Source organism: Pyrgilauda ruficollis, unplaced genomic scaffold (genome assembly GCF_017590135.1).
Source record: "Pyrgilauda ruficollis isolate IOZ18807 unplaced genomic scaffold, ASM1759013v1 scaffold57, whole genome shotgun sequence".
Lineage (NCBI taxonomy): Eukaryota > Metazoa > Chordata > Aves > Passeriformes > Passeridae > Pyrgilauda > Pyrgilauda ruficollis.
In genome coordinates, this window is record NW_024527377.1 from 1,842,681 (window position 1) to 1,914,769 (window position 72,089).

At 40.8% G+C, this 72,089-nt stretch overlaps 1 protein-coding gene across 12 annotated transcripts; it reads right to left on the reverse strand.

Annotated features, from left to right (window-relative positions):
• Positions 1–14,594: 14,594 nt before the first annotated feature.
• Positions 14,595–57,643, reverse strand: LOC121361293 (core histone macro-H2A.1). Of its 12 annotated transcripts, none has more exons than XM_041481833.1 (9): positions 57,506–57,640; positions 49,670–49,870; positions 36,736–36,842; positions 35,076–35,273; positions 33,160–33,267; positions 27,963–28,062; positions 22,549–22,638; positions 19,299–19,473; positions 14,595–15,323 (listed from the first exon to the last, which is right to left on the reverse strand). In XM_041481833.1, exons 2-9 carry the CDS (start codon positions 49,839–49,841, stop codon positions 15,158–15,160), a joined length of 1,116 nt encoding a protein of 371 aa, XP_041337767.1. In that variant the 5' UTR covers positions 49,842–49,870; positions 57,506–57,640; the 3' UTR covers positions 14,595–15,157. The 12 variants fall into 12 exon arrangements, 8 of the variants coding, with proteins under 8 accessions (XP_041337767.1, XP_041337766.1, XP_041337769.1 ...); XM_041481832.1 differs by having other exon boundaries at positions 33,160–33,270; XM_041481835.1 differs by lacking the exon at positions 27,963–28,062 and adding an exon at positions 26,398–26,488 and having other exon boundaries at positions 57,506–57,639.
• Positions 57,644–72,089: the final 14,446 nt, after the last annotated feature.

Genomic DNA, 72,089 nt, shown 5'->3' on the forward strand with positions numbered 1-72,089 from the left:
GACTTTTGGTTGGAATTCCCTTTCCTTCCCTGCTCAAATTGGATTACTTGCAGGAACAAAGGGAACGAGCAGCCCTGCTGCAGCAGACCAGTCCCAGGTGAGTAAGGCTGAGCTACTTAACAACTGGCAGTACAGGGAGAGGTCCTTTAATTGTTTTCTCAAACAAACCTGACCCTCCTGTTCTGCCATTTTAATGCAGGAAGCAAGGGAAATGTGATCCACAGGTGCATTATAAAAGGGAAGGCAGAGGTACTGGGGAAGGAAGTGTGCCTTTTTGCTGCAGTGTGAGACAGTGCCTGAATGCTTTGTGTCATTGCACATCTGGTGCAGAAATAACCTGAGCATCAGAAGAATTTGTTAAGGTTAGTAGCTTTCTGTTCCTTTGCAGACTTGTTTTTTGGTATACCACAGAGGAGCAAAAACCCCCCTCTTGCTGCCAGGTCATTCAAAACCCATTCCTAAGAGATTGTGCCTCACCAAAATTCCTGGTGTCCATACTGCTGCCTTTCTACAGCTGTGTACTGCTGCAAACTCAGGATAGCTTCCTTTCAATTTCCTGGGAACTGATTATGAACTCTGGAAATAAAATGCCATTCTTTGAGTGGGGATTCCTTAGATTAAACTGATTTATTGAGCAACTTTACTAAAGGTTGATACTTTTCTAGTTTGAGAATAATTAATCTCCAACTTAGGCATGCATTTAATTATTGAATGTTCTGTCTTTTCTACTAGGCAGAAACTTTTTTTTCATTTCCAGACTTGTACCAGCCCATGCAAAGAACTCAAGGTTTTGAACAAATTCAAAAAGAGGGCTTTGAGCAGAGCTGGAAATGAGTGCAGGAGTTTTGGTTCAAGGTACCTCTGACTGATTAATTATCCACTGATGTGATTCAGTCTCCAGAAAGATCAGACATACCCACCATAAACCAACCAAGCCCAAAGCACAGGTATTGGATGCACAGTTGCAGACCTAGGTCAGCAGGAAAGCCATCGTGGGCTCATACAAGTGGATGATGCTCCACACCTGGGCTTAGAGATCTTGCTACTTATGTAAATACAGCAAATGCATTCCATGTGCTCTCATACCTCTTGGAAGAGCCTAATTCTCCTTTTTGAATGAAAGATGTATTTATTGAGACACTTCAGAGGCTGCTCTAGGAAAGGCAGGTGGTTCTTATGGTTGGACCTGGATCACAAATGAAGACTTTTGCAGTATTTTCAGCACAGGACTTTCAAGCAAAGCTTGAGCATTTATGTTTTTGTTTGCTGTCAGTGAGTGAGAAGGTGATGTGTCCTGTCCTTGCAGAAGCTGGTTAAGTGAAAGTATTTCTTTATGACCATTTCCATTTTCCCTTTAGTTTTGGAGCAGCACTAATCCCTCTCCTTTCAGGGTGTGTCAGTACACTTACAGACTATGATAAGTTGCCCAGCATTGAAGGTTTTACAACCTTATGTATATTTTTGAATTTTTTTTGGGACACATATAGATCATGTTAAAAACCAGAAGTCCATTGTTCAATCAATCAAGTTAATCCCGGTGCTCCTTGATAACTATAGCTATCACATTTCAGAGTGATTTTATTGGATATTACTGGGATTACTTGTAGTAGCCACTCAGTCTAGACAGGGGTTTCTATTACAGAGAACACAGACAAAAGGGTAAGAAATATTAATGCCCAACATCCATTAACCATGCACAAACTGCATATCAGAGAGTGGATCCTGTTCACTTGGCTGGGGGTCTCCCTCCCTTTTGTTTATCTCTCAGAAAACCACTGGCTTCTTAATTAAAAGGAAATATGTTGTCTTAATAAAGGAGCAAAAAAGGAAGGAGCTGCTTGAAAAAATTACCTCTTAGAGCTCATAAAAATTAGAGACCTTTCAATCAACAGTCCCAATACTGAAAGGCCTGAATATTTTGCCCCAAAATCTCTGGGATGTCTTTCTCTTCCCACCTTTTTGTGAGATGGGAGCAGTCATGGTGATCTTGCTTAGAAACTTGGAAGGATCTCCCACAGTCCTGTTGTGAGAAATATGATGAAATACTCACCAGAGCTGGGTAAAATCATACTGCCTGTGCTTTCTGAAACAAAGCCTGTGGAATGACAAGCACTCCAGGAATGCTGTGCCTTGAATAAATGTGATGGGGCAGTGATGCTGTTCCCACTATCCCTTGGAAGACAGCTCTGCTCAATTAGGACTGTTGGCTGATTAAAATTAGACCTAGTTAACGAGGCACTGAGTGAGGTAATGAAGTTAAACTCCAAAGGATTTAAAAATCTCGTTTTATACTACTCCACATGTTCATAGAATCATAACATATGTGCAAACATTGTACTTGCTGCCTAGACCACTTGTGTCAAAGACTGTATTTTGGATAGGACATATTTCAGATTGTTGTCAAATTGCCCATCATAACATGAGCTCCACCAGGTCTTTCAGAGAATTCTGGGAGTCAGGGGAGCAGTAGAAAACTCAAACACTGCTTGCATATGGCTTGCTGTCCTGCATTCATGCACACAAAGACCTTGATGTCCTTTTGTTCTTCACATCCTTTTGGGATCAAAAGTTAATGATCCTGTTGTTGGGAAGGGTATGGGATCATGTAGAAGCAGAAGAGTCAAATTTTTTTTTTGTTGGAGGGTGGGAATGAAAAACTAACTCCCTAGTTATATTAGAAGCTTGCAATTATTTCAAGATCCCCTTAATTCCTGGGTCAAGAGGTTGATTATGGACTATAGAAACATAAATCAAGATTTCCCTTCAAGACTGCAGCTTGGTGTAGACTTGGAGAAAATACTCTGCATGCCAGTGCTCCCAACCCCCTTTTGCCTCTGACAGCTGATGTTGGTGTGTTTGAACATGCTCTGGGGGCACTGGGGCTGTGCTAGGGCTGCTCTCACTATGTCTGTCATCCAGCTCCTGGGGCCCAGCCCTGCTCATCCCTAATCCTCCACAGCAAACCGGCCTGGGAGCGGAAATCTTGTCTGCTGTTGGCAGAGCACAGCCGTGGGTTTGGTGGGTCCCCCATGGTTTACATCCCTGTTTTACAAATGGAAATGCTGCCATCATGGAGCTCCAGATTTATCCAAGTACGAGCGCCTGATTCCCTGGGTCAGGTTAAACAGCAGTTATGCTCTTGATGCAGTTATGGCAGTTAGAGTAAGTTAGTTATTTGTACTTAAACCTGTGGAACTGGGCAAAGAGTTGGGTTCCCTCAGGTTTTAGACTCAGCTGTGAACACTTTTTCCTCTGTTGTATGTGTTTATCTTGATCCAGCAGCTACAGGTCTGCTTGCCCTGACAGATCTCCTCCCTTAAACTTTCATTTCATGGTAATAAACCATGAATTGCCAGGGTATTTCTCAATGGAGTGTCAGAAAGGAGAGGGCAGCATAAATTTCTGCTGTCGCTTCCAGGAAGATTATCTTCCAGGAAGAATTATTGTTATATAACTTCAAGATCACAGCATACAAATAAAAATATATATAATTTGAGGCTGTTTTTAATAAGCATTGTCTCTAGCCTGTGGTTCACTCTGGTTTAAATGTTCTCAACTTTTTGGTCAAATAACAGCCTAGAACAATGTTTTTAGGAAAGGATAATGCAGGGCTATGGCTGGGAATTTTGTGACTTTCCCAACCCTTTAGAGGGCTTGGAGTAATGTCTGTACTTTTCAAGGAAACAAAAAAACCCCATCCCTAACCTGGAAAAGCTCTAACTAAAACGCCATCCAAGACAACTTGTAACTTTCTCGTTGTGTTGCTGATGTGAGGGTTCTTCTCTTCTGAATATAACTGGACTTTCTGAATCTCTGTTTTCTTAGTTTCTTTTCTTTTTTCATACTTCTGGTGCTTTCCTGAATGCCACTCATGTTCTTGCAAACTGAGCAATCAATGGTGCTACACCAATGTCATTAATTTTGGACCAAACATTTTTCTTTAAACTTTGTCAGAGATGTGAATGTTTTGGAAGTTAGACCATGAAGGAGGCAATTATCCATGGGAAAGGCTGGCTGGTGCTGCTTCAGCCATCTGGTGGGGAGATCGTGATTGTCTTCCTTCTGACAGGTTTTGGATGCCTCTTGAAGATGTAGATGTTTAAATGAAAATTGATAACGTTATTCATCTCAGTGATTCTCTTGGCTATGCTCTTGCTTTGACATTAGTTTTTAATAAAACTTGCCACTTTAAATTTCATTTTAAACAGAAAAAAAGTTTTTAAAGTTTCAGATTTGGAAGCTTTTACAGAGCTTAATAAAAATTCACTTGGGCAAAGCACAGTAGACAACTGTATTGGTACTGATGGTTTCTATTTAAAAAACATGTCTCTTTTGTTTGCTGCATCTTGCAGCTGCGGAGATTCTTTTTCTTGCTTCCTCTAAGTCTTTCTCTTGGCATCTCACAGGCATCAGAGAGGGGGGAAAGTGCCTCCAACACTACCATTGCAGAGAGCTTGATTTTCTTCGCTCTCGTATGATTCAGACCTTTGTATTGCTGTGGGGACAATCAGGACAACAAGCAGGGAAGCTGGGGAGAAGGAGATGCTCTCAGTGAATTGGGATGGTCAAACACCCCACCATGCTTTATAGACTATTATAAACTAGATATTTAGCAGCAGGATGGACAAGTGCACCGTTTTTCATGTAGGAGAAAGAGACCCTTAATCCTCACTGCTGTTCCGTGACCCTCCTGTCAGGTAACTGGGCCAAGTGCTCCCAGGAAAGCTTGTTGGGACAGAGATTGTGTTTTGAGCTGCTTGTAAGGTTCTGTAGAGACAGGAATGACAGTGCTCTGGGAATCCTGCTCTGCTTTTGGATCTGGCATTCAAAGGACAGAAAAGCAACAGCAAAACAACTCACAGAGTAACACAGACTACTCCAAGAAAATGATTTAAGGGAAAAAAAAATCACATATAAATGTACTGGGTAAAACATCTGTCTGGAGAGTCTGGGATCTGGCTCATCCTGCTGTCACATTCCTGGATGTCCCTTGCATCTCTAGGAAGAAGTTAGCAATTGAAGAAAAGGAAATAAATAAAGTTAATCTCTTGCCTAGCTAGTAGCTGTATCTCTTTACCAGCTTAGCACTTCTGGGCTGTATATCCATGTAGGAACCCCAGTTGTACTTCTTTTTATGTGTATTGACTTAGTGAAGTGCAAACATGTTAAAAAGTTCACTTTCTCCTTTATACGAGTCTATAAAAAAGCTCTTAAAAACGGACTCATAGTGTTTCAATGAGACAAATGAGTGATCAGCTGAGACCCAACAGTCCTTTCCAATGGATTAGGTGCTTGTGTGAGAAATTCTAGGATGCTAACCAGCCTGGAGAATTTTCATGCCTCCAGCACTATGTAATGACAGAAAATATTGCAATGCCTCCAAGTTATAATGGGACAGGCAAGGGGGATGCAGTAATAGGTATCATTCCTGATATTTGATTCCAGCTAGAACAAGGCTTTCAGAAGTCTCTAGGCAGCAGAGATTTCTTACGCATTTATGGACACTGGGGTAAAACTAAACATATCCACACTAGCCTGGAGTTTTTTCTAACAGCTATTTGGACACAGTAATGTACAAAAATAATTATAAACATATGCACAAGTAGATCAGCGTGTGTTTTCTGTGCCTGCCTTTTGGAGGAATCACGCATTAACATATTTTCTGAATTTTGAAAATGCAGTGCAAAATTGCAGCTCAATAAATGGAACTTTATATGTTTGTCTAAACTGATGACACCAGTATAAAATAAAGATATTTTCCAGTTGGGATTTAGGAAGCTGTAAGACATGACAGAAGTGTTCATAATTAGACATTTCAGCACAAATTTGAATTCTCATGGAGTTGATCCAAAACCAGTTCTCCAGCAAAGCATGTATCTGTTTAAACACTTACTGTGGAAGGGATCGACCCCACTGCCAGAGCAGTAAAACACATATTTGCTGTGATAGCACAGAAGTGGGTCACAGTTTTCCAGAAGGAATCACTTGCTGTACAGAGCTGTTAGACTTCATTTCTGTGCATTTGGAATTTTTGAGTTATGTCCTGTCACAGCTGCAGGCGTGCAAGTGTTGTGTTTATATTCTCTGTTAGTCACTGAGAAAATAAAGAAGAAAAAAAGAGGGTATTTCTTCAGCATGAGGGTTGGTGAGGCCCTGGCACAGGCTGCCCAGAGAAGCTGTGGCTGCCCCATCCTGGAAGTGTCCAAGGCCAGGCTGGGCAGGGATTGGAGCAGCCTGGTCTGCTGGAAGGGGTCCCTGCCCATGGCAGGCTGTGGAATTGGGATATCTTTAAGGTCCTTTCTAACCCAAACCATTCCATGATTTATTTCTTTCTAGGTGTGGTATTGTGGGAGATAAAGAGTAAAACTGAGGCATTTCAGAACAGCCCTCAGGATGGTTGGTTCTGTACAGGCTTCACTGAGCATTAAAGGATGCACCTGAGTTGGTGCTGAAATAGTTAATTAACAACAGGGCTGGGAAATCAGCTTTTTGCCTGGCACAACTGCTTCAGGAATCCTGCCAGGAGCCAGGAGCTGAAAGCCTCACTTTAATCAACAGGACAACACTATTAAATGCCTGGAGTCTTAAATGATTTGTGGTTTCTCAGGGTGACACGCTTGTGGTCTTCATGGAAGTGCAACCTGAGAGACATCCCTGCTATTTACAGAAATGTGTAAGTAACATAGCTTGTGAGTGTTCATGTTGTCATTACAAGAACAAAATTTTATCTGCATAATTACAAAATTATATTCTGGTAGGGATTCTTATTTAAGCCTGTTACATGCTCCAGTAAAGCAGAAAATCCCTTCCTGAGCACCGTTAATAATGGAGCATTAAGAATACAGTTTTCTTTTCTTGCTTTATATACATCTATTTATTTTTAAAACAACTGTTTTCTGGTGCTTTCTAGGATTTCTTTCCTGGGTGCTGGAGGGAGCATTTCCCTGGAGCTGGCTACAAGAAGGAATGTCTGTACAGCCATATCTGGTAATGTTCCTTGCTGGGACCAGCCCTTTCCCTCCACAGTCTGGAGCAGGGCCTGGCACAGGGAATTTAGGTGGGCAGTGAAGTGGGCAAGGTTTGTCAGCTCTGAGGAAAGTGCATGGCCCAGGAGAGGTTGATAATATTCATGGATTTCTTTCTTTAAAGATTAAACTGAACTTTATTGTGCAAGAATTCATGATATTTAGTGGTGGGCTTGGCAGTGTTAGGTTAATGGTCGGACTTGATAATCTTACTTTTTTTCAAATGTACAATATTCTGTGGTTCTAGAAGATGCCAGAGGACTAAAATATCTCTTACTTTCCCCCCTAACAATATTATTGGCAGAATTCAGTGAAGTGAACATGCCCTCAGGGATGCCCCAAACATTAACTCACATTTGGCAGTACCACCTCCAGGATGGAGGGCACTGGGAATCCTTCTTGGGGGCTGTGGGGGCTTCCAGGACGTGCTGTTATGCAGGGTCCTTGCAGCTGTTGGGGAGTGGCTTCTCTGGAGGCCCCACCAGCCATTTCTGATGCTCAGTGAGCCAGCCCTGCCCTCTCCACACCTGGGGAATAAAGGTGCTTCATCATCCTGTACAGTCCTGAGATGGGATTGGGAAACATTAAATAATGTTCTTAGAAATGAAAAGGGAAGGAAGGGAGTGGGAACCCCACAAAGAGAAGCAGGGGAGGAGGGAGGGGCAGAGAGGGTAACTCCTGGCAATGAAGCTTTCCTGGGAGCAGCCCCACTCTCTGGGCAGAACCTGCCTGGCTTGCTCCTTCCACTGGTCCTGCTTGTGCACAACAGCACAAACAGCCAATGATGATTTTTAAAAGGCCACTATCAATCAGGTTTTTCTTGCTGAGCCACTGGGCATTCGTGCCTGGGAGGGCTGAGGAACCTCCTGTGTTCAGTGCTGCCTCCAGCTGAGAGGGGCTGGCTGGACAGGGAGCAGGGCAGGTCCTGCTGTGGAGGGTGGCTCAGCAGGACAACCCAGGGCTGCTCCCTGCAGTTTCCTGCAGGGTCCATGGATATATCGCCCAACGATGTGGGAAATGAGCTGATCTTGCTGGTTGTGTTAAGGCACAGAAGTAAATCAAACAGTGGTAGAAGAAACCAGGACTGACCCCTTCCTGGGTACTTGCAGGGCTGGCAGTGTAACACCAGTGTTAGTGGCTTTATTAGGGACATGTGCATGCTTGGATTCCAGGCCAGTGGCTACACTGAGCAAACATTTGTGTGTGTGGGAGGAGGGAAAACATCTTTTTTCTTGTGACAGTACAAAGGATGACTAATTACACCAGCAACAGCTGCAGTGCACTTGAAACTGTAGAAGATCAGCTGATCCCTGCCATGCTTCCCCAGCCAACTGGCAACACCTGAGCCCTGCCAGGTAAAAACCAGGCTCTGTGCTTGTCCAAGTCATTAGAGCTCCACTTGGAGAGAAGTGAGCAAGGAACAAGCTTTGCTTCACTGCTTAATGTTGCTCAAAAAGAAAAAAAAATACCTGGAATAAATATTTCAGTCCAAAGCAATATTTACTTGGGTGCTTAAAACTTTGTAAAATGCCCTGAAGGTCACAAGACATTCATCCTGCTGTGTATTTCTCTTTAAGAAGGTGCTTGTAAGTACTACTGGAACACATGTGTGATGAGGGGTTGCCATGGCAAACAGGTTTTGGCACTATTTAAGAGGGAGTTTTATTGCACAGCAGAATAAATAAGCATGTTAAAGCCACATACAGTAACTTGTTGGCACATACATTAATGCTCCCAAGGGCTGCAATAACTTAAGCACCCTCCCTTTAAACATTTTTCAGTGTTTTTTCTTTTTTATTGACTACATGCATTTAGTATTAGGGCTAGGAATGTCCCATTTCCACCCTCTTTTGAAGTGAGTAATTGAGGCAAAAAAAAGAGGACCGTCTAATAAATCATAAAGGAGCATTGTGCACAGACAAGAGGGGCAATTTTCCCATTCCTAGCATACATGAGGATAAGCCAGTGTGAGACCTGTCTGTGTGCTAAATCCTGACTTGCTCCCTCTAGACATAGGAGTAGATTGGCGTGTTTATATTTCTGATGGAGCCTGAATAATCAGGAGTAGTTTCACACCGTTTTCTGCAGTTTCTGTCTTGCTCTGTCGTGCCAGCCCAGTCTTCTCCCACATCACAGCAGCAAACTCATTACTTTGGCTTTACTCATTTTATGAGCCACCTGCTCTGTTCCCAGTTTGGCTCCCAGTTCACACCAGTGAGGAAGGCTCATTCCTCCCAGCGTTGAGGAAGTGCTGCAGGGAGGCAAGAGGCAAATCTGTGCCTGTGAGAGGGCTCAGGTTTGTGGTGCTCTTAAAGGTGAACATAAATTACATTTATAATGAAAGCTCTGGTTTAAGAAGAGTTATTAGTGTATTAGTCCGGGCTTTATTAGCTCGGAGGGTTGACAGCCATGTGGGAGGTGTGACACTGGCTCCCTCTTCTGTGGGAACCAGAAACGTCTCTGGGTTGCAGAACTTGGAAGCCGCCAAAAGCAGATGAAGCGCCCGAAATCTCCCCCATCCCTCCCACCTCGGGACATTGCTATAAACAACATTATTGTAGATGTGATCAGGTAACACCCAGCTGTGAGGCAGGACACAGCAGCCTCCTCCCCTGGGGAGGGAAGGATGGCCAGGGCACACATCAGGAGCTGCTGGGAGCTGTACCCTGTTTAAAACTGGGAGCTTGGTGAGTGTGATGGACCTTAGTTTATTGGAGAAGAGGGACAGAAGTTACATCTCACCCTGAAAGGAGAGTGCAGGCAGTGCTGACTCCCATTATAGTCAGAGGAAAAATCTGGATTACATATTCCCTATAGTTTTAGGATGACAGCTGTAACATATTTGACTCTTAGAACCCTTTTTTCCTCCTGCCTCATCACCAAGATTACTAGACACCCTTCAGTAAAGCTTGGACTGATCATCAGAGCTACTTGTTTCTCAGGGCCAGGCTGGATGAACAACCTGGTCTAGTGAAAGGTGTGCCTGCACATGGCAGGGGGTTGGAACCAGGTGATCTTCCAGGTCCCTTCCAACACAAACCATTCTGTGATTCTCCTCTATGATTCTAAACTTTCCTGTACACTCAGCAATTGCTGAAGCATGCTCGAGCCTCAGGAAACAGGGGAGAAAGAAGAGAGTTCATTATTTTATGAAAGGTACATGTTTGTAATATTGCATACTGATGGGTTCATTATGAATTACAATTTGTTGAACGGGCGGATTCCTGCGGGAGGGACAGTGCACGATGAAAAAAGAAAGGTAAAGGAGGGAGGTGATTTTTATGCCTGTAAAGGTGTCTCCTGGGCGTACCCAGAGTGGAAGATATACCATTTCCTTCTAGCTGTTTGGATTTGTTTGCAATTAAAGTCTTGTGGAGCTGTCAGGGGCTGTTGACAAATATATTAAAACCAACGTAGGTTAAGCGAGTTACTTAAAATTAATCCATCCCTGCACAACACTCCTGTTTCACTTCACAAGAATGTGCCAGGAGGAAGGAGTACAATCCTGACCACGTTGGGAGAACCTCCTCAAGGTGGAAATTTGCAAATAGGGCTACTGTAGTATGTAATGAGAAGCTGCAGGGCTTTCAATTATCCCACATAGTCTGTCTCTTTGCAACTTGACTGACAGCTAATTATGCTGGTGCCATTTTTTTGGCAGTGGAATTTAATCTCCCAGATGGAAAGCAAATCAATCTGCCCATTGCTGCAGCTGAGGCATATTTGACTCAACTTTAATTTATTCTCCTAAGCCTAAGAAGGTTAGTCATTTCAAGGTACAAAAATATCAAATTTCTTCCGTTAACCAGGCTGGTGAAAAAGTGGGGAAGAGTTGGGATTTTATGGGCTGCGCTGTGAAACATCGTTGCTCCTTCCTTTGTATAAGGAAACAGAAGTATCATCTCCCCTTGATTCCTGGTTGTGGAATCTAACAAGGAAGAAGCATTTATGAGCAGGTTGCTAGTGATAATGGTTAAACATGAATTGTGGAGGCATTAAGTGGGATTCTATGGAGGAGCAAACTAAATCTCTGAAGAACTTGACACAAAAAGGGATCGGTGGCAATTTTCAAGCGCTTTAGCCAGTGTGCAATAGCCTGGCTCCCTTTGGGTTTCATGCCAGGGATATAAATGCAATCCTCCTACTTACCTGCACTCTTCAGGCCTATCAATTATGCTGCTCCTTCCGAGTTGCAGTTACAACTTGAGGTATTACTGTCCTCTGTAAAACCAGCACAGAGCAGAGTGTGTGACTGGTTAGCACTGGCTACAGACCTCATCTTCGACTACCAGCACCTGCAGCTCCTGTCAGTGAGGTTTCTCAGGCTAGAAACCCCAATTTTAGCTGGGATCAAGGGAAGGGAGCTCACAAAAACTTGGAGCTAATGAATGCTGGAAACCTGGAGCCTTATTTTTCTGTAAACTTTTGCCTCTCTGGTTGTTTCAGTCTGAGTATGGTTCTGATGTCTTGTCTGTGTGTTATTGTTTTCCCTTTTGGAGTGCTTTTTCTGAATTCTCTGGAGACGTTTAAGGCCAGGGTGGATTCAGCAACCTGGTCTAGTGTGAAGTGTCCCTGCCCAAGGCAGGGAGTTGGAAAGAGATGATCTTTAAGGTCCCTCTGACCCAAACCATCCCAGGACTCTGGTTTTTGGAGTTTATACAAACAGGAAGGTTCCTGGTTCACCTTCTTACTGAAAAAAGTATTTCCAAAAATGCTTTGCTCACACCTCATGATTCCAGTCTTCTCAAATTTTTACAAAACTGCAGTCACACTTCAGTGTGACTCTTCCTTAGTACTTGGTACTGAAGGATTACACACTCTCCTATCTAGCCATTAGCACCTATCCTTTTGTATTTCCATATTATCCTTATGATTATGTTAATACTGCTCCCAATGGACCCTTGAATTGCATTTCCCAATTGTGATAAAATCTTTTACATGGAAGCATTTTTGGTGACAAATTTCTGGAGATGTCCTGATGTTGTCCCATTGGTGCTTTTGTTTACCCTGCTGCACACTGCTTCTCCAATATTATGGTTATGAGGGCCTGAGTAATTAATCTAAAATTTTTTTTAAAATCCATCACTCATTAAACAATTAGAACAATTATTTGTTCTCAACTATGCTGTAAGTTTAAACGCTGATGGTAAAATGTAGTGTCAGACCTGTAACCTCTGAGTCAAGCACATGGAAGCAATGCAGTCCCACCTATTCTTTGCCTGGTTGCCCGAAAATAGGGAGCAGTGGGATCTCCAGGATGCAACAGGGATCAGGACAGGCAAAGTCTCTGCCATGTGTCTGTCAGGGTCATCCTTGCTCAGCCACCTGACTTCTAATGATGCGAATTGAAAATGCTATTGGCCACAAAATGCTTTAAACTTTTTTACTTTTTTACCTTGAAAGTATTGAAAAAGTTAAGAGAATGTGTTTTAACTGCTGTGTTCACGTTAAAGACAGAATTAACTTACCAGTAAGAGAAGAAGCTGTAAAGGCACCTCACTGACATTTTTCCATGTGTGGTCTTCCCAAAGTGTGATTTTAATTTTTGGTTTTTTTGGTAAGCTTGCTTTAGCTCCAACAAGCCAAATGCCACAGAGATTCCCAAAGTAATATCCTGGCCCCAGTGCACATGGTAGCAGGAATTTCTCCTCTTGTTTTCCTTGTTATGAATGTAACCTGATATGTTACTTTTTAGGTTCTTGAATAGATGCCATAATCTACTCAGGCTGCCTGAGGTCAAGCTTGTTCTGGGATCTCTGGCTCTCCTGACAGAGCCTGCTGGATTTTGGGACCTTGGAGCAGCACTCCTTGGGCTGTGGGAGATGTGGGTGAACACAGATGGCTCTGGGCTGTTGGAGGAGGAAGAAGAGGATGCTCTGGTGTTTGCAGGGAGAGAGAACATGGCAATGTCCCTCATGAGACCAGCTGCAACACTGCAAATGATTCTGGTTTTGCTTTTTCCTTACAAAAGCACCATAATTCCAGTAAATAAAATGGCACATCACAGGTGATCCCAATGAAGTCAGCCAAGCTTCTTATGAAGCCCACAGCTAAATAAGGAGCTGAGATGTGAGTCCAGAAGAAGCAAGTCCATGTGACTTGAATTGCAATTCAGTTTGCTTTAGGATTTTCTAGTTGAAAGACAAAAGTTGGCCTTCCCAGCCTGGTGCAGTGTGAGTGAGATCTGTTAAATGCCACTGGAGACTGTACTTTCAACCACCTAGAAAATAAATTGGATAAACACTTCAGTTGACATTAAAGCCTTCAGAGTTTAAAACAGTGAGATGTAATACAGTAGCAAATTCTACACTGCTAACAGATCAGGATTCTGTTATCTGAATGCTCAGTGTAATGTGTGCTCTCCTGTGTTAAAAATCCCCTCTTGTACTGAAAAAAATCAAGGCCCATTTCAGTCCAAGTTAGCTGCTCATGAGAGTTTTTTTATGTTTTTCAATTCTCTTAGTGACATCTAGTGAAACTTGGGGAAAGTGCAAGTTCAGCTGAACTCCAAGGATCGATCCAACTGCAGTAGTAGATGCTTCACAATTAAATGCCTGAAGTACTCTATCTTATTTCATTTGCTGTCCTTAAGGTGCTGTTTAAGAAATGCACTAAATGCATTTTGGCCATTAAAAATGTTGAAGTTTGAGCTCATATTCTGGTGAAACAACTATGCATTTGAAGCACAAAAATAATTTACTCTTTGTTCCTTTTAACTTATGGTATATATTTAGAATAACTAACATTTATTTTGTATTTTAAATTTTGCCTTCTGTTATTGCTGCCACTGCTTCTCTACACTTGAAGGCTCCAAGTATTTTGACTTCTACAAAAAAATCCCCAAACTTTTGCAGGAGTTCAAGCTACACATTTTCAATATTTGGTATTCCTGAACTTACTGAAAAGTCAAATTTGGTCTGCTTGTTGTTCTGGGGTAATCCAGACTGGATGTGAAATATTCTTTCATCAGCAAATGAAGTTTTCAGCAGAGATGGAAAACGTATGCCTCCTACCTAGCAATCAGTTAAAAACTTCAAAGGAAGAGCTGCCTCCCTCAGAGCAGCATCCACATGCAATAGCTTTTAACAGTGTAACTTCTTTTTCTCAAAGTACAAACCCAAGTGGCTTCCATAAAGTCTACGTTGGTATGGATTTCAGCTGTGCGAAGGACAGGGCCACCACTACAAACAGGGCTCATAAATATTTGGAAAAAATACAAAGTAGTTTCAAACAGGCCAGTATTAGATGACTGGAAAGAGTTCAAAAAATCCTAGGCCTTGCTTGATCTAAAAGGCTTCAACCTCCCAAACTGAACAGGCAATTAGGGCAGATTCTGAACAGGAGGATCTCAAGCAACAACTGGGAAGGGTGAACACTCTCTGGAAAAATCCCAGCTGTGAGTGTCACTGAGCACACTCACATGCACCCAGCATAGGGAAGATGCCCAGCATATCCAAACGAGCTTCCAGGTCACTGATTCTGATCTGCTCTCATCCCTCTCAGAGCTAACTTCTCAGAACTTAAAAAATGAAGGCTTAAAGGAAAAATCAATCCAAGTACACCAAGAGCAACAGTTCAAACATTTTACTAAATCAATTCACACAGTTTCAAAATTGTAAATATAATTAAGGACAACAGGGTTTCTGTATTTTTTTTCTTCCAGAATCATTAAGACAATAAACAAACACAAATTAGGTTTATAGCATCTGTTCTTTTAAAAAATGAAAGGAACGCCACTTGATGTATTGATAAAGCACCACAACACAGTTACAAAATAGGGTTGGCCTGTTTCTTTCACAAGTAAAAGACTACATACTCCTAACAGCTTCCTGCTTCAATTCATACTTCATTAAAATAAAACTATAAAATCTTCTAGATTACACTAACTTCAGACAATGCCTGGTATAACAGTGCATTAACAGCAGTAATGCCAACTATCAGTGCCAACATAAAACATTTTAGAGAGGAAAAACAAAACAAACAAAAAAATCCAAAACAAAACAACAAAGCCCCCACCTTTATTTCCCTAGATGAGCAAAATTTAAAATAAGGGATGCTCTGCCTCACAATGATTTAAGGATTTGGGGATGCTGATGGGTGGAAGAGGGGGCTGGTACTGTAGCTTTCTAGGCTTAGTTGGCATCTAGTTTGGCCATTTCCTGCACGTATATCCCTATACTCTCACTGTCGAAGAGCACGAAGTACACCGTCTTGATTGAAGAGGACATTGTAGACACAAAATAGCTGGAGATGGCTTTCAGGATCAGCTGAGCAGCTGTTTGCTTTGGGAAGCCATTTCTAGAAGGAGAGAGAAAAAAAAAAAAGAAAATCAAGACTTGCTGAACCAACTTTTGATGGTTTAACCTCCGAGGGAAGGCTCCAGCTTTTCTCCAACACCTCACAGCAAATAAAGCTGCAAAGCCAGCGTTTACAGCATGAATTAAAGTTGTTGATGTAGGCAAGACTTAAAATGCTCAAACAGAAGAAAAGCATTTCTAAAATATGAACAGAGTCTACACACACTGTTGGGCTGAACCTCACAATACCTGATGTGTCAATTATTCTCATTTAACACATAAGTAAACCAAGTGCCTGCTGTGTTCTGGAAAGCAATGTATGTATAGAGATGCAAAATTAAACCTGTCCTGAAAGCAAAGCAACTGTTAAAGAAAAGTAAGAAGGGATAGAGAACTTGATATAGAATATGAAACATGAAAAGACCCAAAGTGCAATATGGTCTTACCACTACTAATGGTAACTAAGCACAGGATTTTACAGGACCTAACCTGACAACCTTTCTTACAAACTTCTTCACGTTTTTATCTAAGAATCCTTGTCTGAAAGACTCATCTATTCTCAAAACAAGTCAAGCACGAGTAGAATGGTATGAACAAAGCTATGACCTGAACTTTATGACCTGAATTTTATAGATCATGGCAAACTTCTGGAATTACCCTTGGTAACGGCTTAGAATGTGGCCTGAACTTTGTTGCTGTGTTACTCCTGAAGTACTGCTATTCACCCAGACCATGGTTTTACCTGCCAAATTCTGAGCCCTCCCCCAGCCTCAGTGATGTCACTCCACAGTCAGTCTGAAGGTGATGGGACATGACAACTCTCTTAGGAATAGCACCCAAAAAGAACCTGAAAGAGCCTGTTGAGCATCACCTGGTTTCTTGACGTGCACTTACAGACACCTGGTAGTTAATACTCCCCATTATAAAGTGTGTACTATTAATACTACAAATAATTTACAGATTACAGAGATGGATGAGTTTCTCAGCATTTCCTGAGCAGTTCAAGGAAGCTGGGCTAAATCCACCTCTGGCAATAACAGGTGAACATTTCTCAGCACTTGCTCACTGAAGCACCACACTGGTAGTAAAATGCTGTGTAATCTCCCTCTTATTTTGTGCTGCAACACACTAAATGTCAAGGGCAACTGCCTGTGTCGTGGCCCACTTGCTGCACATTGCCTTTTCAAAAAACGCTCTCAGAGAGCAATTCGATGTCAGTCCTGCCTGTAATGTGATATTATATGTGCTGTCTTGAAGACAATGTTTGTGGTATTTCAAAAACAATGGCATGAAATAGCTTACACTGTTTTTTTTCTTTTTTGAAAATGCCTGATTTTTTCTACTATTGAAGAAGAAAAAAAAAGGGGAAAACGTGAGCAAAGCTTGTACTACTCCAAAGCCAAATGAGCTGGTCAGGGATAATCAGCTGTGTGAGAAGTTAATCAACTGAGAGCAGTTTTGACACCAGAGCAGCTTCCACACCTGGGCACTTGCAGGTTATGAGTGCTGCATCCTCGCATACAGTGAACTTTCCAGGAACTTTGCTCCTGAGCTGTTATGCAGGGCAGCATCAAACCAGGGACATACACTGTTTTTGAACTGTTCTCAGGGGCCTCTGAAGTCACACAACTTCCAAGTGTTCTGGAAGTTGTGTGACACCAGGGCACATGAAAGAAGAGTGGCCTGGTGAAAGGAAGGCACAGTCCCAGGCAAGCTGATAACAATCCATTGCTCAGGACACCTCTCCCAAAAGAAACAAGAGAGAGCAGAAAAATCAGCAGAAAGGTGCTAGCCTGATGGCCATGTGTGGGCTGCAAGAAACAGAAGCCTGATGCATTGATCTATGGGTCTGAGTTAAATTCTTGTGAAAAGGCAGTTTGGGACTTTAGCCAAACCAGTGTCAATTCAGATCAAAGTTGGAGCCTCAGAATGAAATCCCTTCTCAGAGGATGAGTTCATGTTCAATCCCTAACTCTCCTTTCCCTTTTCTCCTGCTGGCCCTACCAGACTGAACTCCAGGCTACCTCTGAACAGAACCCAAGCTGTGCTTTCCATAAGTTGGCTGTAGCTGAGCATCTGGCCCAATGAATGCTACAAGTATGCTATTTTATTTCCCCTCGTGATTTATTTGAACTGCCCTCATGTAATCCCATTCCTCAGCTATAAAAGAGAATGAAACTGTTTATGTGGGTTTATTGGGTGATGTCTGCTTGACAGATGCCTGTACTAGAACAGCTGCATACATGTGGTGTCTTTGGTATTTGTTATCTTTTAAAGCTTTACTTCTTTCTTTTTTAAATGCTTTTGACTTCATAAAAACAAGTAGAGAGTATTGTCAGAATATATTATGTTCTCTCCAAAATTAACTTACGCTTGAGTATGTCTAATTAAGGGGAAAAAAAAAGAAAAATACATAACCTCATATATTACTCAAGGCCTTTTGATTCCTCTCCATCTTTTAAAAACACCACTTCAACTGGCTCAAGTAACAATGACATGTATAGGCCAAGTGGAGGACTTGCCCCAGATCCTGCCTGTCAGGAACCAAATTTCAGAACAGAATATGAATCCTGAGGATTGTTCAAGGCTTCATCATCTTCCAGCACCAATCACCTACTTCACAACAAGGGCTGGGAATGGTCCTTTGCTGGGAGCTATCCAGAAAAGACAGGGCTGTGTGGAAGATACTTTACACGGTCCCACTTTTACATAACCAATTCCACAGACACACTGCACTCTTCACATTATTCCATGGAGGAATAGAATTTCTCCCAGAGAGTGATTCAGAGCTTCTCTTTGTACTGACCAGCCTGTGACCCTGACAGCTAATCCAATAAGTTACTATGAACCCCCTGCTTTATTTCTCTACTGTTCTGCAAAGTTTGTTCAAGTTATCTCCTAAAAATGACATCTATGCAAATTAACCTTAGCTGGAGATTTCTATGATGCAAGTTGCTTAAATTTAGCATCCTAATGAAACTTTTATTTCTTGTCATTCACCCAAAACCTCAAACACTGTTTTCTGCCTTGGCCCACAGAACATGCAAAAATTAATCTAGTGTTGCAACACAGCACAATGGGAAGAATATTCTTGCTGTACACCAGCCAACTTCTTTAATGGCAAACTCAAGAGGGTCACTTGTTCAGGGTTAAGAGACACAACTGTGTATTTCAGCCTAGATTTGGCCCTTGGTCTTCCTACTGAGCCATCAATGAGGGCCAGGTGTCCCCAACCTCCCTCTGCACCCCAAACCCAAGAGCTTCAACTAAAGGTGCAGTCAGTCTGGACTGAGACTCTTAAGAACATGATCTGACTTTCAGAGGCACTGAGCACACTGTACAGAGCCAGAGGAGCTGAACTTTAGACTGAGGCTTTCCAAGACCTTGGCAAGGGTTTTTAAGGTCTTTTTTTTTTTTTTTTTTAAATGAAATAGTCCCATGATGTAAACTCTGTGGAATTCAGCTTATGGATTTTGGATGAAAGCTTGAAGTGACTCTGCAAATCCTGAGAATCAAATTTAGGTTTGCTGCTTAAACAAACACTAAGCCATGTCTTCTGGCCATCGTAAGACGGGTAAGTTTCATTATGCACTAAAATCAGGCAAAAGTGACCCCTTTTCTTCATGTTCTTTTCCACATCTCAAATTTATATGAATGAATTGATTGTCTGAAAGAAGTCTTTTAACATTCTCTTCAAGTTCATTTTACACTCTTTATCCCATTTGCATGCTTTAAGATTTGCATGGATCATTCTGAGATCTTCCAACACTAAACCAGTACCCAGGAAAACACTGCAAGCTCCAAGCACTGCCTGGACAAACCTAGAAGAAACTCTTCTTTTAGGGAACTCATTCAAACAAGGAAGAAAAAAGCCAGCATTGTAGCAATATGTTTTGTACATGGAAAGGAACTGGAACACCAGATGGCACTTAGAGAATGTGACCTATTTGGCATCAGGTTTGCCTGACAACCTTACCTGCCACTGCCAATGGAAGGAAATGCGATTGATTTCAGCTTCTTTTCATCAGCCAGAGCCAGGCAGTTCTTCACTGTCTTCTCCAGCAGCTCCTCACATTTGTCTGAGCCCCAACCTGGGCTATTACAGTGGATCACAAATTTTGCAGGCAGTCCATGGCCAGCACTGACAACAGCTAGGAAGAATTGAAAATGAAACATAATTACCTTCCTCTCTTTAGGATTAAAGGAGTGTACATGTGATTAAAAGAGCAAACAATCAACAGACATTCCCTTAGCCCCTAAGAATGTTTTAGATTACAAATCACACAGCCTTAAAATATAACATGATTACAGAGACTTTGTGTTTTCCATTTCCAGCTGCATTTTGCTGTGATAATTTATAAATCATAGCTAGGATCGAGCTTATTTGAGAGAGAGCAAGAATTCATGGCTGACATCAAAGGAAGCACATTTATACTTAGGATTGGGTAAGGAGAAGGGCAGTATCTGTTAGAACCCAAACCCAGACAAGGGATGATCTTGCTTTGGCTGGGTTTACTGCAGAGATACAGTAAATACCAGGATGCTGGACAGGCACAAGGAGTTACAACTCCAGTGACCTTCAGCTACTCTTGCTAAATGTACAGAGTGTTCAGCTGGCTTCTGATCATACTCCAGCCCAAACTGGAGCAGTTCAGAGCTACTAGTGCTCTGCAAACCCCAAAGGAAGGATGGAAAAGAGGTGAATTAAGATTCTGGCTTAATTTCCAGCTTTGTCTCTGAATAACTATAATGAAGACATTTTGTGTGATTTCAAGACTTTGGGCCTGGCCTTATTTTAGCTTTTCTGTGTATGGGTCATCCAAGATCACTTGAACAATGCTGGGCTTAGTTTCTCTCTTTCATCACATTCTTGACAGAAGGGTGTAGAGGATGCATTTACAGATTTGCAGTGTTTGATTCACATTGTTTATGTAACAACAAGTCAGGCCTTGTATGTACAAAGAAATGAAAAAGAATTTTTACCATGCTAATCATATCTTATCACCACAATATTACCATGGACATGTGGAGACTAAGAAGATGCAGCAGACCCTGCCTACAAACTGCTGACAGGCAAGGATTCTCCAGATGAGAGGCCTCCTTCTCTGCAGGAGAACACATTCTGGGTTCACCACTTCCCATCACAGAGCAACAACAGACTGTGCTCTGCCTGCCAGAAGCCAGGGTAGGAGGATCTCTGTCATTTCCGAACTCACTGGGCTGTGGTTGCAAATAAAAAGTTGTAACTTTGGTTTGTTAAAAAAAAAAACAACGGTTGTGGGGAAGCAAGCCACCCTAATCACAAGCTGAGGGAAGAAAAACATCTATCTGAAATCTCACAAGAACATACAGTGATCCTTCACAGAGAGTCAGCCCCTAAAATACCCCACAAAAGTGTTGATATAAAATGGTAACTTATGTCTTCACAAAACTATAATAAAAATACCAGCAAGTTTTTTAAAAAATTTAAAAATCAGTCTATAAGCAAAGGTGCTTATAGAAATCCTCTATTCCATTCTGGAATGTTTATGAGGTATTTTGCTATTTAAGTATAGTAGAGGTAACTTTTGGCACATAATCATCACATATGGATACGATCTCATGGCTGCTGCAGGAAAGAGAAAATAGACTTTGTCATATGGATCCTGACCAGGGGTTAACCAGAACATTTTGAAGGACAATGGAAGCACAGGCATTTATGTTCTTATGACTTTGCAGAGTCCCAACATGTTGAATAGCCTCAGTGTTAGGCAATGTTAATTTGTCATAATGTGCAACTAAAAGGTTGGCAGATTCTGAATACATCATAAATCCCAAAAAAATCTATTAAAAGCAGCTGACATATCTCTAGTCAGATGTGAAATGTGGATATCATCCTCACCCTGAAAGAATAAAATACTGTATTGATACACATGACCAACTTTAATATTTCTCAGGGAGTGTTTTCCAGGGTAGTCATTAATTAACTCATTAGGATTCTGATGAGGACAACTGTTCATTACCAAGAGCAGCTGTCCTTTACTTCAAATGCAAATGCACTGAAATGGGAAGTAAGAAAGATAAAGCCAACTATGGACTTATTCTGTGCTAGTCACATTCCAGGTAAGCATTCTGGTTATGGGTAAATTAAAGGGATGCCCATAGAATTGAAAAATCTGAACGCTGGGTATATCTAGGATTGAAAAATGGATGTATTAGTTCTTCTCTAGAGTCCTCCAACCCCAATCCCTACCAACCAGTTTATTCCAGTGCAGTCAGAGCTGCCCTGGAGTAAGTCTGCCAAGCAACCTCCAGATCTGAGGGATGCACTAACAGCTGAGAAAAATAAACTTTTCTTTTCAACTTGCCACCTATTTGGAGCGGTTTGGTCTGGGCTGGTAAGCAATCTTGTGCAGAAGTTAGTAAAAAGAAAAAAGTGGGCAATTGATTCTGCATATTTTCACAGAACAAAAATTCCAAGAAAAACTTATTAAAATTTTTAAAATGCAAGGGAGAAAACCCCAAAGTATTAAGCTCCAGAAGTAAACAGTTGTAATTTTTCCTGTCAGAGCTGAATTCTTACATCTCCCCTTCGGCTGTAGTTAGGATTCGTTTACAAAACTGTGCACACTGTATTTATTTTTATAGCATAAACACAGATGGCAGAATCAGCCTTCTATATGAACAACATGGATCAGCAATTTCACAGATGGTGTAAAATTATATATTGCCATTATCAAACTTTATTACTCACATAGTAGATTTTTCTCTGAGATTACATAAATTTTGATAACTAGGCATCAAAAAGTCATAAGCTTTTATAGTGATGATTTTGGCACTGATTAAACTAAGTACCCAAGCAGATGCTGAACTTTAGGCACATGCTTAAGTTCAGTGAAAGTCAGCGGCATTTCAGCAAAGCAGATGTTTAACAGAGTTGGACTCAAGAATAAGCATTTCATTAATTGCTTTTCTGAACTGTGCCCTTAATGATCAACACTGAGTGTGCATGCACATACCTGTGAACAGCCTGGCTCTACTGTAACACTACAGCACTGCCCATTTCCCAGGTAAAGGTTACTTAAGATGCAATGTGTGCAGTTTAACTGTGGAGAACACAAACACACAGCCCTTGGGAGCTGCCTGCAGACAGCAGAGCCCCAGCAGTGCTGCAGGGGGAGCTGGGCTGTGTGAGCCAAGCCCACTCCCACAGGGCTCTGGGTGGGGGTCCCGAAGCGCAGCCTCACCTCCGGCTATGTCCAACGGCCCGTTCTTTTTGCGGAGCTCAATGACGGCTTCCACAAACTCCTTGCCACCTTTCTTTTCCAAAGTGCTCCCTGAACAGAGAATTGTTAGTTTACTCCTCTGATCTCAGCAGACATGTGACTCATCACTCACTTTTGTTACATCACTCTAGAGTTTTCTGCCCAAACATTTTTTGGGGACTGCAAAGTAAGATCTAAACCTTTTGGGACTTGAGAATTAGCTAGTCATTAAAAACAACAACAACAATAACAGAAAGAACAAAAAGACAACCCTAACAACCCAAAAACCTCACACTGGTATCCCTAGCTAACATTCTCAGACTTGAATTTACTGTCAAAAAACATCTGAAATGATATCCCTACCTCCTTCCTTCTCATGAGCATCTCTTAGTGTGAAATGTTCCAGAAGAATGTGCTAGCTCAACAGTGGTTGAAGGTTCGTAATTCCTTCCCCTAGGATTCATTTCCCCTCTTCTCTTACAAATTGTTTTAAAGAGCCATTTGCCACAATAAGAATTTGAAACTCACCTGATCTTGGTCCCTGACCCCAACAGGTGGCCCCAGGAATGAAACAGTCTCGTGAGTGCAGCGGGCTGCTTTACTTGGTAACTGCCCAGCTTGTTGAGCCACCTTTAACCAAGAGGAAGAGCCTCAGAAATAAGGAGAATCTCTAAGGAACACATTCCTCCAATGAACTTCTCTAACTACAACTAAGGAGCTGGAGAAAGTTATTCTGGGAGGAGAAGAGCTGTGCAGTGTGTCAGGGCAACCAAAAGGTATGCTGTTTACAAAGGCAGTCCATCACTAAATGGTTTAGATCTTATTTTGCAGCTCTAGTTTTAAATATTAATGAAAGAAAAAACAGCCCAAGAAAGCATTTTCCTAACTACACAAGCATCCCACATAATTTTGCACTGTGCATATTAATTATAAAGGTAGATAAATAAAAAGCAGTGATATCATAAAGGCTCTGATTTGAGATATTGCTTTGAAAACTGATTCCCAAAAGTTCAGAACTAGAATCTCTAAAGATCTAGACATTTATTTGGTGACACCCCTTACTTCCACTGATGAAGAAAGAAAAAAAATGCAATTTCTGATGGAAGTGCACATACTATATGCTCCAGGAAGCAGAGTCCCTCCTCCAAGATTCCAGTTACTAAATCAGGTTATATAGCTCCAGGAACCAAGAAGACTGCAAGATGCTTTTGTTTTGTTTTGCTAAATTTCTTCCAAACTGAAAAGTTAAAAACAATGCATTTGTTTTCCATTCAAAAACTGACTCTGTGACCCTGAGTCTGTTTTGTTCATGGGACTTTATTGCTTTTGGGGTACAAAAGCTGAGGACAATTACAAAAGCTATGCCTTTTCTTCGGCTTTTTCATAACCAGTTCACAACAGGGTTTGCCAAAAACTGGATTGCAAGGTCAGACTGTGTAGGTCAGAATGTAATTTGCTGTTTGTGCTCATTTAAGCTTTTAAATATAAATACTTCAGCCAAACTCTTAAGGATTTTCTGAACTTAAAGTTGCCTATCCCAGTACAACTGAGTAGGAGGATCACCTTACAAACCTCTCAGAAAAGACAGTAATGGCTTTATTTGTAGCAGCAAGGTGTCTTAGGAGAGTGCTGGGAAAGGAGATCCAGAGCAGCACTGAGGTGCTTGGAAGCACTCTGCCCTTCAAAGGCAGTGAGTAAAGCACAACACCCTGTGCCCTTTGCTGAGTCCATCCAGCAGATGTGGCTGACTCTAGATTATATAATCTGACTGAGAAGGGATGGAGAGGGAATGAAACAGCCTTCCATTCTAGTTATATTTTTGTTGTATATATTTCCACATCATTCCTGTTTATATTTATATGTATGCCAGTTATATTCCCCATGAATCCATGGACTCTGATCAGTCCTAAAACTCATGACATTCATAATCCTTAATTTCTCTTGTTTCAAGGGGAAACATAATTAAGCCTTGTGCAGAAGCTAGGAACAGCAAAGTTCTATTAAGTAGGTCATTTCTTTGCCATTGCAAAGCTGTTGTACATTTAATGGAATTTAGCCTAGTTTGGTTTAATTCAATCCAGAAGGATCAGCTTTTTCCCTTCTACTGGGAATTAATTTATAATTAAAAGCAATGAACAACCATGTCAGTTTATTCCATTGAGCTCTCTTCTTGCAGATCTGGTACAAAGACGAGAAAAAGTAATATTTGGTATGAATGAGTGAAATATTCTGCATTTACTCTTCAATTATGCTCTTCTTCTGATTAATAGTGAGGGTTTATATGGAAATCATACTTGACATCTATGTCGTAAATTAGCTTAATCTGGCAAAGGACAGACTGTATTAACCATTTTCCACTACACTAGCAAGTTTCTTGAGGAAAGTCTTGCTTCACAGCTTCAAGGTTAGTAGCTTATTTGCTCACAAGCATAAATATGTGTCACTCCCATGAGAATAAGATCATTATCTCATGCTTTCCAAGCAGGCATTGGTATCAGTGTTGAAAACAGCGTTAGCAGAAATTTAGGCTCTAAAATTCTCAGGATAAGCCCCCAGTACACTTAAATTGTTAGGGAAAAAACCAACAAAAAAATTAAAAAAAATTTAGATGGGTAAAAGTTAATCATTGGAAGCTAAGCATTTGTGCACTTCTATTCTTTCTTACAGCAGTCAGAGGCAACAGGAACCTACACTAAGGAATGAGCAGTCCAACTTCAAGAGACAATTTTCTTTGCAGAGTAGCAAAGCATTTCTTTGTCACAGGGTAGGAGACAGGCACATTGGCTAAATGGGTCTGACAGATTTTGGAAGCATATTCTTCAGGTACAGGCTACTATGACACTCTGCATATTATTTAGCCAGCAAAGTCACAGTGCTTCTGCCCCAACAGGTCAAGCAGAGCTATATTTCTCTGCTTGTTACTCAGAATGCAGCCCTTTCAGAAAAAACAGGTGGTGCAGGACGTGTGTCCCTCCAAGTCAGTACTGAAAACAAGGCCTCGGGCATGGGGGAGCCCATTCTCACAGCGATGGTGAGGTCAAGATGAGATGTAGAACAGAGGCTGGGATCAGCTGACTTGTTCTTAAGCACTGCCAGCAACTTCTACATTTGGCCCAAGTTCTGATTTGCCTTCTCAAATTACCAAGGCAGTTCAATCAAAGTACTCCTATCCTTTTATAAAATCCTTCAACATTCTGTATATCAGAGGGGTAAGATAAGGGCTAGGAGAAGAGTTACTCAAGGGACAGTTAAAATGGCTGGATTAAGAAGTCTGTCCTGTTTCCTGTCATGCCTTCTCTCATCCTTGTAGCTCAGGTGACTGATGTGTGTGCAGCCCTAGCCGGGGCTTGTGGGTGTGAGGACCGTGGAGCAGGGCTAGGAAGTTCATCGGTCCATAAGGATAATCTTAAGAGTTTGGAAAATACAAACAGGTTAGATCCAGCCTGTGAATCCAGACATGAACATCTGAAACTTGGCAAGGAGAGGGTGCACTGGAACTGGTTAAAATCTAAAGATCAAGACTCAAACCACGTTCAGGCACTTGTCAAACCAACAATGTTGGTTCATTTACTTGGTCACGTGCCTGCATTTAACGCACTGTTCCTGCACTTCAATTTTGGTGGTGCACTCCGTGGTTACTTCTGAAAGGCTGATTTGGCAACAAAAACTAAAAATGCCCACTAGGTTTGTAATAGTTCATTTGTAGTTACGATCAGTCGGGACTGCTGGAAGTGAGAAATGAATGCAGATCTGCATAGCTACAACAAGCTGGTGGCTGCTGATCGACCATGCACACACATACGAACTCCGCAGCACTGAACTTGCCATTACCTACTTCACCACCGGTGTAGAAGTCAGAGTTTGTCGGGTGAACGACAGCATCACTGTCGATCGTGGCAATGTCAGCCTGTACAACTTGCAACTACAACAGGTAAACAGATGTATATCAACCACGTTGGACAGAGACCCAGCACAGGCTCTACATTTACACATGTACCAACGTCCATATTTTCCTACCTTTACATCTCCAAACCTTGCGCCAAAGGAGTATGCTGAGTTGTGTGTGCAGGTGTGTGTAGAGAAAGGGGTGTAGGGAGCAGGAGGAGGAATATTGAGTATGACATGATCAAATAAATGTTAAAATGACAAGTCAGAGCAATCACATGAGATAATTTCCAAAGTTTTAAAATCAGCTAATGCCCCATTTCACTTTGCAGAAACCTTGAACAACCAGTTCCCCACAGAGCATGACATTAAAATATGGAATCTGTTTAAAAAAGAGAAATTCAGGATCATCAAGACAAACAAAATAATTAGTTTCTCCATTTTGTCAGCACTAACAAGCTGACAGCCACTGATTTTCATATGTAATGCCATTCATCATTTTGTTTCTAAAAATGCCAGTTTCCTTCACCTGTAGGAAACGATGTATTTGCAGCCAGGGTTGTACAGAATTTGCTTTAAAAAATACAAATATTGTTTGTATGTTTAAAAGTAAGGCATATCTTTTAATTATGTGCTGGAATAGCTAACTTGCAGAAATATATGTATTTCTAAGAAATGCTGATATAAAAATTAGCCTTCTTAGATCTTTTTTCTTGTGAAGTTACTTCTGTACATTCCCATAGGAAATGCAGCAGTATTAGAATTATGGGTTGTATTCCATTAAGGAAGTTTCAAAAAAAAGTCAGCAGCAGGTCTACTCAAATAAGAAGGGAATGCAGTACATAATGCATGAAAGGAAGTTTTTGTTTTGCTGAAGAATAAACTTCTATTAAAGAAGGATTTTTTGATTTGTTATCAATCTGAAACAAGAGAAAGGCTTCAAAAGTGATTCTCCACCCATGATAGTTCACTCTTGGTATAACAGCAGTATTTGTTTCCAGCTGAATGTAAAAGTGACAGGGAGGAACTGAAACATAATGGAAACAAATTATTGACTGAATTAAACATCAAATCAAGGTATGGAAGATTTGGGACAGCTAATTGTGTAATAAGCCCTTTCCAAAATTTTTAAAACTACTCTAAGTATTGAAATAAAACCCCTGAGATTGCAGGTAGTATGGAGAAACTGCTTATTTTGAGAAAACCTGACAAAAAAGTATTTTAGTCCTCAAAGTATCCAAATAAGAAACCCCCCAAAATAGCTAACAGTCACATATGATCATTATGGAAAAGAATTTAAACTTTTTGAACTGAAATCAGCTTGAAGACTAGCAATAGCTGCAAGTGTTCAGAATTGGTCAAAAAGTGTTTTGAATGTAGATCTTCAAAAAAGCAGGACCTGCAAGATTTGAATTTCTGCTCTGATTAAAGGTATGAAGCCCTAGAGAGTAAATTCTGGGTTCCATAATTTCCATGTGACCGTTAGTTGTGTCAACCCATGCCCCATTTACCTAGGTCATCTTTAAGGTCAATGTCAGCATTGGTAGGATTGATAATGGCCTCCACCTCGAAGCCGGCTAAATTACTGATTTCACTGTGAATAAGGTTCAGCTGAAAAGAAAAGCATGAGGTGGGAAATAACAGGACAGCTGGGAAATCACAGAGAAGCTGCAGAAAAGTGAGCTTTGCAACACAGATGGAGATAGCATCACTGCAAACAAATATGCAAAATAAAAGGCAGGTCATAAAGGCATATTAGCCCAAAAAATTCAAACACAAGACTCAAACATTGTTCATACTGGGAGAACATGAGTGTACTAACTAGTAAGCTCTATTTTGGTTTTACACTGATAACTATTTGGGATTCTTATTATTATCCAGTATCTAAATAGGGCTTACAAGAAGTCTGGATAGGGACTTTTCATGAGGGCATGGACTGACAGGACAAAGGGAATGGTCTTAAACTGAAGGAGGGGAGGTTAAGATGAGGTATTGGGAAGAAATTCTTCCCTTTGAGGCTGATGAGGCCCTGGCACAGGTTGCCCAGAGAAGCTGTGACTGCTCCATTCCTGGAAGTGTTCAAGGCCAGGTTGGATGGGGCTTGGAGCAACCTGGTCTGGTGGAAGGTGTCCCTGCCCATGTCAGGGGGTTGGACTGAGATGAGCTTTAAGGTCCCTTCCAAATTATTCTGTGATTCTAATTTTGCCATTAAATGATGGTATTCGTTTCTTCCCCAAGTACAGAGATGAAGGACCCCCTAAGCATCCCTTAAGCATCAGTTACAGGGATGTGCTGGGACTATTTTGCACTGGAACAGGATCAAAGCTGCTGCTGCTCCTTCTTTAAGCCAGCAAACATGAGCCTATCTCTGAGAAAGCAGACACTTATCTCCACCAATTCCTCCATCCTAACAAGGGGATGTGATTTTTTTTCTTTCCTTATCAGTGGTCACCATGTTTTGTATCACAGCACTTGAGTCCTCATTAAAGTTCTGCAGCCTTTGGGAATGTCTGGTGAGGTACCATAAGCAGGCACATGATATTACGTGCTCATTGCTTCTAGTTTTTATTTTTGTTTACTTTACTTCCTTTCGTCCCTTTTAAACCCACCCATTAATACTCATTTACTCCTCTAAGTACCCCCATATATTTCAAGCATGTCTTCCAATTTCTTTCTTGTTATAAATCAGGAGGATTTCTCCTGAAATCACAGGAAGATTTCTCCTCTCTCCTGAGGCACACAGGGGGACTGTGGGAGGAAGCACAGAGATCTGGAGACTGATCTCACATTTGCACGGTGTGTTCTTAAGAGACAGTTTGGGGGTCTCCTCATAGGATGTGACCCACAACACAAAACTCTACAATTTGATGCAACCTACTGGGAATGCTAAACTTGGCAAAGGTCAATACTGCAGCTATGGGAAGTTTCTAATCAGAGTTTGAGCAGGTTTGACACTGCTTCACAGCTTCTGCTGGAAGTCTGACTTCACAGGAACCATGTTTACTCCTGACAAACTTTAAATACTTTAAAAGTGCAAACGATTTTCCAGACTTTTTCATTTGGGGAAGTACATTAGCTATAGCATAACCAACACCTGAGTTTACAATATGTATTTTAACTTATTTTTCCAGTAGCTGTTTGGGTGATATGGAGAGCAACCACGAAGGAGAAAGCTCTCATTCATTTATGCAATTCCTGCCACCAGCTGCAGTTAGGCCAGGCTTTCCTTTTAATCCAAAGCCCTCAGCCTACAAAGCACAACATTCATCTTCAGGCATGGCACTTTATATCATCCATATCAGAATTTTATCTGTTTGTTGTAGCCCACATTCTTAAAGACAACTCTTCAAATAATTTCTTTGTGTATGTTAATTTATTAACAGGGAATATGAGCCAGTCCATGAAACCCATACAAGTGAATGGGACATTTAAGGAGGCCACCATCCCTATATTAAAATTTTCTGAAGAAAATATTTCCATTTCATTCACTTGATTCTATGAATTGACCTTCTTTCTCTTTTTAAAAGCCTGCAATTTAATATAATTTGCATATGTTGCTTACGTAAACTATGTTACCTCAAACTAGGGTGATTTTGACTAAAAACGAGTGTAATTCAGCCCTGTTTTAAGTACATGTGTGTTTGGGAATTTGTAATAAAATCTAAGAAAGCTTCCTTTCCAAATAGCTTGGAATCCTTTAATACTTCACATGTGGTGAGTTATTCATACAGGAGTTTGAGTCTTGAGTTTGACTACAAGCAACTGCTGTTTAAAAAACCAGTCAAATCAAATCAAATCAAAGCAAAATGTTAAAAAAGCTTAATGAATTTTAAAATCAAAAAAAAAAAAACAACAGCAAAACACATGCACACACCACGACTGTTTTGTGGAGATTATAGTATGTTCCTAAACATATTCTGCTCATTCTGTAAGTGATTTTTTTGATTCCAAATTCTGTGCTCTACAAGTTTTTGCCCCAGATCTATCAGCTGCAGACTGTTTTTGTTTTGGACCTTAAATCTATCCCTGAGCCTACTCATATATGGGATTTACATAACAGCCAGCTGGTAATTAAAGTTTCAATTTAGTAACAACAAGAAAATGCTTAAAAAGCTGCCCAAGACTGATAGCATGTGTTGGCAGCTAAGTATTAGTTTACTAAATTCTGCATTTATTACTCAATGTATGTTAGCTATCCAATTGCCAAAAGCAAATAAAAAATTAATCAGAATTTTTCCTGCGGAATTAAATCCTCCAATGAGTAATTGTTCAATTTCACTACCCAACAGTATGAAGCATGTATTAGGCAGAAGTGATCCCCTAAAGGGCCACTAAAAAAATAAATAGACACAACTTGCATATACATGTGCAACAAAGAATGGACATAACTTGAGGTAACATTTCAATTAAATGTTAGTTAGATAAAATGCAGGTGGCACTTAGCACATCCATGAATATTTTCTAAGCCAAGCCTGACATTTCTAATTTCAGACAAAATTACCTTAAAAGTCTTGAAACTTTTTCTGGTATGAGTTTCATAGTGAAAACAGAAGATACCTAGTGCAGACCAAAAGCTGAGGTCTCTTGGAAAGTCCAAAACTTAAAGCTTAGGCTTGAGATCCTCCAACTCTGCCCCTACTTTGTAATACTCTCAGGAAAAACAAACTAGTTAATGTGCACAATGCCACATTTCCACTGGGATGTCACTTATGGATGTGCAATCATTTACATATTAACTAGATTTTAATAATTAATGTGGCACTAATAAACTTTTACAGGTATAACGGAAGGATTCTTTGCCATTTCATGACCTCTAAGAATTTCCAGCTGCATGTCAGCAGTTAAACATTTAATGCAATAACTGTAATTTTAAAAACTGAACAATACCCAAGTTTGCAACATTGTCATTTGTGGATTTTGCATCAAATTAAATTTAGGGTCATTAGAAGGATGAAGAGCTGCTCTTGCAAGTAAGTTCCTTCCCTTCCCTTCCATAAACATGGGGCCAAGAAAAATATTTTTTTCCATTGAATACTTATGAATGGTGTGATATCAAAACCAAGATTGTTTTCTTCCTTCTCTGCATTTAGCAAAGGATTTTCTGATCTGGCAGATAATGGTTTTGCAAACCAAACAGATGTGCTGGAAAAGTGTTCAAGAATGTCACAGAAGGTTTGAAAGATCCTGATTGATTGATCTCAGCAGCAATTCTTCAAATGCCTTCTCTAACCCTCAGAACATGATCTGTTTGATTTGGACTGTTCCCTCACAGGAGACAAACAGGTTTGCATTGTCTTTTAATTTCTCTTTTCCTTATGTGTTACAACAAAATGTTAACACCTGGTCCCTCTCATGTGCAGGGCTAACTGACAAGGACCCAGTGTAGGGATGGATGTGTCACACCAGTAATTCTCTCAGGGGGCTGGACTCAAGTGAGTGAGAAAGCCAGTAAGTCCATTCCCCAGTATTAGGGTTCACTGGGAAGCTGTACAACAGACACTGACTTTGCCCACCACAGCTTAAAGCAGTCCTGGAGTTCATGATTTTCTTCCACTGAGCTCAACAGCAAAGCCCCACTGATTTGCTGGGTCAGTCTTGCTGGAACACAACTCTAGGTCTTATTGCTGGTTTCCTATGGTAACTAAAATGAGCTCAAAATCAGCTCCAGAAGTCTGAAGTTACTTGATTTCTTGAAAGAGTAATGTAGACTATAAATTTTGGGTTCTAATTTAGTCATCAAAATGTTTTTGAAAAACCCCCCCACTAATAGGAGTAAAATAAAATCCAACTCTACCAAACCAGCCACCTAGCTGTAGCTGTAAAATTAAATGTGGAAAATCAGAAGTATTGAAAAAAATGTTACTCTCATGCATGTTACTTGGCAAACAAACTGGAAGATAAATGGAGAACAACCTCAGTATGAAATAAAAATGAGTCAGAGGAGTTACATTCCACAATGGACAATGGCTCATCTTTTATGGCTTACAACACAATGATCTGATTATTGAATGATAGCAGAAAGATGCAGTTTTACTTAAGAAAATTTTGCATCACAAATTAAAGGCAGGTTTCAGGATAAAAGACCAAATTAATTTAATGACTCATCTCTTTAAATGGATCCTCTTTAAGCAGATATGTATTTGTATTAAACCAACCCACATCCCAAATCATATTCACAGGGAAAAAAAGAATTGTTGATCTCTAGCTTTTCATAAAAGCATCATTCATTATTACACAACATTAACTTCTATAAATCACAAAGCAGAACACAGCATAAAACCATTATTATGAACAAATGTCTAAAATAGGTTTTGATAAAAACCTGTAAATCATTTACATCAGCAATGAACTGGGCTGACTGTTGGAAAAAATACATTTTATGCTTAGAAAAATCTCTTTGGCAGATGTTTATCTGTAACAATTATGTTGTTTATGAAAGAGACAGATTACAAGCACACAGGCTTTCCTTCTAATTAAGTATTTAATTATGTAGTCACATGAAGACTTATGTACTTTTTAAAATGCTCTAGAAGTTGCTTCGGAGAATTTCTTTGATGAGGAAACTGATATCATACATCTCCTTGATTGCTCAGTGGGGAAATGTCCATTGTACCTAGATGTTTTGTGGAAAAGGGTGTAGTAGGAGGGGGCTGTTCCCTAAGCAGCACAGAAAAATAGGTATTAATTTATAAAAATGCAGGATCATACCTTCTGGCCAAGAAACAGGCTTTTGGTGGACAGGACTGTGAAACCATCTGCAGGAGTTCCCTCCGTTGTACTGTCAGCACTGGCTGATTTGCTCACTTCTCCCTGCTTCTTCTTTCAGAAATATAGTTAATTAGTTAACTCAAGGCTCTGAGAAAAACAGTTTAATGACACTAAGATATATGACATGCACTAAATGCTTAGCAGGCTATAAAATGCCTGTACAAACAGTGGTATTGGATTTTAAACTGTAGTGCCTGATAACAGCTGAAGGGATCAATAGGAAAAACGACCTCAACGTCTGCAAATCTACAGGCACCTCCTCTTGCCCACAGCAGTGCAGTTGAGATGACAGTTGTCTTAAATGTTGTAGGAAAACATATAAACAGCCCCAAACTTTTAACAGCTTTCTAATGGCTTGTGTGGACAAAGATTACAGATCTCTGTGTGTGGGCAGACACTCATTGTAAGCTAGAAACCGACTTGTCAGAGAATAAATTTTATCTGTGAAGGGAGGTGCTCCCAGATTTCACAGACTTATTTTTAGAAATTCTCCTTTGTAATGTGGCTGTCCTTAGAAGCAGTGTCAAGAGAATACATCTACTTTCTATCTGCCTGCTTGCAGGAAATGGGCTGAACAATTTTCTGTTTTATTTAACATCATCACCTACTTTCATCTCCAGTGAAACTGCTGGAGGAGAGAGAAGGAGTTCCCCTCAACCACCATTTATTTTTTCAACTTTATTACTGCAGTGAAATAACAGGTTTCAGGAATTAATTGGTTTACTGAACAAAAAGGAGGATTAGAACATTTTGAAAAGGAAGTCAATTCACAAAGGCTGTGGTTATAAACCCAATTGGTGCCAATTTCACATTTTCAATAAAATTATTACTTACAATTTCATATAAATATTTGGTGCCTCAGCAATATCTGTGTTGAAGCAAAAAAAAAGACACCTGGAACACTCAGCAAGCCACTGTTCTCCTATTAACCCTTTTCAAAGTATATAAACTAAGTCTGAGGCCAAGCAACCAAAATGACTTTGATGCAAGGGTACACTGTGCTTTTGGAAGCTGTAACCATGCTTTACTTTACAGTGTTTTGAAAATTAGATTTTAATGGGTCTTATTTCAATTCCCTAGGAGTTTACTGTTAGCCAAATACCAATATAGTAAGCAGACAATACAGTTTATTGTGTGGAAGAAAAACAGAACCCCACAACAGACTTCCTGCTTTTGTAATCAAGCAGGGCAAAAAAAATCCAGATTTAGGGGAATTATTAGTGCAAGGTTATTGGAAGCACCGCATTTGAAATGTCAACTAATAGGTGTTCTGAGGGAGAAAACTAAATTCAACAGCTCAATAAACCAAAAGAGTGAAACAATCAGAAGAGAGACCAAGTAAACAGAAACAGGATAAATAAAGAAGCTTTGCTTGACCCAGAGGGAACTTTCACATTCCTTGTCCATTTCATGTGAAATTCCTGTACTTTTCTTCCTACTTGCCAAACATATTGCTTAACTGTAGTTGCTTTGCAAAAGAAAAAAACATCCTTGGCCACACAAGTACACATAGGAAAGATTTCCTACTCCTACAGACTGAAACCTGTAAGGCATGACCAGTACAGCCCCAGACTCTTTCCTCTTGTCTCCTGGCATACTCTCTGCCCACCTCAGAATGTTTCTTACAAACATAAAGAGTATTTATGGCCCACCTGTGTGATGCACACCTGGGACACTCCTGAGGGTGTTCAGGCTCCAGGCACACCAGGGAGAGGGCAGAGCTCATCCTCCCCTGCTCACACTGTGGCTGAAATCACCATTGGTAACAACACATGCAACAGAGAGCTGACCCAGTGTGAAGCTCCCTGCAGCTACTGCTGGCAAGCTTTGGGCTTAAAATAAACACATTACTCTACCTTGGATTTCCTGGCTCCTTTCTTGCCACCTGTTTTCTTTGATACAGTTTTTTTCTGTGATGGAGACTTTGCCTTCTTTGCTGGGGGTGGAGTGATGATGGCTTCCAGTTTTCCTTTTGATCCCCGCTTCTTTGCCAACAGCTCTGGGTGAATATTGGGTAACACTCCACCACTGGCTATGGTGACCCCTTTCAATAGCTAAGCAAAAATAAAATTAAAAAAGTTGTACATGACAAATTCCAGTTTACTCACTGATAAATAGAAAATAGGATTTACTGCAAATTTTGTATACTGCCTTGCATTTCTCCACCATTATCCTTGAAGAAGAGATGAGAAATGCATGAAATGGAGCCGACCACATACTTGATTTTAACTATAAAGGGAGCATGTGTTCTTCTTGCACACATGCTTGTCACTGTCAGCATCTCTAGGGCTCACCTGAGATCTGTTTCTCTGAATCCATGCCATGAAGGCTGTTACCCAATGAGGAAAAACACGACAGTCCCAGGCACACACCTGAGGGCCCAGCAGGGCAGCCTGTGAGAGAAAAATGGGACCCCAAAATCCAGGGTTTGAGACTACAGCAGGTGCCACACTGTTAAGAACCCAGTATATGTCCCAAGTGCTGCATTTTCCTGCAACAGTATTATTAAACAGGTTTTTTTCCTAAGAAAAAGAAACTTCAAAATGGAGGGCAACATTCATACAAATCTCTATACCTGTCTTTTTTCAAAAAATATGCAGCTGAAGATCAATATTCAAGTGTGTGCAGTTTATTCAAGCCTTTAAAAGCAGAGGTGAGATATATAATGTTCTGTATTTAAAACCACTTTAACTCATTTTTATACATCTAACTGGGACTAATTCACTATTCAGGAGGATACAGACAGTGACATCGAAGTCCCCCAGGTACTCCCACCTTCTGATTCGTGTTTACTGCTCCTCAGTCTCAACTTAGTGAGGCTCCAAGCTTACAAAGGGATAATGAATGGAAAGTATTACCAAATTTCAGGCAAAACAAGAAGGAGAGTGGTTGGGGGAATATTATTTTTTCCTGCTCCATGATGCACAGATTTGGAAAAAGTATCTTTTCAGAGGGGTTTTTAGAGCACCTCACAGAAAGGTACATTATTCCCAGCCACTGCCTCTGGCTGACACCACAGCACTGTCATAATGCCAATTTTTTTTTTTTTATGGCCAGGTTAAAGGCATCTTTAAGTCTGCAAAGGACATAGACTTGCAAGAGTTTAGAGCTCTTCTGTGGTCACAGTAACAGACTTCATCGAGAACAGGATAGGTCCCACAGAGACCTCAGCTGTCTAAGGAGGAAACTAAAAACAAACAAAAAACCAGCATCTGCAGGATTTTCTCTGTGTCCTTGAAGAATTTATGACAATACCCCAGTCCAACAGAATTGGCTGTAATAGTGTTAGCAAACATCATTTTACATCTCCATTGCATTTTTACACATTTTAGGAGAGCTGAAATACATAATTAAGCTGAGTGCTGTAGTTAGTTGCACAGCCAGCGTGCTGGTGAGTGTTTCCTGGTGTGCTGCTCAATAAGCAGAGGTCTTGAGTTATAAGTCAGCTATATGAAAAGACAATTTAAGAAGCCCTAAAGGAAATCCTGGCCTTCACATGGCAGAGGTTTTTCTTACCTGATTTAATTCTTCATCGTTTGCTACTGCCAACAGGATGTGTCTAGGAGTGACTCGACCCTTCTTGTTGTCCCTTGCAGCATTTCCAGCCAATTCCAGAATTTCCGCTGGGGAAAAAGCAAGCTCCTTTAATTACAGTGCGGTCACTAAGAAAAGTCAGTGTGTTATTTAGCATCCATGCAAAAAGGTATGGGAATTCCATCATGTTACTCCTAACTGCTGTAGATACCTGCAATAGACATCTAACTCTAAAATGATCATTTTGTTTTTATACGTCTAATCACTGAAGAACAAACGCACACTTGAGTCCTGTGCTTTAAACTAGTATTTTTTTTTTATTCTTTTGAAGCAGTTTCCCCAGAATCCTCACTTTTCAGTGCTCTCAAGGCTACTGTGTGCTCATCTCTAAGGACCCCTCTCCTATCAGAGGACAGAGCACAGTAGATACACAAATTCTATAGGTCCTTTTCTTGAATCTGTCAAATGTGACTTCTGGCTTGCATCACTTCTACTTTTTTATTACTGGAAAAGACACTATTCTCAGTGACTCATTTTTAGCATTAGGGAACCATGTAAGCATACATCCAACTTAGGACACTAAAAATACAAATTCTGCTGCTACACTCATTTAAAGTTTTTTTTTTCTCTGAGAAGAAGTTTTTAACCAGAAAAAGTAATTGATGAATCATGTTTGTTTGCTCCTCATAAATTATTCTTTAGAAGATATTTCCAGTGCTGACAAAATAATGTTTAAAAGCTAGGCATTTAATGGCTTTTATTGAATTAGGAAAGATGAACTTGCTCCCTGTGCAAGGATCTTTGAAGAGAAAGACTAAAGCATTACTGCTAACTGATTTATCTGCAGCTCAACAAACCTTGGGCAAGAATGCAATTAATTACAAGAAAGTCCGGGGAAGAATTAAAAAAAATGACATAACATGTTTATCAGACTCAGTAATTATGTGCTAGTGCTGTCTCCATTTCACCTAACCTTTCATCTCCCTCTCTACTATCTGTGTCTCACTATTGCACTTGGTAGATTTCCTTTTGCATATCTGGCAACATGTGGAGAAAAAGAAGGGGGGGGGAAAAAAAAAAAGGGAAATTTCTTTTTTTACATCTAATACACTAATATTAAAATGCAACATTAATGTATGAGCTTGATTTCACATTTAAGAACTGACTATACCATGAGAGCTCTCCCGTAAGCTTGATTTAGAGGCAAAGAGAACTGAAATAAGGCATTAACCTGGAAACAAAAAAGACTAAAATCAAAGTTCATGTGACCACATGCCTTTACCATAGGACACACTACACCTTCAGTAATACTATACAGCACAGACTACAGCTTCTCATTAGACTGATTTTAACATGATTCACCAATTATTTTTCATCCTAAGTCCCATAACAAGTAAGCTATGATGCTTACTGGAAAACGTTCAGCTGCTTCTGGACATTCTACAGTTAAATGTCATTGAGGATTTTGGTGTGTTTTCACCATTTTTGTGTTCCTCAAAGCACACAATTAACTTTATTATAGCATGAGGCACAATATTAAGTCTAAACCCCAAAGTAACTCAACATTTCATGCTGACAACAATTGCTTTAATGTATTTTTAAAGCTGGATTAGCAGTCAACCTGCCCATGCTTTCTACACCTCCAAAGAACTGAATTAAGTTGGCATAATCCTTTTCACATACTTCTGGCTAGCCCAGCTCAGACACGTGAGGTTTTGCTGCCTGCAACCTGTGGTGGCAAAGCCCTGCATCACCTTGCAGTGGACACGGTGAAACCCTGGGTGCACCCCAGGCATCCCCACTGACCTCAGCAAGGCTCTGTCACCGAGTAACGCCACCACCTCCACCTCCTCACACCAGGAATGCAACTGTTTGTACCTCAGACTTAATCCCAGCTGAAAATCAAGGGAAGGCTTTGCTGCTTTTTGGTTTGCCTCTGCTCCCACACCTCTTCTGCTTTCCGGCACTGGCCCTGCTGAACAGTCAGGCCGTGTTACTCTCTGTGACTGATCAGCACAGCTATGCAGACAGGTCATTCTAAAGACTCTAAGAAAGTGTTATGCCTGTAAAGCACACAGGAATGTTTTATTTGTTCCTCATAAAACTAAAATGTCTGCCTCGTACAGTGGAGAACTGTTCTTGTAAGTGCTAAGCCCTCTTCCTTGGACAGGAAACTCATTTTGAAATTACAGTTTTCTAATGGTCCTTTAGGGAAGTTGAGGTACCCCACTTCCTCTTCAGGAAGAGAACGCTTTGCACTGGTGTTGAGGACCACAAAAGAGGAGCTTGGGGAGAGGGAGAGAGGAGGAGGCCATGGAGGGTGGAATTTCTCTTCTGGCCTTCTCAGTGCTCCAACAACAGTCAAGTATTGCTTGTACATGCAGAGAGACCCACAGCACTGAGACCTGCCAAACTCAGCTATGTACACAAGGCTGGTCAGAGGGGGACTCTCCTATCTAAAAACAGAGGATTAGGAGGTATTCAAACTGAAGCCAACATAGGCAACAGCTTTTTGATTTAGAACTGACAAGAGACAAACCTAATCCAAATCCAACAGATCAGAGCACTTAGAAATGCTGGAAATGAAGACTTTCTGGATGCAGACAGGATTCAGACTACTTGCCTGGATTTTTCTTGCAGACAGCACTACTTTCAAATCTGTTTAATGCTGCTTTAATTCTGGAGATTGAAATGGTGTTTTGCCCATTTTTAAAATCAATTTTAAATTAGAGAAGAATCTAGATCTCTCTGTAAGGGAGCTGATTCAAATTTTCAGAAGAGTAACTATGGATTTACCTGGAAAAATGAGTCGGTGGGAAAAAGTATTTAAAATTGAGACTGGACTTGAACTCTTAGGTCAACCCATCACATTGGAAGTGTCATTCTACCACGTTCAAAGGTTTGAGTCACTGAGGAGTTCTGTTTCATTAAAAGCAATCTTCCCACAGTAGGAGAAAACAGACATTTAAAAATCAACTCCAGCAACCAAGCAGGGTCAAGAGAGAAAGTTTTGCTAAGAACTGTTGAGGCAAAAGAAAGTGTTAAGAGCTTCCATGACATCAGGTTTCACTCAGCTTGTATTTATCCAGCCAGAAGACCAAAACAAAAATGTTTTACAAAAATGAGGCCTCAGAAAAAGGATGGAAGTTGCATAATGTCTATTCCATTCGTTTCATATATTTACTCAAGGCATTTCCCCCCTAGAGAATAATTACATCACTACCACTCAGGCAGCAGGCAACTGCAAGACTCACTTTACAGAACTACAGAACATGAAGAGGTTTATTTTTTAAAAAATGAAGAAAAATCCCAAGTTTTCAATATATGGTTTGGAAGGTATCCTTCAACTAATACATACTTAAATCAGCTTAACATGAAGAGAAACTCCATCTGCACAAATGACTTTTTCTGTGCTGTTGAATAATTTCAAACAAAAATGCAAACCAACATGTACCGCTTTAAGTACAGGTATAAAACAAACCAGAAAAAGGTGTGAGAGCTGTATAATTAGGAAAAGAAAATTAACTAGGAATGCAATGCCAGCATGTGATATATTCATGTATGGACAGCTGTTTAATAGCAAAAAAGGATGCTTCAGAAATCTGACTATACTGTGAGCATATCAATTTGATGTAAAAGACAGTTATGATTAGTATTTTTCTTTTTAGTCACTATTAAAGTAGAAGTGTTGAGTGGGAAATCCTAAAAGTTAAGCAATTTTCTTTAAAATTTATGACCAAGGCAGTTTTCATTTAGATCACTTGGAAAACTTCTTGGTAATAGTTAGAACTAGGATATGGGGAGTGAAAACTGGTCTAAGCCTGTTCTGAGCCCTTGGACCAAAACTGCTTTTCTTCAGCAGAGGTTTTTAAAAGTTCAGTTAAATATTTTTGAAGGAGAAAACCAAACCGGTTGTGTATCTTCATATTTAAGCTTGAGATAAGACCACAGGAAAAGCTGTTCTCAAGACACTTCCTACTCAAACACAACGAAGAAGTGTCAGAAGTCTCCACAGAAACCTCATCCCGGATGAAGTTTTCAGGATTCAGGATTTAGATTTCAGTGTTCCTCATCCTTTACCTTCAGAGACCTGGTCATCTCTTAGACACCCTCCTAACTTCCCAATTTCACTACTTGCATTTCCTTGTTTCACAGGGGGCTGCTCTCCGCCCTGAGAATTGTTACATTGGTATTTCACAACACCTGCAAATTCTGGAACAGACCACAACACATGGTTAAAATGAAACTAGTTACTATTAGGCCAAACAAAGCAGGCACAGTAGAAACTGCAGACCTGGATGCTACAAAAGCAAATGTATTCTCCTCCACTCCTGAGGAGTGCTCCAGTTCATTTATCACTGGTTTTCAAACAAAATATTACTGGAGTCATTTAGTCATTACTGACTAAAACTCCTCTCAAGCCTAAATAAAAATCCTTTAGCTTATCATGCATTCCAGGCTGTAATCTTTCTCAAAGTAAACAGTAAATTCAATTGGTCTGACTTCATCCCCAAAATTTTTTTTTCTTTTTTTTTTTTTGCTTCACATTGCAAACTAAATCATTGCTGTTGTATCGAATCTCTTTGTCCACCTTGTCTTCAGGGAGATGAAATAATATCTTTGAAAATTAAACTCTTAACAACTAACAGGTGATGTGCTGATACAAGGCCAATTTCTGAACACAGATTCCAACAGGAACAAGTCAGGGGTTTCTAAAAAAATTGTGAAGCCACTCCTTAAAAGAAAATTGAAAACAATATCCAGAAATCAAAGAAAAATGAATGTTGATACGACTCCACTGAGAAAAATATGTATTTGCTACAGAGTGAACCAAATGACAAGAAGTCTGCTTATTGTACTTCAAACAAATCATCTTTCCCATCAGCATTTTATTGACTTGAGATTCATTTTACATGATTCCAGAAGGTTTTAACCCAATCAACCCCAATCAACCAAGGCTGTTAAGAGTTTCCTGCATTCTTCTCTCCGTGTATTCCACCCAATCCCCCTGGAATCTGCAGTTGCAAGAGTAAAGGTAGAATCATTTAACAACATTTTCCCTCTTACACATTCCAATAAAACAGCCTTGGTTCAAAGTTGTGGAAATCTGATGCAGTGAAAATCAGTTCAAGAAACTTTACTGCTTTGAACAAGTCTTGATGAAACCTTAACTCTCAGCAGAGCAATCGTTCTCTTAGGATGTGATAAAAACCCCAATCCTTTCAGCCTTGAGTGTCTGAGCTGTATCAAAACTAGGCCCCCTAAAGGAAAAACTGTTAACTTTGCCAAGTTATTGTAAGTTTTGCATTTCTGTGAGGCAGATGACAGACTGCTGTTTACATAAAACACAAATTCAGGCCACAAAAGCCACTTCCACTTAGAGCCTTCTGATCTGACTTACACATCTCTTTGGCTTTTTTCTACACTTTTTAATACCATGCTTTTTTTTTTTTTTTTTTTTTTTTTAACATTTTAAGTTCTTGTTTACTATTGATCTGCAAAAGATATGAGAGTTCAATTTTCAGAGAAACCTGAATTTCAACTCAGATGTTATTTATAACAATGGCCACACCCTGAATACTAATTTAAAGAGATAGCCTAGCTCATCTCCACAAGAATCCTGATCTAACTCAAATCAGCCTTTATTCTTTTTCAGTGGAGCTTCCTCTACCTGGCAGTACACTTTGCTGTTCCTCATAACAGCTTACATATGTTTAAAAATGCACTCAAACATGATTAAAGTAACTGCTGCCAGACGTTACCTGATCAAGTGCAGCATGTGGCACTTGGGGACATGGTTTAGTGCTGGACTTGGCAGCGCCAGGTTAACAGTTGGACTTGATGATCTTGGAGGGCTTTTCCAATCTAAATGATTCCATGTATGCTTTGGTCTGGCTGTTAAAGAATACAGGAGACTACTCACATCCTGAGACTGGGTCCTGGCTTAGTCTTTAATGCTGCATTTCTAAACACTGAAGAAATCAAGAGGACTTGCTGTAACTTCCTTGGAGCAAAGCCCACATCCAGCCTGACCTCTGGTCCTCAGCCAGTGCCCAAGTGCAGGTGGATTGGGGCATTAAAGGAGCAAGCAGATTTTCCAGAACATTCCCTCTGATTTCAGCCACGTGCAGCTGAGTGGTTTTCCAAGTTAGAAATGCTGTCATTTTGTTTAGTTTCCCAACAGATTTTACTCCTATGGATGTGTCTAATGGTTTTCTGAACCCATTCAGAAAGGTTTAGCACATTTTTAGCATCCATAACAGCATGCACTAACAAAGCCTGCTATACCACAGACAGTTTTGCAATTTGGGAGAAAAGTACCTCCTGTATGGTTTAGAAATATTGTATTTCACTGTATATCCCCTAAATTTATTTTTCCCCAGTGAAGTTTGTACTGAGGATGGAGCATTTCATCTGATGGCACCAAAGAATCCACATGGAATTTCATTTCTAAAGGTAATTCAGGGAAAAATATACTTTGGAAAAATAGAAGACTGAAAACAGAACATTAGCTGAACTCAGGCATTCTAAATAATACTCATGGAAAAAAAGTGAAAAAAAAAATCATGCTTACAATACTTGATGCAAGAACTTCTAAAATTTGAGAATATCTGAGGAAGGAAACTGTTTGGTAAATACACTGCACAGTCAGAATGTCTTCCTGCTTCTACCCAGTTATCCTACAACTGTCATTCCAAGAATAAAGGGCCACAGAAGAAAAGACTTCAGTTTTATAGATTCTTTTATTCTTCTTCTCAACAAGGAATTCCATGTAAGACAAAGGTAGGGGTAGGAAAAAAACTGTGTAACAAAATTAGCCATTTTTGTTTTATGCTTCTCTTACTCTCCATTCTTCCAAACCAAGGCTGATATCAGTACGAAACTGAGCAGCAATATAAAGACAAAGTCATTACTCTGTTGTAACTTAGCCAAAAAACCAGATGAAATTACTTACTAGAATAAGAAGTATTTCATGCTAGTTAAAATATAACTGAAATATAGCAAAAAAATTAACATTTTCAAAGGAGGAAATATTCACTGACCATGCCATAAAAACTAAACCAGCCCCATCCAGCATTTTGTACATTCTTGCAATACAACACATGTCACATATTCCAATGTTGCATATTTACCCCTCTGAACTAAGCTGACATAGCAGTATGCACTGTTAGAGCTTTTATTACAAGAAAACATACTTGTTGGTTCTTATAATTTTTCATCAAACCTGACCTTTGCAGCTTGGAGAATATATCAGGACTGCAATCAGGTCAGAAATTTTGTACTGAGTGAGCTTTTGTAACTCAGAGATCCATGGAAGTTTACGGGACTACACAATAAGGCAGACATGTACATAAGTGCTTACAGGGCTGGAGCCAAGGAAGGGCTTCTAAGTGAAAGAAAACTCTTCATTTATATACATTCAAAAGACACTGATTCATGCATTTATAATTCAGAATGTTGGTCATTCAGTTGATAACCGTGCAAAGTTTTATATCTGAAGTTGCAATTCTTACAAGTAAAGCAATTTTAAATTGTGTTAATGACACTTCACTTGAGAGCATGACATGAGTCTTATGTAGAAGGAATGTTACAAAGTTTTCCTATGCTGATACAGTCAAAAGGTCTCTGCTTGTGAGGTTACTGCCATAAACAACCCTGCTGTATTTTAGGAGCAGTATTAATCCATATTGAAAGCACACTACATACGAAGAGGCATTTTCATGCTTGCTCAGGGAAGGCACAGGTCCTATGAGCCCCTCATTTTCTTCTGGCATCTTTGGGACAGAGTATGTGGTACACCACCATAAAATGAACTAGAGTTTCTAAAGTTGCCTGTTTAAATAGAAGAAATGTATTTTGGTACTGAATGCACATTTCAATGGTATCAAAAAGATATTGTCAATTAATTATCTTCTTAGATTTCATTACTCTCCAATCATGGTTATTTATGGGAGTCTCAGACTATCTGGAAATTGAATCTGCTTTTAACCTAATGCTTTTTTACTGTGGACCCCTGAGCTCCCCTCTGCTTCCAAGCAGGAGTTCAGTGGAACATCTGCTTTGACAGAAAGGGCAAATCATTGTTTTCCTCTGTGACCCTGTGAAGATTTTGGTCAGTGAGCAGAACACAAGAGGTGAACAGCAGTTCAATTTGCTCAGCTTGGACATTGCAAAGAGCATCTGAAGTGAGCTGTTAAACCTACTGCTCTCAGGAAGGACTTTTCTTTTACAGCCAATCGGCAGCTGGATCAAAAATGCTTCCCACATTGAAAATTCATCAAGATAAAAACACAATGAATTGAGCTCCAGCACATGAACTCCCATTATTTGATTCTGGTGACATCAGAAAGCCTGAAAACAAAAACTCGGGTAAATATGGGAATGCCTCAGATGCAATTCTAACCATGGGGTTCAAGAAGTGCTTATTTTACATTTCAAGAAAATATATGACCAACAGTACCCCTGCGTAAAAAAACCCCAAAAACACAGCTGAGAAAAAGATCTAATGGAGAAAACAGGTATTTAACATTTTCTCCTACCTTCATATATACATAACAAATATAAATCAGTCTCATTTCTTCTGTATTCCTGTGCTCCTGCTGTTTTATAAACTTCTCCTTTTCCTCATTTGCTATGACATTTTGGCAATTGGAAATTATTTACAGTGTAGAACAGATGATGGGGGAGGGTGGAACAGAAATCACTTGCAGGCCTGGCTCTTTCTGCCTTTAAATATGCTCAAGAGATTTCTGTTTTTCAAGGGCAAAGGAATATCTATTTCCATTAGTAGGAAAGGTTGGATTACATATTGTAACTTGTGCAAGCTCTACACCTGAAAAGACCATACTTGATGAGATGTATGGCAGGCCCAGTTCTGACAAACAGAAACCACTGAAATTCATGTAAGCGGCTGCAATGCCCCAGATGAAGTCTGTGGCCATTCTCTTGAGTGACCTAGAGTTCTTTTTTGACATAAACTGATACTGATGCACTACTTTGCAGAGAAATTATGGGGGGGACTGCAGTTTTCTGAAGTCCACATTTGGAAAGACAAATAGGCGAGAAAATATTGGAAAATAAGTGCAATAAGGAAAGAAGACAATAGGAATCACCAACACAGTATGTGCCAACTGAAAACTGTTGATAATGGTTAAAATTAATTTCTGCTTATGCTGCAGAACTGATCCATTATTCAGACTATTCCCTGCAAGGAAGCATTGCATGAACTGCTGCTTCAAAGAAGGAAAAGAAAGAACCGTGCATTTATAGTTCTTTGGCATCCACACTATTCCTCCAGCATAAAAAAAGGACGCATATCCACCTGCTTCAATATTGGTAACACTCAAAGGTACTTTCTGCACATTTACCCATGAAAGACACACTTGCATCCTGTTTACAATGGACATAACACATTATTTCCATAGATAAAAAACAGGAAACAATAAGCAACTTGGCTTAAGAAACCAAACTGGATACACAGCTTGTGCTGATGAGAGAATTATTTTCCTAATGTTACTTCTAGTAACAAGAACCTTTAGTGAATAAGTAAGAAAAGGAGGAAACTCACTGTGCAACTTGTTTAATTGTGAAGTATATTGAAATCTAAGGACATGCGAAATCATAGAATGTGTACTCCTACTTTCTGATCAGGAGTTGTAGATAGATGATAAAAATAAGCTACTTTCAAAGTACAAAGTGGAAAGTCATAACTCCAGATGAATCCAGAACAGACCTTCAAGTCTGAACAGCTGGAAGCATTTCAGAAGCTCAAATCTCAAACTGAGATTGAACAAAAATTCCCATATCTGACCACATCATGGGCTAATTTCAGATTTACATCGAAGTTAAACCTCAGAAAAGGCCAGCAAAATTTAACACCTCACCTTCTAAACGAAGAAAGTTGGTTCCAAATTCTGCACACTGATAAACCAGTTTTTAAACCATTGTAGATTCCTTTCTATTAGGTCATGTGTCTGTCATTTCCACTCCCGTTTTGGTTTCTGAAGTTTCTCTTTCCTATGACTCCTTTTGATATTTTATACTTCTCCTTCCAGGATACACAGGATTGCTTTTTGATTTAGCCAATTTATTAGCATGCTAGTTCACATGGTCTCCTTCCTCTTATGTCACGTTCCTGGTTTTACTTTGAAATGGTTGAAATGCTTTGATTTGGTCTCAGACCATGTGCTAACATAAGGATCTTTAAAAACTCTCCTGGAGAGAAGTCAGGATTTCTCTGGTTTTGTGAAGTAATAAATGCCAAGAGGTAAAAAGAACATAAACCAAAAATCTCCAAGCATTCCATTTCAAGGGGCTGTTTCTGAATTACACTGAAAAAGATGAATGACCTGAAGTTCTGAAAACATACTGAGCACTAAAGGCTAAAAATTATACTATACATTGTGTGAAAAACTTAGAGAAAGGGAAAAAAAAACCTCACCAGATTGAAACAGTAAGGGGTCTACAAGAAAGCTGGAGAGGGAAGAACTTGTAGTGATGCGACTACAAGGGGAAATTACTTCAAACTGAAGCAGGATAGATTTAGATTAGATATTAGGAAGAAATTCTTCCCTGTGAGTGTGCTGGGGCACTGGCACAGTTGCCTAGAGAAGCTGTTGAAACAGGATAGATTTAGGTTAGATATTAGGAAGAAATTCTTCCCTGTGAGTGTGCTGGGGCACTGGCACAGTTGTCTAGAGAAGCTGTGGCTGCCCCATCTCTGGAAATGGCCAAGATGGTTTAAGGCCACCAGACTGGATGTGGTTTGGAGAAACCTGGTGTAGTGGGAGGTATCCCTGTCCATGGAAAGAGGATTAGAAAAAGATTAAGTACAAGGTCCCTTCCAACCCAAATAATTCTATGATAAAACCAGTACCAACTCTAGAAGGAAAGGCGTATCTGTGCTTTTGAGATGCTTTTGATCTATGTACAGGAATGAAAGAAAGCCATGAGATACAGGTTACTAGGATTATCTACCTAGCCTTTCAAGGAGACAGAAAAACCACAGCAAAACTAATAATTTAAATAATTATTATGCCTAAAATAATTAAAGGGATAAAGATGGAAAGTACTTTTTCCTTCAGCTATTCTTTCCTCCTGCCTTTTGTTTTTCCTAAAGTGATGTATGTTATTTTCCTTGGTTTTCTTGTTGTTGGTAATGTCCTCAGACAAGTTTCCAAAGATGCACACCTTTATTTCCCCAGCCTGTTCTTAACTGCCTAAACTATCACTGCCTCAGCCAACACTTTAAATGATTTAAACCCGTAACATGTGCTGCTCATTAGCAGAGCCTTAAGCTTACCTGTATTTCTCTGTTTCTTTAAAAGGACAGCATTCAAAGCACCCTTCACCCTAAGAAGCCTTTTATTTGAGTTGTTGTTGCTGTAAGCAGCAACCTAGCTAAAGGAAATGTTAATTTTTAAGGCCATCTATGAAGTTTAAAAGCATTCTTTTAAAGAAAAGGCCCAAATAAAGAATACTGAATGTTGACAGGTGAAGGAGAAAAAAAATATATATTTCATGGTATGAATACCCTACAGAAAACAAGCACTCTATTAATTATTTGGTAATATTACCAATATTTATCTTTAGGGGAAGAAGAAACTTTATAGGAAGAAATATTCTGTCCTTCAATGTCAAGAGCCATTATAAAACGTATCAAATATTGTGGTATGGTCAGGTTGCTTCAGTTTTAAATACTCCCAGAAAAGTCAATGCTTTATAACTTTGTGCTTGAGTCAAAGAAAAACCTGTACCTTTGAGAGGCTCAGCACACCAAAACAGCTTAAAGTCTCCTGTCCATTGAAACATTTGAACCTATGGCAAGAACACCGACACAAGCACATGCACTGGAAAAAGAAACACTGCTTTGAGAAATAAGCTCCAATTTAAACTTTTCCTTAGTCATGCTAACAGAATCTGGCTCCAAACACTCATCTATCTGGCACTTGTGCTTTTTGCTAGATCCCTACACCACAGGTATATACTTAGACATCAATCTGGCCACATGAAGGTGACTGAACCTTCTTATCCATTTTTTTTTTATTTTAAGCAAACCATTATTGCAAAAAGCCCATATGCTGATGCTATTACAGTTGGGGTTTTCTGTCAAAAGACTGCTTTTGTAATGTTGTTTGGAGAGGGTAAACTTGCAACGTCTTAAGTTTTGTTTGAGAACAAAATAACTATATAAAGATCTTTACTTGCATGTCTGGTTGTTTATGTCATTGGGCAAAGCATTTTATTCCTTTGAAGCTTATTTCTAAATGGAGGAAAAAATAATACTTTTGTCCTGTGAGAAGATGAGGATGAGATAATTATTTAAGGTATTCTCATTTTGATGTGATGAAAGGAACAGAACTAGAACTACAACTGTAAGCAAATAAGCTGCGTAGATCCAGGGCAGATGAACAGTTTGCATGTATACACAGACTCAATCAAACAAATCGCAAACAGCATGTGTAGTCCGAAAAGAAATCTGCAAATTGAACAAAAATGTTTAAACAAGGCTGTAAACAGTCTCAGCCCTGTGTAAACATGGAGAAACTCTCTATTTAAAATTAATGTATATGCTTAACAGACAATTATAACCCAAACAAACTGATCAGGCACAAAACCAAAGCAAAGAGATGCTTTGCAACAATGTAGTCCACACACACTGATGGCAGTGGGAACCCTGACTACATGGAAAGAATATGTTTACAAGTGGTGAAAGCAAATTCTGTGCGGGAATGAACAAAAGTCATCAAGGCTCTGAGGCAGGGGTGAGGGTACCTTGATTTTGGCTTAGATGTGTGATCAGCAAAACACACACTTCAGCTGTAACTTTTTTTATTTCTTTGGGATTTTTTCTGTGTAAATTCAGTTTGTATTTAACTTTTACTGCTACTGTTTCACATAATTCAGCAACACCTACCAGTTAGATATTCCAGTACAGCAGCCATGTACACAGGAGCACCAACACCAATCCTGTACTTCGGGTGGCCTTTCTTAATGTACCGGAGCATTCTTCCAACAGGGAATATGACCCCAGCCTTTGCGGAGCGGGAAGTCTTGGTTGACTTCTTCTTTCCACCCCTGCTGGACATCTTGTCTGTATCAGGTCTGAAACAGCAATCTGTATTTAGGAAGAAATAAAAAAAAAAGGAACAGAAGATAAAAGGTTATTAATAAGGACTGATACTATAAGACTACACAGTGAATTCCAAGGTAAATCAGCATTTTGGGGTAGGCAATGCATTACAGTGTCTAAAACATACAGACAAGTTGTCTTTTTAGAGTACACACAACAAGAACCTAAAATAATTTCCCACAGAATGTTTACTTCCCATTGTAATTTGGTATAACTTTATACAGAAAAAATATAAACAAGTTATTTCCTAAGAATCTACTTTCCTGAAATTCCTAACAGATTAAACCCCGTACCACTAATGGAGCAAAGAGTGCTAAGTACTGGATTTAAAAGAGAACTTCTGCACTGAGGCAGAGGTTGCTTTCTGCAAGGAAAAACAACCTCTTATCTCCATGAAAACCTTTTGGTAGGGCATTTGAACAGCTGTGGTAGGGCAGTTAGGCTCATGCATAATTACATTCCAAACTACGAGAAACCACATCCACTAAAGCTTTCATAAAGTGTATTCACCTCCTTTAAAAAACTCAAGTTTTCCAGATGTGTGAGAATTGACAGAACAAAAGCCTATTGATGGCAAAATACATCTCCTGTACAGTAGATATTTTATTTTTAGAAATAAACCCCTTGAGATTTGAACCTACCAAAACTCAGCCATCTCTACACTGAAGACCATATTGCTTCAACATTCCCTCCAGGAATCTGACAATCTTCTATCTGCCACCTTTCCCTGACAGCACAGGGCTCTGAACACCCAGCATGTATCTGACAACTGTATCTCAGTTTATCTCACTGAGGGAACCTACTGCTGATACAGCTGTCAAACATATTCTGTCCTCTCTTTGATTTCTGCTCAGGCTGTAAACAGAAACTGACAAATCTAAAGAGGTGGAGGGTTCACAGGCTCCCAAGGTGTCTTTGAAGGTTTAGGCAACTCACTGGGTTTTGAAATTACCTCAGAGGAAAGGAGACAGTGCCCATCTCCCCATCTCTCCCCTCCCTCCTGTCTGAACTCCAGGGAAACCAGCGGAATGCATCAGTGATACAGACACACCTCTGTGCCCCCACTTCTTCCCTTGCTGCACAAATCCTACCCAACACACACGCAAATTCACTGATGTGTTTATACACTCCACAATGAAAACCCCTATAGTCCTGCTTTCCCAGCACACCATTTCTCTACTTCCCCTATTTTTCACTTGTGTATCCTGAATTCTCTCCTTGCTCTCATGAACCTAATTGTATTTTCCACATACCAGAATCCACAACGAAGTTATCTCAGAATTAGGCAAAACAGGTTCATCAACCCCACTTCTAGGTTTTGCAGTTTCTGTTCTGTGCTGACACATCCTGCAGCCCTTCAATTCTCAATGAGTCAATAAGATTCAGGCTACATAACTGCCAAACAAATACCAGTCAGAACAGCTAAAGGAACATGAGTATCAAAGGTTTCTTCTTCTTTCCGCTTTCACATTCCAAGCATCACCATCTACACCTGCACAGCACATTAAGTAAATTAAATGCAATGAGTTTACTGTTTTTTAAAGCTAAACAAAATAATCCCATCTTCATAGATCAGATGAAAGTCACACTGTGTTTAGGAAACTCATGTCCAGAAACAGATAGGAATCTTTGGAAGGGGGAAGCCATCAAAAGGGCTCCTTCTCCTTTCATCTGCTGTGGACTCAGCTCTGTAACAGCCATTATTCTGTGAAGAAGAGGACAAAAGCCAATTTTCTTGCCTTGAGAAATGACCCAAATGGAGCTCACCAATGATTTTTAAACTATCCATTTAATTGCATTTTGTCATCTAGCTAGCTCTGTCTTTGTTAGCAGGGAGGCTGGGTGGGGCTTTGACTTGTCTATAGACCTTCTGCCAGGAATTATTTTCATATTTCATAATCCATTTTCATCAACAGTACTAGGGATGTTTAACCTCAAATGTTGAGAGGTTCACTGAATGAAACACCATGGAAAGTGGCATAAGAAATACCTGTGCTGCCCTGCAATATATTTGGTTTGTAACTGAGAGGTCAGTGATGAAAAACATAATTTTTCTAGAGAAAGCCTGCAAGCCTTAACCAGTAAACTTCCATTAATCATTTAGTAAGTTTATGGGATATTGGAACAGCTGGAAGAGAATATGGAAATCCTTACTTCCTAATGTTTTCTTTCTTTGGGAGAATGTCATTTTAGCTATTAGCTTCTGTAACAATTGCACCAAAGCATTAGTAAAGTAGGTAGCAATACAGAATAATACCAACCCATATATAAAATGGTGTATTTTTTTTTTTCCTTTCACAGGCTTACTTTATCACCTCTACAAATTGTACAGTTAATTTCTCTCTTTATTTTATGCACTTAGGTCCAGGGTATCCTAAATATGAATATGAATAATGTGACAAGCTTGCCAATTCACCTGATCCCCTTATGTGGAACATTAAAGATCTTTCTAGCTGTAAGTTTATTTCTGAGGAGAAACTTTGCCTGAATCCGAAAGGTGCTGGTGCACGGGGCTGCATAATGAAAAAAACAAGAACTTCTGAAACTTCCAGTATTAAAGGTGAAATGTGATATAGATGAGTTTCAGACTTTCCCATCTCAAGGATCCCATTCCTATATGTATGCTCAGATTGCTTAGACGTCGGGGGTGGAGGGAGGAAAACTTCAATTAGGTTTCAAGTACCACTTTTACTGTTACCAACCATGTAACCATTCAGAAGGTGAAAGTGAGAGCTTGGCATGGAAACCTTTTTAAGAGCTTAATTGTGTATTCAGGATCATTACTTTGCAGAACCTGTTTGTCCTGCCTTTGAGCTGCAGGATGGCCCAACCAACTCTCAAATGCCTCTTCCCTATTTCTAGTTCTCCACCAAAAGAGAACAGAAAGAGATTTCACTTGCAAAAGCCACAAGAAAATGTATTGAGGTGAAATGCAAAGAGCATGGCAACAGATCAAAAACCAAAGAAAGCTGTATGCCTTACATGTTCCGAAATGGTTTATCTTTGTAACACCAGAAACTCTGGCATGCTGCCAACACTAATGAACTAGAGCTGTTTGCTGAGTCACTGGGAGCCCACAGATCAGAGAGGCAACCGAAGGCAACCTTATCACACACATCATAGCTCAGACAAGATTTCAGCAGTATAATAAAAGTAAGTAAATATATATTTTAAATAAATCACAGTCATTGGACCAGTACTTTCCTTTCTTTCTTCTGTCCTGCCTTTGTAATGGAATTTTTGAGAACTTTACCAAATACATTGTGAAGTCTCCAAAGATTTGACAATAAAATTATTTTGTTTCAATGTGAGAGTTCACAAAATTATCACTGTGATAATTAGGGGACATCATTGAGGAGTCAACTATCTAAGTTCACCTTTGACTTCAAATCAAATCTAACACTATATTCTTCAGTGGCTCTGATGTGCTTGGACACAGATGACCATTGATATTTAGCACTTGATTTACATCCTTTTGAAACTCCTTAAAGGTGGCAAGGTTCACACTGCTTTCTAAGACCTCCAAATGCATAAATAAGATTTGATGAGGTATTAATTGGGTCACAGCAAAGATTCAAGCTACAAGGCTCCTCTGCTGTCATATCTTTGCGAGCCAGAAATACATTTCCTAAGAAACAACCTTAAGGTGTAGCAATGGAATCAGCATAATTAACATTTTTCTCTTTGAAATTGGCTGGAGTAACTCTGGTTGGCCATATTTTTCTGTGTGAAGACAGATACTCTGCTGAACCACACTTTCAAATACCGTCTTCCTCAAATGCACAAAGGCATATGTTTTTCACATAACTCTTAAAGTACAACCTGAACATCCTGGTAAAGTGATACCCAAATTCCAAACACCAGCAGTTCATTAGTTCAGTTGATTTGACACCTTGATCAAACAGCAGCTATAAACCCAGTCTGTTATTAATATTTTTCAGGTACTGGCTCTCAGTGACTAAATAAATTACTGTGAATCTTACTGCTGTCAGACAGAAACTGTTCTGATTGTGGGCTCACACCGGTGTATTAACTGCGCTTAGCAAAGAGATGATTCAATTTAGGTCTACATCATATCAGTAAGTAGTGCAATCCAGGAGATCATTACTACAATAGGAAAAATACTAAGATGTAGTAATTATTTTTCTTTCAGTACAAAGACTAAGCTGGAAAGTTCATTTTTGTATCACAAGAGATTAACTGCAATACTCTTTTCTTTCCATTGTTTCAAAAGATTAACAATGTAAGTGCTGCCATTCTGTCTTAAATCTATTTATATCCCATAATAATAGCCACTTGCTGAACTCTTGCTGAAAACATGCATTTGACTTTGCTGTGACAATGAACTTGCTCTGTTCTTAGCTAATCAGAAGCTACTCTGGCATATTTATAAAATGGTATAGAATGGTCTCTAATAATACTTGCCTGGCACAACAGAGCCTCTGCCTGGGACTGTGGTTTCTAGGTACAACAGAACTAAAAAGAGCCAATCACTCAGTTATCATTTGATCTGATGTGATTTCAAACTTTAGCTCAAGCTCTTTATCAAAGCAGTAACTCTTTGAGGTCTGAAACAGAAGAGTGAAAAACAGTTGTAAACTGTTCCAAAACTCCATTAACTTCTCATCTGAGAAGGTAGCACCATACCTTTATTTTCATTTTCTCGGACAACCAAGAGAACACTCCCCATCTAGGAATGCACAATAGGTGTACTTTCTGTTGAAGATTAAGACAATTAAAATTCCTATAGCAGGAACATAAAGGATGGGACAAAGAGGAAGAACGTTTTCACAAAATCTGTGTGCTAAACAAAATACTGCTGCACAATTGTATTCAACTGGCAGAAGTCCCTCCCTCCCACAGTGTGTCTGAAACACCAAAACAAATACCCCTTAATGTGCAAATTTCCACTAAGAACAGTGCTGGGAGTGTGACGAGAGTTTCTGCTGGGCATCCTGCCACCAATAGCCAGGAAAATGTAAATACAATTGTCTTCACTGACCACTGCTGGGAGAACTGGCCTGAAATAACCATTTATACATTATAGGTTTTTGTATACTAGATAGAAAGCATAAAAATTTAGAGGGCCTTAAGTCACTGGACCATTGGTGAATTCAATGCAGAAAAACTGTTTTAAATAACACTTTGAAAACAACTTTGTCCCTTAACATTTTTGTAGGAAAATAAAAACATAATAAAAAATTCATGTGGATGCTTCCAAGGCAAAATTCAGAAGCAGAACAAAATTTAAAATAGATAATATACTGCTGAGAGAAGGGATTGCATGAACTTGATCCATCACGGAGGTCATGAATGGTGTGATTCTTGCATCACTCCTGGAACAAGGACCATGAGCTGAATCCTGACCATCCTGTCTTTAGAATGGGCCTGGGTAAGGAACTATAGCTTCTTTGTGTGCTCACAGCATCCTTCCCAAGCAAGCAAGCAAGCAAGCCAGCCTTGCAGTCTTTCCACAAGTGCTGCATTTTTCTTTTCCAATTTTATCTCTTGAGATGACAAAACCTAATGCTCAGCATTACACACAGGGCCAACATTTCCTCTCCCAATGGAGGATCTATCTGGAGGCTCTTTTCTCCACTTGTGGCATCAGTTACAGACCCCTGCTCCTTTATTCTTACTTTGTAACCTTGCTGGGGTAGGTTACCTTTTCTGTGGAACAGACAGCAGGCTTTGATCCTAGCTGACAGAGTTGCACAAAAATATTTCTGTACTTCTCTGAGAGCAAAGGTTCACGATTATTCTTCCAGACTGTGATTATATCACCTACCTTATCAAGAGAGTATCTTTTATCAAAGCTTATTGCTATGTATTGGCAGAACTAGGCAACTCCTAAGAACAAATTTAAACACACTGGTTTCTTTTAAGACTAAGCTTGCAGTGGTGGACTTCTCTTTTTGCTCATGCTCTACAAAATAAGCAGTGCTTAAGCACCTTACTGACTTTACTGTCATTAAACCAAATTCTAATCTTGCCACTAGTTTTTATATCAGTTATGGCTTAATCTACACTTGGCTTGGTCAACATTTGGCTTTACTGGCAATCAGAAGTGTATACAGCACACACAGCAAAGCAAAGTTACTCTTCAGAAACCCAGAAGGCCTAGATTTCAGTGAGAAAGGTTACGAAACATGATGCAGCAAAATAACCTGCAACCATTACTAAGTAAACAATGTAACACCTTTCTTTTGCAACATTAAAAAAAAAAAAAAAAAAGCCCCGAACTCCCAAATACACTGGGTAGTTTTCTAGGGACTACTTGATGCAAAATCTTTCATACCCAACTGCATTAAAACATGATTTTCAAAGCAACTGTAATTGTCTTGTTCTAACATAAGTCTTTCAACTCTGGGCTGTCCCTGAGAACCCAGGTACTGTTTTTATTAATAGCACTCTTGATCCTTCACTAATTTATTTCTTTTACTCTTCAGAATGGGGGAGCAGTGGATCTGCCAAGTTCTCTACAGACCTGTTGCTAAGTGACAGCCACACACAGTCCTGGGGAAAAAATGGTTGTTCACTTGCATGGTCAAGAGGTAAATAACAAGTCTCATCCAAGTATATTTCAACAACAAGTCTCTTTCCATCTCTACAAATGAAGCAACCTCAGCTTTACACCACCCTGCTTGCATAGAAGCTAGTTCCAACTGCTGCCTTCAGACACAATTTCACGGGCCTTCTACAACTTACTTTTAAAAATTACAGAATAAACAAAAGGATTACAGGGAGATGCGAGCCACAGAATCAGTCTGTTGCCCTCACTGTCTCCTGCACGCACAAACACATCAGCCTCGAGTCTGAGTCCCAGCGCCGCTGCGCTGGAGCCGGCGCGGAGCCCCAGGAACCTGCATTCACCTGCGCCCTGCGGCACTCGCAGTCCCCTTGGCGGAACACCCACACCCCGCCAGTCCGTACGGGCTGCTCAGATCCCGCAGGCAGACATATTGCAGCCTCTACGAGAAGTGACAGTCCTAAAAGAATAAGGAGCCCTGTTTCCAGACAAACATTTATTTTTGCTATTCTCAGAAGCCTCTGCTTACGGTTTAAAATACATCATTAGGCTTTTTTAAATTAAGTCATTCACGCGAGGCAGGTAACTTTTACACCACGGGTGCCTCATCCCGAAGTGAAACACACGGAAAACGAGTCCTGCTGTTTTTTGCCTTGTGCTTTTCGCAGTCTCGCTCGATTATCCTCCCCTGCTCGGCGACCCGCGGTGGGAACGACAAGGACGGAGCCCGTCGGCGCGTGGAACAGCGGGGACGCGGGGCACCGCGGCTGCACACCCGGCCGCTCCTGCACCCCCGCCGGGCTCCTTCCAGCCCCACACCGTCATTCCCCAGCGGATTCCAGGGAAACACAGCCCCGCTGCCACCATTTCGCGGGGCGCGGGTGGATCTCCCGGCTTCACTCGAGGCACTGCAAGAAGCAGCTGAACCGGCTCCCGGTTTCCCTCAGGGAAGGGGACCGGCACCCCTCCGTCCCACAGCGCGCCCGGCCGGCTCGCGGCCCCCCCACCGCCGCCGGGTGTCACCGCGCCGCGACAGAGCCCCCCGCGCCCCCTCCTTCCCGCACGGCGGGCGGACCACGGCGGTGACTTACGGCGCGGACAAGATGTCTCCGGTCGGCCGGCGGCGGCCCCGCTCCTGTCCCCGCTCCCGTCCCCGCTGCCGCTCCCGCTGCTCCGCTCCGCCCGCGGGGCCACCGGGATCGGCTGGACGGGCTGGCGGAGCTCCCACAATGCCCCGCGCGCCCGCGCGTCACATCCACCGCCCGCCCCTCACGGCGGGGCCGTCTCACGGCGCCGCGCGATTCATCGCGGTCCCTCGCCGTCCCTTCAAGGTCTCCCCGTGCTCCACTCACAATCCTTCACGATCCCCTCACGGATCTCTTCACGATCCCTCACGGATGGGCCACGGGTGCCGCGATCCCGGAGGTTCCCGGGGCTCTGCGGGCTCTCCTCCCGCCCGCACGGGCCGCAGGCGGCAGCTGGCCCGGCCCGGCTGTTGAAAAGGCCGGTCCCTGCGTGGGGCTGGGCTTTGGCACCGCGGCCTCCGCAGCTGCTGCCGGCCGAGCCATTGTGTACAAACGTGTTCGCTCCCAAATTTTCAGGACGGGGAGGTCAGAACGAGGGGTTCGCGCTGTGTTCTCTGGAGAATGAGAGTTCACGGAGGGAAGAGAATGAGCAGCCGGATTGTTCCGTGAGGGGCACGCACCTTCTTCCTCGTGCTGTACACAAATGGCTCAGTGCCATTTTACCAGGGCCCCAGATGGAGCCTTTGGAGGCGTTTGTGCATGGGCCACACGGATGCCCTTGAGGTCACCTTGCGGAATGGGTCGTGCTGGGTTGCTGCTGCCCCTCGCCCCCACACCCTGTGCCAGACCAAGGGTTCATTCCTTTCTCCACCTCTCCTCTCCTTCCTCCCCCAGTTGCCTTGCCCACTGGCTGCCAGTGGAAAAGAGGAGCTGCCACAGCGGATCTTGGCTGCAGGATGGACAAATCAGGACAGACAAGTCACAGCAGACTGCCTCTGTGTTGACAATGGTGGGACTAGAAGCAGCTGGAGTTTTGAATATCCTGGAAGATTCCTAGCTTGCTAATGCTCCCAGACTCTTGTGCCACTGCCATTTGAATGGAGCATCCTATTTCTTCAGTACCCAAAGCAGAATGCCAGCCCCTAGCCTCCTCCCCAGTGTCCCTTGCTGTTCTTTCATGGATAGAGCTGTACTAGGTGACAAGTGGCATAATGCCATTACTAGTGGATTACAAGGAGTTTCTCTCCTGCTTTTCTCATCAACCACTCTGAGCTCCAGCTCTCCTTATTTTGCTGAATATCAGCATATCATTACAGGGCCTTTGTCATACAAAATAGAAAGCAGAAAGGAAGAAGGGGATTTAAAAGAAAAAAACAGGGGAGTGGGAACAGCCTCTGTAAAATGTGTGGTTGGTCTGAGAAAATCCTTTAAAAAAGTGTTTCAGGCATTATAATTGCGGTGCTCTCATCCATCTAAATGGCCAGACCTGGTCTGGTTTTTAGCAGAGCTAAACTCACTGTCTCCTGAGACATCTCTCATTACTTCTCAGTGCAGCACACAGTCAAATGCAGCCTAGTCCTGATTGCTCTCCATGAGTGCTGTTTGTACCCTGCCTGTCATGCAGTGGGGCAGTTTTGCCTAACAAAGGCTCCCTGCTGGGTGAGTACCCTGATTTCCCTTAACCCAAGGATATGGATACAGTCCTTACTAGGCCATCTGCTAGGGCTTTTCTTAGGAAGCTGAGGACATACTCTGCTTTCCATGTGTTCTATCCACACACATCATCTCCTTCCCACCTCCCCCTCCTCTTCCTCCCCCGTGTGGCCCGCTCCCTTTTTCCTTGCTGGTAGTGCTGCCCACGCAGTCACCTTTTCTGTATGCTGTGCACAGCACCAACAGAGCTGGTCCTCCAGTGCTTGGCTCTTCACACTTTGTTTTCCTGGCACCCACACAAGCTTTATTTAAATAAAGAGAAATCCAACAAAACAAAAAACAAACCCAAACCACAAAACCAACCCTCCCCCAAGTATCTCTGTTGATATGAGCTGCAAAGGCCTGTGTAAAATTAAAGAACACACAACATTGTCTAATTGGATTGATGGAAGGCTGCAAGGGGTAAGGACTTGTGGGTTGTAACTAGATGATCTTTGAGGTCCCTTACAACCCAAAGGCCATTTTCTATGCTCTTCTACTGTCATTGTTCATTTTGTCATTTGAAAGGGAGTCTATGGATTTTATGCTTTTGAAGAAAGCCTTCAAAACTTTCAATTTTATCTTTCAAAGCCTTCTGAATTGGTGAGAATTTCTGGAGTGGGAGCTGCCTGAGTTTGCAGAGGGCCTAAACAATTTGGCCATGGAATAGGATGCTAGCATGAAGACTGCTCTTGATAATGTGTAATGTTAGCATTGACTGACTCACCTCCCAGCAGAATACAGATTTATTATATTGAACATCTGCTGGATCTACAAAGAGTGCCTGTTTTGAAAGCACACAAAGTATCATGACTGTCTAGAAGTTTCTGCAAAAGCCTGTGAAACTACACTACATTAATTACCTCACTAAAACAAACCTTGGCTTAGATTTTGTTCTCTTTGCCAGTTGTGATATATTTATTTATCTATAGAATGATAAAAAGCACCTTTCCAGGGTTCCACTGCCTTTATTCCTAATATAAACAGTTCATATTCTTACATTTATTTACTCTTATTTTATTTTGACACTCTGATTCTATAATCAATTCTAAGAACCTCAAGAGACTATTTGCAGAAGAAAGTTCTGAGTGATTGGGGATACAAACACTTAACTTGTTTATGCAGCAGAGGTGGTGGAGAAGGAAATATCAACTGGGAGCGGGCAGAGCAGTGTGGGAAGGGCTGTGGCTGGGGGTAATCCTCTTAAACTTAGGTAAGAGTTTTCGCTTTGGGATAGCTATCCTAATTCTAAATGTGTCACCTCTTTTGGCACTGGTATTTCTTGTATGTTTATTGGCTAGTGAAAATGCCTGTCCTGGGTTACTGCAGATTGCTGAAATATTCCTTCAGGATGCTGTGTGCCTAACCAGTGGATACCTGCTGTTTTCCTTCAAGTACAGATTCCTCAGATATGAGCTGCTTCTCAGAAGGGGCTCTCTGAACCTCCTTCAGCTGCTCAGCCTCCTCTCTCTTTGCAGGCCATGTGACTAATCCATGCTTCTTAACTTCAGGTTGCAGTGACACATATAAATATACCTGTACTGTGCATCATGCTAGTGGCATTCTTGCCTTCATCATCAGAGGGGCACAGTGACTTTGTACTGAATCCACTCAGTGCTCATGCTCCTAATGTGACCCACAGGCCTACTGCCTGTCCCAGGGGAGTACAAGCTGTGACTTCCAGAAGGCTGATCCTGGCCTTCCAGCAGACTGCTGTAATCCACCAGTGTTGTTACCATCCTGAGGAATGACGCACCTCAGGACCTGAATGTGTGTGGGCCAAGCCTTTGCTTTCACTTCCCTCTATTTTCCAGCCACTCTGAAGAAACTCAGCTTCCCTCTTATTCAAAATTAGCCCATCAAGATCAGGAAGTTCTGCAAAAAAGGTTGCCCACAGACTGGTGCTGGAAGCACGGTATGTTTGATACCTGTTTGCTTCAGGGTCAGAGCCATTGATCTTAATGGTCCCTTTTTATCTCCTCTATCTAGACCACCAGAGAATTGCAGTTTGGTTTCAGCACAATTCAAAACCTGAGAGCTGACTGTTGAACTGAGCTGCTGTTTTACATTCAGCCTTTCTTTATCTGCCACAGGTGAACAGGATTAATTCCATTTTCAAACAGTCAATCTTTGCTTTGACATCCAAGTCATGACAATTGGGATATCCTCCCTCTTCAGAACATTTCTCCTGCCGCGACATTGTCAAGGCACTGGTGACTATTAATTGCCAGGCGTGTTGTTCTGTAGCAGAAGTGCTGACTGGTGCTGATATGTTATGGTGAGATTAATACTTCCAGGGCACAAAAAGTGGATGTCTAGGATTTCTTTCCCAGGCTGGAAGACAGAGATAAGTTAGTACCAATAATTTACTTTGTTCCAAATCTTTTTAGGCAGGCAACCTCTTACTGTTTTCCCCAAGATGGTATTTGTGTAAATTTTCAAACATGTATGCCATTTGTCATTGCTTTCTTTTAGAAAAATGTCAGTTATGGAAATTTTTTATCAATGTTTACACCCACTGTCAGAAAATGTTTAATTGCTTTCAAAATACTTTAAGTAAAATGTAAGGGTTTTTTTTCTAAAAAGAAGGCAAATGTCTTAAATTTTTAAGATGGAAATGAGAGCCAGTATGATAACTGCACCTTTTTAACCCAGATTGGGAAGTCATTCATACAGTTAATAAATGCTGGGACAAAAGAAAAAAAGTTTGTAAAATCATTAATAATCTGTAGATTAGGTATAATATTAACCTGTGATATGACCCACTTCAAAACCTGCTTCTTCTAAATAGAATCTAAGTGCTTTTTGATTTATAAAACCAATAGCCCAACAGCAGTGTGACACAGGGGCATCAGGAAACTGAAATGCCTCTTTCTGAGCAATATGGAAGAAGTGTGCTCTGAAACAAGCCTGATGCACCCTGGAGTACCCAGGGAACAGGTGCCTTTGTCCCTTGCTCCTGTGGTCACAGCTGCTGCCAACATAACCTGACTCCCACACTGTCCTTTGAGCAGATCAATTCATTCTTTTCTGATTTAGAAAACAACCTCTTGCATTGCTGCATTTCTAATGTCAAGTGGCAGGGGAAAGTTCTGCATTATTGTGCAAAGAAAATATTAAATCCAAGAGCTATGATTTATATTATTAAGTCAAAGAATTCAAAATTACTTCACATAATGATCAGCTCAATGGTTCCTGGTAGCTGGTGTAAAGCTTGGCAGATAGTAATGTAGTAATAACTCACATTTCTTATATTTAGTTATTAGGTCCCATTGCTCCACTACATTAATTTTCCATGTAAGCAATAGCTGTACTTGCCAGAGGGATTTTATATAATTGCAGATGGTAGGAGACATAGTTGGTAATTGCAGAAATGCAGAGGGAGATGTCCAGGAGATGATCTTCTATTAAGATGTGGCCGTTGCTATGGAATAATTTCCTAGCTGCTGTTCTGCATGGGATTGCTATGATGCATCATTTCATATAAGAGGTTATTTTTAAAGCAGACCCATTTCTTTGCCTGCAAAAGCAAAATCAGATCACTTCTCTGAGGAATATTAATTTAAAAAGCTCCTGTGCTGGACAGCAGACATTATATAGAATATGGTTCATGAAGGAGGCAAGAGAACTAGAGTCCACCATAATACCAGGCAGCAATGAAATCATGTGCTTTCACATCCATCTCATCAAACAAACCCTACTCCTTACATTAAGCAAAACTTCTCTTGCAGATGCAAAGATCATTGGCTGTCATAGCAAACCATGGTTACCAGAGGGTGATGTCCTCAGTTTAACCTGAGCTTTATAAATTCATTACATCAGAGACAGCCCATTATTCCTTCTGTTTATTTTGCAGAATGTTCTCTGTGTGGAGGTACAGAATGAGGAAGTGATGCTGCCAGCTATTTCTGATGGACACAGAAGTATGTTCATGTCAAAAGTGCCAAGTGATGTGGTCAGCCTGGCTATTTAGGACCCAAAGAGTGCTGGGAATGCTGTAGCTGCTTCATTGCTTTGTAAGAACAGTTTCCATCTCCCTCTTTAGAAATCATAGAATCCCAGAATGGTTTGGGTTGGAAGGAACCTGAAAGCTCACCTCGTTCCAACCCTCTGCCATGGGTAGGGACACCTGCCACTAGGACCAGGTTGCTCAAAATCCCATCCAGTACTGATGAACACTTCCATGGATAGGGCAATTCCCGCTTCTCTGGGCAGCCTGTGCCATGGCCTCACCACGCTAACAGAGAAAAATTTCCTCCTAACATCCAATCTAAGTCTCCCCTCTTTTAGTTTAAAATCATTCTCCCTTGTCCTATCACTAAGGATAGGACATCTGCCCTTGGAATACGTTTCTATCCATTTTTTATAAGCTCCGTTTAAGTACTGAGAGTCCACCATGGATCTCCCTGGAGCCTTCTCTTCTCCAGGTTAAACACCCCCAGCTCTCTCAGCCTGTCTCTGTAGCAGAGATGCTCCAGCCCTCTGAGCATCCTCATGGGCTCCTTTGGACAGGTTAAGAAAACAGTCAGGAATTGTAAATTCAGCAATGCTAGCTCAAAAAAGCCATATGGCAGGACAATGGAAAAATTTAATTCAGTAATAGACATGACTGACAAGTTCTGGTGAATGCTTTGCTCACCTTAAAAATCTACATATTGGGAAGTGTCTGTGCCATGACTAGAGCACATGGAATTTTTCCCGTTACATGGGCAGAAAAACTTTGAAGTAAAAGGAAGAAACAAAGCAATATCTCCCTCTATGGGAATTACCTGTACTGCAGCCCCAGGCTCTGGGCAGCTGAAATCCCCTGCAGTGCCTTACCTGTCTGGCCAAGCCTCTGCTGCTCCTGCTAGTTCTAGACAGGCTGGGTGGGCTGATGGGGTGCAGATGCTGAGGGTATGAACAGTAACTAATTGTTTCTGACTAAAGTCTTGGCTTCTTGACAGCTACTCAGAACCTGAGCTTTTTTAAGAGTACACATGTTAATGAGAAACCCTATGATTATTGCTGGGTTTTGCTTTGCTTTTCTTTTTTTTTCTTCCCTAACGGGCTTTGCTATGGCTACTTTTGAAGGGGTAGGCAGCATCAAGCTAACAGGGTATTACCAACTGAGCAGGTCCATCTTTCTGTCATGTTCAGATTCTGTCACTAAGCACAATAAGAATCAGCAGGTGCCTGTAATATATATATTATTGTGTGTATGTGTGTTTACATAAAGCCCTACAATTCACGTCAGGATATGTTATTCTTGTCTACTTGCTTCTTGCTGATTCATCTGATGACATTTTCATCCATAAAAAATGGCTTATGGAAAGCACTGGGGTGAATATCAGAGAGAAATGGGCCCGGGTATTTGTTTGGAAGTGCTTAGAGGGTCATTCTGAAGCTTGTGGATTAACCAGGCAAAGCAGAATTAGTCTCAAGTGTCAGTTGACCTGCCCCACAAATTGAGCTACGGAAAGTAAAACATTCTCCGGGTGATAGTTGTGGTGAATACTTTCCAAACAATTCATGCAATATAAATACAGTCACATAAACTGTTTAGTGCATAATAAATTAATATGAAATATGAACACGAAACAAAATGAATATCTTTTTATGCACTGTTTTGAAAAGAATCTAGTCAGTGTTTGATGACTTCCTGATTGTACTGATTATTGTCAATAACCCTCATAGCTTGGAAATATGCCTCTTAAATTAAGTTTTGATTTCCCTGTATGCCATGCACTGAATTCTCAGAGATTTCTGTCTCATTAGTACCATAACATTTTTCTAAAGTCTGGCTAGCTTTAAGAAAATAGAAGATGCATAGTTTTATGCTAAATTACCCCTATCACACATGGAAAAATTTACTAATGCCCAACATTTTTCTTGAATGCACCTCATATTCTAAACTGCTCTACAGATTGTTTTTCCACTGAAGCTGAATTTTAGGTTTTGAAATAAAAAATGAAAACAAAATCCTAATTTTCTTTCAATGTATGGTTTTGTAAAAACACAGGCATATAGGAGTCCCAATGGAATTAAATGTGAACTCTACACAAATCCCTCATTGTCACATACGTGTGTTGTGTTCTCTGTGTGTATGTATGTACAGTTAGTGTTCTACAGTTACTTGAAATGTATCTCTGGAAACTGGATATGGGAAACCAAAACATCTGGTCATCAAACCGCTGTTTCAAGCCTTCTTTATGAAATACATTCTATTTTTTTAACTGAGAGGACATTTGTTGCTTTTCCTTAGACCCATTTGTGTTTCAGAGTATTTCAGGGTTGGTTTTGCCAAATGTGATTAGTGATTTCGCAAATCAGATCTTTTAGACTTGTTTCTATTAAACAGAGCTATAGAGATCATTAATCACTTTAGAAAGTATTGCCTGGTATTTTTCTTAATGGGATGTATCATAAATCTTCCTTAAGCCCCTTAGCACTGGAAGGGGAGCATCCTTAAGCCCCTTTACCATCTGTATGGGTAGACTTGATGCCATTAAGGAGCTCAGCCAGCAGGTGGAGTTTAAATTGCATTTAAACAGCAGTTTTAGACTTTGATTAAGGTTTATCTGAAACTGTGCTACTGGAAATGCCTCTTAGGGACGCTTCTGGAAGAGAGTTGGGTCGGTAAAGTTTTGTTGCCTGTCAGACTGTTTAAGTGTAGACCACATTGCTGCTGCACAGGTAGCATGGGCAATTTATTAACTTGCTTGCCTCGAATTTGGAGTAATGTGGAGGAGTGCTAAATAATTGTTATTATGTGTAAATTTAAAAAAAATCATCTGTCATTTTCATGTATATGTGAACAGACATGAGAGGAGAAGGAGCACTCAGATGAACTGAATTCCCAATTTAAACTGTTTTATTTTTTGCCTTAATGGCAAAAAATAGGATTAGGATAAGTTTGGTGTAGTATTTGATGGCAGTGCTTCACTAGAAGCTGCATTAAGCACTGAAAGAGATGGAAGAGTCAAGAAGTATCTGACAAAAATCATAACACTGCACTGGTAGCAATGGGAGGTAGATGAGAGCAAGGTTTATTGCATCTGTCACTGAGCTTTATTATGAACCTAATGCTGAACAACAGCCAAAGCAAGAGAGACTGGAGCTGGCCAACACTTCTGAGCAGGATATGGCTATGGCTGGCATCTGCCTGGGAATGGAGCCAGGCTCCAAGGCTTATACCTCAGCCTTAGAGATGAACTGTGCGGTTTGGCATCACTTTATCTTGCACTGTGAGATCTGGTTTGAGGTTAAAGACAGGAACTCCATAGTAAATGCTGCTATATGATAAGCTACTCTGTTCTGGAGGCATTTTTTGCTGTTATCCAGGAATCAGTGTAAGAGGTGTGTAAGTCTGTGAAGAAAAACAATGCAGGCATTTGCTTTGGTTAATAGAGTTGTAAGCGGTCCTGGTATCCAGGGAAAACCTTATGTCACAATTTTTAGGGAAAAAAAATGTTACACTGTGCTGTGGTGATTTAAAGGTTGCATCCTTTTGGCCAGGAGTGGTTTGCAGAACCTCACGTAAATGGAGTCTATAAAATCTAGAGTCCTACTGGACACAAATCAGGCAGGAACACGCAAAGAGGAAAGGGAAAGCAAACCAGATGGGCAGATCAGGGACTGCCAGGTTACCTTGACTTCCTCTGAGCTATGCAGGAGAAGAAAGGGAATTGGCAGCCATTGAAAGCACATGATGACACAACTCCATTGCTGCAGAGACAATGTGAATTACAGGCAAAACACTGAAGCAAATTATACAGACTGAAATTTCAGTTATAGAGGCTACAGAAAAACCAATGCTTTCATCTAAACCAGGTTTGTCCTGAACCAGTGACACTAAACCTGTGACAAAGGACTCAAAGGAGAGCTGCAAAGCACCCCAAAAATCATGTTCAAAGCAGATGACACAGGCTGGAAAAACCTTTTAGAAAATGTCCAGACAATGTTTGGAAGCACTGAAATGATTTTCAGATCCTTGCATCTGAAAACGTGCTTGTATTCTCAAATCAGTCAGCAGAACGCCTCGGGAGAGAGAAGGGAGCTGTAAAGCAGGAGCTGTAAAACGAGCATCTCAGCACCCACAACGGATGCAGCACCAGGGAGCAGATGGACAAACTGCACTAGACCAAAGTAGCATTAAACAAAGCCAGAGCCAGAATTTACTAACAAATACCCTGAGTTCAGTGAATACATTTCACCTGGCAAAAAAAGGAGAATTTTCTCCTTACTAAGTGCCAAAAAAAGGAAAGTTGGCAACCGATGCTGGAGAAGGAGAGCGGCCGTGGCCGCGGAGGCTGTCATAAATAACAGCGGGAAGCGTTCCAGGGGGCAGGTCATCCCTGCCTGGGTGGGCTCAGACAGCCAGCCCTGCCTTATTCCTGCTGTCTCGCCAACTGCAGAAATTAACAGCATTTTGCTTGCCACCTTAGAAAACCTCAGCAATCCAGAGGCCTGGATGATGTGCTTTCTGCCACAGCAGAAGGCTGACTGCTGATCTAAGGATCTGTTCCAGCGCTGGATCTCGGGTTTCAGTTTCACATCATCACCCTCTCATGGCTCACCAGGAGGCAATGCTGAATCAGCAGCTCACTCCATGAAGTCTTTTTAAAGAAAGCTACAAAAAGCAAAGAAAATGTATGGCATTCCACTCTTGAAATGATACACTATAAACAGGCTTTCCAGCCTCCTGGTGCAATGCTTCATGCTGATGTCAGAATACTTGTGTACCTTGGTGCTTACAGTCCCAGCAACATTTTACCTGCCAGGATCGAAGGGAGTTACAGACATAAGGGAAGAAAAATGTGCAAAGGATGAAGACTGAGCTACTGACAAGCTATAAACCTCCCTGAACTAGAAGTGGAAAATTCTGGCAAGATCAGGCTATTTCTTTTTTAATTAAATAAACTCTTCTCATATTTCTGTTGGACTCGATGATCTTAGTGGTCTTTTCCAACCTAAACCGTTCTATGATTCTGTGTTATTTTTCTTTCTTCTGTTTCTAAACAATTTCTGACTGCCAGTGTATGGGGTATGAGGTCAGTGGGATGTACCTGAAATCAGCTGGGATTCCACGAGTAATATGCTGCTTGGATTCCCACATATTAACTGTAGTATTTCCAGCACAGTAATTTTTATTTCAGACATCAAAAGAAATGAACAAGAATTAAAAAAAAAAAAAAAGAAAAAAAAATTCAAGGACAGTGAATTGCTGTACAAGATAAAAGAGGTGATGGTGAGGTAACACATAGTTTCACCTTTTGAGTGTATCTGAACCTCAGTCAATCAATTCTGCAATGAACTCCAGTTTTACTTGGATTTGCTGTGTATTCTGTGTGATCTTGTCCTTTACTGCCAACACAGCCGCTGGGAGAAAAATTGCTGTTAGAGTATTGCAAAACTAACTCTATTGTAATGTCTTTCAGTGAGGGTCAAACAAAGTTTGGTGATTTTACTTTTGCCAGGGTTGAGGAATATTTGGACAGTCACCTCCAGACTGTCACAGAGACTGCTAGAGGAGGCAAGTGTTGTTTTATACATGTGCCAAAAAAAATGGCAAATTGCAGTGAGGCTGGGGAGAGCAAGCCTTCACTTCATTAGTCAGTAAATTACGACAGATGGTTTTAAAATGACTTCATCAGCAGCAAGGCTTTGTTTTCTGCAGAGATCCTTGCCATCCCCTCAGTCCGAAGACAAAGCAGACAGTGGGGGTTTTATTACTGTTAGGTCTTTGCTGACTTCTAGCAGTCAGAGGGAATAAGGAGGGAGGAATCTAAGGTGGGGAAATGGTCGTGGAAGAGCATTGTAGGAGATCATCACTTTGGTTTGTAGGAAACTCACTATTTCTTTTTAAAGGACCATTGTTTCTGTGCAGGAGCTCCTGATCTCGTATCATGTAGCTTTAGGCATTCAGGATATCTATGATAGCTCGTCACCAAGGTCTATTGCTTTTTTTAGGGTATTCTTCTCAGGCTGAAATGTCCCCCTCCTGCTGCAAATGGTGTGGTCCCTGTGGCTGTGCCATGCCCCAGTGCAGTTCCCCTGCAGATGGCTGTGCTGGGGGTTGCTGTGAAACACACACAGCTCTGCTTTGCACACTCCTTTCTTTAAATCTGGGCATCAGCTCCACGGCTGTGAAAGCAGCTGTTCAGAAGGCAAAGGGCACCCCGGTTTTGCTCTCTGGCTGAGGTAATTACTGAATTAAAATGAGGAGGTTATGGTCAGTTTGCAGTGTGTAGGAATTGCTATTGACTGTTTCGAGGAGGGATTATAGCATGGGAAGCAAAGGAATAGAACACTGCAGCTGGAATAAGCAGATTTGAGCTGTTGAGGCTGCAAGAGGGTTCATCAGAAAAGAGTTTGGTGATTTTATCAAATAAAGGCCTCTGTCAGATGTGCATCCTAAAGATGTGTATCTCTCTTTAGGCAGTACTTGCTGCGTATCCCATGAGGTATTTATTATTTTGCCTTATAATGCTATTTGTCCGTGCTCTGGATTGTGTAAAACATGCTGAAGGAGCTCATTCTCTCTGGCTCCTGGACTCCATTATCCAAACAGTATTAGCTGGTCTAAATCTATTTCTCCAGAAGGCATACAGGAGACATGGAACTATATTAAAACATTTAAATGTACAACCCAAATATCTCTATTTTAGTTATCAGAGAAGCTTTCAGCTATAAAAGAAGAATTAATGTAATTAAATAAAAATTCAGTATTAAGATAGTAGAGAAACTTGCAGGGAATGTAGCAGAATGTGAAGCCAACTTCTACACAGTGATGTAGTGTGATTGTGTCTAGGACTTAGTCTGTACTTCCAAGAAATAAATCCTGAATGTAGCTACAGAACTGCCAGGGAAATGGAAATGAAGGGATGCTGGAACAGTTTCCTCAGGGTTTGGCAATAAATAGTAAGAGGGTTAGAGAAATTATGAATATATCCAATATTTTACTGCAAGTTTAAGGGTGAATAAGGGGGAGAGTGGCATGACAGAAGGTCATGCGCCATGCACAGCCAGCATGCCAGGAGCTCCCTGGTTTGACCAAGAGCTTAAAATACTTGAGACCCACTCAGCTCTTTCTCTTTTTCAATCCAGAGAGGCTTCACTGCAGGAGGTTTCAAGTTTCATCCATTTCATGGTTTGGTTGATGCCCATATATGAAATTATTAGGAATATGAGCAAATGCTATCCACATCCAGTTGGTGAGTAACAGAACTGGGATTTTTATTTCTGGGAAGTATCAGCCTTTCCATGAACCAACTCAATTCCAGCCTGTGCCTCTAAAATTTTCATCAAAGAGTTTTGGTTAGGAGACAGAGCTGATGCCAAAGACACTTGTTAGGGTTTCAGGCAGCTGATAGCAGGATAACGAATGTGCAGCAAAGATTTTCAGATAGGTGTCAGGAAAACACAGTGGTTTGTTAAAGAAGCAGAATTAATCCAAGTCTTCTCATACTTTCACGAGCACTGGCTTTCAGAATCAGTCTTTCTCTGATGGCAGGAGGGAAACCAGACTTTATTTTCCTAATGAGACAGCGAATCTGAGGAGGAGGAGGAGACGTTGCAGTTCCACCTTTCAGGAGGCAATGGTTTCAAGACACGGCCTTTTTAATCACTGTGGCTTGACAGCCTTGCCACATCATTGTGTTTTTCCAGTTTGGGCTCAGGAAGACTAAAGTAAACCAAAATAAGTCAGACCAAATTTGTCCCTCCAAAAAGACAATTAAAAAACTTGAACTCAAAACATGCCAAGGTTTACATTAAATATTGGAAACAAGTGAGAAACAAACCAGAACAACATGAAGGGTCTGCATGTCTCCAAATGGATGCTAACAAATCTTAGTGACTGGCCAGATGTGCTGACTGAGAGGTGGATCTCCTCAGCTGGACTCAAAGTTCTGAACTCATCAAAGTCTAAAGCGCTAGGAACAAATGGCAATGAAAACTTACTTTGCTGGGGTTGCATTTTCAGACTGACAGCAAAGAGAATGTACAGTGAAGAGCAAAGAAGTTTTAAATTGTCTTTGATTAAACTGGCTTCAAAAATATAAATAAGCAATTATACTAATTGGAAATACTTGGCATTGAGTTGTCTGTTTGGGGTAAACTGGCACAACTCCACAGAAATGATAGTTCTGTACCCTTTGACACCAGGAGCCAATGTGCCCACGATGCTTAACCCCAGTGGCACTTTGAAGGCTGCAGAGCAGCCCTGTTAAGCAGTCTAACAGTTTCCAAATTCTCCCCCATCCTCCTTTCCCAGGTGTGACTCCTAACACTGCGTGTTTGGTCCCTGCTGGCCCTGCTGGTTCCTGCTGTGCTCTGAAGGCACCCAGGGTGCTGTGCATTCCCTAGCAGGCATTGCTCCTGTGAGAAGAAAATTACAGCTCTGACTTTTATTATCGCCTTACCACCACCTCTTTTTCTATGATTCATATTGCTTTAAGAGATTAGTTTTCTTTACCATTTAACCTTTCTCAATATTGCTGCCTGAACCAAATTTATGTCTTGGATAAAGCTAGGTCCTCATTTTATTGAATCCAGGTACTTTTCATAATGAAACTAGGGTCATGTGATCTTTGATTGTGGTACTTTAAATTCTTTATTGAAAATGTATAGTATATATTTTTATGGCATTAATTAAATGTTGCAAAATAAATGACAGCATAAAAAATAATTAATGTCTCTGTTTGGCTCATTATCTCTTTGGAAGTGATTTGCATTCAGAGCTGGAAATTCATCCGATCCATGTAGATTTAGATGTTTCAGAGCACTGCCTCATGGCAGAATTTAGGACTGAAGAGAGAGGGCTCATTTCATGAGTATGGTACTGTATTTTTTTATTTGCTTGCAAGTTCCTTGGGTAAATTGCTTTCTCATCTATACAGGATGTTATTCCACCTTCATCACCAGAGAGCATCTGAGTGCCTTCCAGCCAAGCATTATGTGATCCAACTAACATCTG

Bases quoted from the DNA above. Each gene is read 5' to 3' on its own strand.
- LOC121361293 (XM_041481832.1), bottom strand. From the start codon at position 49,841: ATGTCCAGCAGGGGTGGAAAGAAGAAGTCAACCAAGACTTCCCGCTCC. The intron at 35,274-36,735 runs GTAAGAAAAACC...ATTTTTGCTTAG, and splicing joins ACGATGAAGAATTAAATCAG to CTATTGAAAGGGGTCACCAT. The intron at 33,271-35,075 runs GTAGAGTAATGT...TATTTCTGAAAG, and splicing joins AAGGAGCCAGGAAATCCAAG to AAGAAGCAGGGAGAAGTGAG.